Source organism: Lissotriton vulgaris, chromosome 5 (genome assembly GCF_964263255.1).
Source record: "Lissotriton vulgaris chromosome 5, aLisVul1.2, whole genome shotgun sequence".
NCBI lineage: Eukaryota > Metazoa > Chordata > Amphibia > Caudata > Salamandridae > Lissotriton > Lissotriton vulgaris.
In genome coordinates this window covers 150676978-150749066 of record NC_141693.1, presented here as the reverse complement: position 1 = coordinate 150749066, position 72089 = coordinate 150676978, and the positions used below count along the sequence as shown (strand labels likewise).

At 45.8% G+C, this 72089-nt stretch overlaps 1 long non-coding RNA gene across 1 annotated transcript; it reads left to right on the top strand.

Annotated features, from left to right (window-relative positions):
* The first annotated feature begins 45417 nt into the window (after positions 1-45417).
* Positions 45418-46129, top strand: LOC147710398 (uncharacterized). The gene is made up of 5 exons (XR_015295622.1): positions 45418-45478; positions 45566-45589; positions 45685-45707; positions 45813-45858; positions 45945-46129. It is a non-coding gene; the product is annotated as an uncharacterized LOC147710398 (long non-coding RNA).
* The last annotated feature ends 25960 nt before the right edge of the window (positions 46130-72089 follow it).

Below are 72089 nucleotides of genomic sequence, written 5' to 3'. Positions count from 1 at the left end.
GTGGAGTGGTCTGACCTGCTGTACGCCAGAACAGTGCAGGGTTTGCAACAATGATTTGTGGGCTCTGGGCGTGGTTCAGCCCATGTCTGGACAAGGAAGTGGCTGATGCATGTGCCCCTGTTGTGGTATTCACAGAACCTGTTACACAAATTGCTATGTAGCACCCTCTGACTGGCATCCCACAGGATGAACAACATGGACGCAAGGGTAATCACAGTCCCTACATTCATCCACACATATATGCATGAATGATGAGACATGACACAGCAGTGCATCACTGGATGTTTATTGCACATCCAGTGCAGTTCTGCATCTGGAGCAGAACAGGGCAATGCCGAGCACACTACACAATATGGGCCCGTGGAGGGCCAGCCAGAGTCCATCCAGGGATGACAAGTACTGAAGAAGAGGAAGGGTACAGTTCGCAGTCTAGTCGCCGTGTCATTGTTCATTAAACAGGACGAGGCAGTCCATGTCGCTGTCCAAGGTGAGTGCATCTGAGTGAATCGGGAGTCAGTGGAAGGTTATGAGGCCATGTGCGGGTCCAAGCAGAAACAGACCAGGTGGCAGTAATTAATCCTTCTGGGTCCTTCTGGGTCCTTCTGGGTCTTTCTGATCACAGGCACATCCACGTCCTCGTCCCCGGATGAGTGCTCTGCCCCATCCGGGAGTGCTGCTGTACCGGATGCAGCACTGTGTGCCACGGACACATCAGGGGTCGGAGGAGGATTGGCGGCCACACTGTGTCCCACTGACACATTAGGTGCCAGAGTGGATATGCCTGCCACACTGGGAGGCACTGATAAACCAGGGGGCAGACATGTGGATGGTGTGGGGGCATTAGCGTTCATCATTGCCACGTCTTGTGGCAGCAATGCCATGATGAGAATTTGCAGAGCATGGTAGATCACAGCTACATTCCGCTGATGTGCAGCGGTGGCTGCCATCCTTTCCGCCTCCATCTGCACCATGTCTTCCATGAGCCTCTGCATGTGTGCCAGCTCACGGCTGGTATTGCTGGAGCCAGTCTGAGCAGACAGGTGTTCTTCTCTCCGCATCATGACTCCAGCGATGTCAGTCAGTGCTCGTTGGAGACCATGGAGTGGGCCTACACACCCAAGGATGGCACCAAGTTTGGTTGCCGTGATGCCATAGCCGAATCGCACCTGCTCAGCCCTCTCCCTCTGGCACTCCAGCACACGGCGCTGGAAGGCCATGCGTTGTTCCTGGGTTCTTGGGAGGGTGTCGGGCTGTGGGTGCCTCCTGCTGGGTGGTTTGGGTAGAGGGTGGGGTTTCCTCGATGCAGCTGACCTGCCCTGGTCCTGGAGGTGAGTGGCCGATGAGGTCAATGATGGTTTGGGTGTCAATTCTGGTGTTGTCCTCCTCGTTATCAGTGAAGAGCAGAAGGGACTGCTCTGCAGGAGGTGTTGACTGTGCCCCAGCGAAGGGGGGACGGTGTATTACAATGTGTCCACATGTATGTAGCCGCATGGTACTTGTTGATATTCAGACAGCATGGCATTGTACACTATGATAGTTTGTAGATCTGGGCGATGACCCAGAGTCACTGTGGCCGTGCCCTGTACTCTGCTTGATTGTGCATGTGTGCCATAGTGCCCATCTCCACCCGTCCCCCCAGTACCTGGTGGTCACTCACCCTGTTGCGGTTGTATCCTGTCAAGCAGTGTCCGATCCCCCAACTCCAGCCACAGTCTCCACTCTGATGACTTTTGACACCAGCTCCTCCATGTCATCCAGTTCGAGCTGTGGCGCTGGGCCCCAACCTCCAGTCTGAGCTGCTGCCATCTGGTTGGTGAAGAGTTTCTCCTTGGTCTTCCGCTTGATGTCATTCCATCGCCTCTTGACCTCGTCCATTGTCCTCTTGTGCTCTCCATCTGCATTTACTTTGTCCACGATATCCTACTATATTCCATTTTTGGACCCAATGACATGTTGGAGGTGACGAACAGTTGTTGATGGTGTTCCATCACCTCCGTGACTATGATCCTGTTCGCCTGCGGACTGAACTTCATCTTCCTCTTCTTCTTGTCCTTTCCCTTCCCTGTCCCAGAGGCCCCGGGCTGGTCATCAGGGGGGCTTGTGGGGTTGCGGTTGACCTCTGCGCCTGCTCCGGCTGCCTCCATGGTGCGTGGGTGTTGGTCAGTTTGTGTTTGGGTGTTTTTTCTATTTTTATGGTGATTTTCCCACCTGCCAGGTGTCTGTTGCAGGCCTGGTGCCACTTATTGCTCCAGACAGACCAGGCAGAATTTTCTCTTTGTCCTTCATACCTCATCCTTGCTTACCAGGTGCTCGTCCACTACTCTATGAAACCAGTGTGTGCCACATAGGTAGCCAACTTGTCTTTTTTCTCCATGCCTTCCGCAGAGCCGAGCTTGTTGTTTGCCTTCAGTTTTTGATACTAGTGTGTTTGTCAGATCATTATTTACCATTTTATACCACTTCTAAAAGCTTTCTGCAGAGAAAATAGTATGTTAGTGCGCTTTAGGAATCCACAGATGTATTTGCTCATGTATCCTTTTTAGGGTCGAGCCTGCGAGAGCATGCACTAGCACATGCGTCTCGCTTTCAAGACTCTAGTGTTTATAGAAAAGGGCTTGGAGCCTGCCCACTGCTTACCATTTGTGTGCTTCAGCATCATTCTTCTTTTATTCATCTTAATTGGGCCGTGCAGCCGAAACATCACTTCCTATGCTTGCTGTGGAGCAGCAGCCAATCATAGATTGATTCAACTTAATCTGTACCCGTCTGCTGCTTCCGATGTTATTCAGGGACTATTTATTCCCCCTCCCTCTTCCCCTGCCTGCTACTGCCTCCTTAGCACCTTTTTTCTAGTTTCTTTTTCATTCTTTGCAGTCATGCACTAAGCAAAAATGTGTATGGCTTCATTGGACAGTGGCCCTTTCATGCCTTGGACTGCAGCTCAGAATGGTAATCAAGCCTATTTTATAAACCCGCTGTTAACTTTAGTGCTGCACCGTAAGCGGGTAAGTGGTTTCAGTACATTAAATTAGTGTGATTCCTGCAACGGTAGCTTCACAGGTGCATATTTTGTGGTAAATCAATCCAGTCTGCTCCTTTCCCTTTCGAACTGATGGGTGGCTTCATTTGGCCATAATTTTTGAACGTTTTCTAATCTCTACTGAGATTGGGAGTAGGCAGCAGGATTTCTGGTGCCAGCTCCCTTGTAGGCTCACCTGCCTCTTGTGGCAGGAACCACATCCCCGTGATCCAGACCTCAATGTGGGGTCATTGTCCGATCAGCAGCACAGAAGGCGCCCTGCGTTGTTTTGTCTGCATCTTCATATCTCAGTGGACGGTGTAAGGCTGGCATTGCTCTTCATCCTGAGAAATGCTCATCCATTAAAAAATAGAATTCAATATTTTTCCTGGAAGCTATAGGTAGGTGCATCTTAGGCTGCGCCCTGCCTGTGTTGTCGTCAAGTTTTTGTAAGTGGCCGTATTATGCTTTGGCCTGCTTGCTTGAATGGCGGTGTTATTCCGTCACTGCTCCTTCTACCGCTTGGCTCATTCTTGAGCATGTGGGTTCATCTCCAACTGCTCTTTGTAGCGCTTGGTTCATTCTTTGCATTGGCGGAGTATTCTGCTTGGTTTATTCTTCAATGCTCTTTGTAGCGCTTGGTTCATTCTTTGAACAAGCAGTTTACTCTGTCTGGTTTGTGTGGCGCTTGGTTGATTTTTTGCACAGGTGCATTATTCTGCTCTTTGTAGTGCGGTGTTCATTCTTTGCCCAAGAGGGCAGTGCTTTGAGAGTAAGTGCATGGTTAATTTTTACAGGGTTTGGTGACTACCTATCAGTTGGTCTTACACGCAGCCCAATCTGATGTTGTGCGAGACCACAGCATTCCTATCCTGCGCCGCAGAACACCTGTCCTCTGCCGCAGCTTCTGGGCGCTGTTCTCAGAAATCTGTGGCTCAGCTCAAGTGCTTCTATTACAAAGCCGCCTAATCTCTTTTTAGTTCGGAGATAATAGGATATGTTTTTAATTACCAACTCTCAGCCAAGTTGATGTGCTAACTGTCCTGTTTATTCTTCTAATTCAGGCACGAAGAAAGTATAGTACGATGTACTTCACTCTTAACATGGTTTTGTTTGAGCTATCATGTAATTAAAAAATAAATCACATGGCGCTTTCGCTCCAAGCACCAATTCACAATTTGGTAACCATTCCTGTGCCAGACTTTGCCTTGCAGAGCAGCTAAAATGACAAGTGACTGTTATGGTGTCCACTGTAGGTCCAGGAAACCTGAATTCATGCCAGACTTTCTTGTCACTCACATAGAAATTTACTTACATTGGATTGAAAGACAACCTATATAATCGGCCAGTGGTCTGGTTATCTCTAAAATATGCTGTGGATCCAGCCCCTCTGGACTTGTGTTGGACACCCATCTGTGCCCCACAGTTTTTAAAGACACAGCAGTTCAATGGGGATCACCCTTCACTGCCCGACGCCCTCATATGGTACTTAGTATCTCAAGGAATTGTTAGGACAGGTTTGTAAGTGGGTGTGAATAACAAACAAATAACGGCGAAGTGTTTCACAACACCTACTTTAAGAGGGCATCTTACTCCTACAAACGTTATCCACTCGAATGATTCACCGAATAGGATGGTCTCGGAGGCATGAGATGGAATTATTGCAGTAGGGGTCAAAGAAAGGTTGCTTATTAAGCATTTTAGAATCATCCAGACTGTTTATGCCCTGCTTTACAATTCAGAGCTGTTGTATTGTCCTTGACCTCTATTTCAAGGTCGTACAGAGGAGGTGTCCAGAGCACTCTATAGTGCTTGACAGATGACAGCGTTGTGGATACATTTTTAGTCAGTCGCATTTTGAGCACAGCCATTCCATAAATAAATATTTAAGTAAAGCACGCATCTAACAATACGGAATATAAAATAAAATGATCATAGTCAAAATAAATAACTCAGCACAATAATACAAGCTAATAACAGGGAAGAAGGTACATTAATTGCTAAAGTGCCTTAATACATTAGCAAACCAGCCTAACAAGGCGTTTGGCCCACATATTAATTCAACCAATAAACCAATGTGGTTCGCTGAACATCGTTTACAACGCGGTGTTTACACCGCACTACCTTAACAGCGCTGCCATTACAACGCAAGTCGTTACTACGACTTGCGCTGGATGGCGCTGTTGAAACGACTTGCGTTGTAATGGCAGCGTTGTCAAGTACCGTGATCTAAAAGATTGCGTTGTACTGACATACATCCATGTGGTTCTCTTTTTCAGCTAGATTCCTCAAAGGCCCGTTTTGCGAGTCAGTAATAGCGATTATTAAGGAATCGCTATTACAGACTCGCAAAACGGGATTCATGTACAAATCGCAATTTATTTTGCGATTCCTACAGCTTCCTTATTTGCGATTAGCTAATTTCTAATCGCAAATAAGGAATAACTCCCCATTCATTCCTATGGGCCGACACCCTGTAGCACCCCTGAAATGTAATCCACATTGGTGTTGAGCACACACATGTCCAAAGGACATGTATGTGTGTAACATGCAACTTAGAAAAATGCATTTAAATGCATTTTTCTAAGTTTTCGCTATTTACCACGAGGTTTGACCTCGCGGTAAATAGCGGCCCAAAATTGCGATTTCGCAATTTTTAAATGGTTCATGAATTGCATTTAAAGAATCTCATATAGAGATTCCCTAAATGCAATTCCTCGCAAATGTGCAAATTCCTTAATAGCGATTTTTGCATTTGGGATGATGAATCCCAAATGAAAAAATTGCGCTCGCAAAGGGCCAGATTCTCAGAATCTGGCCCTTCGCAAGCCGATTTTCGTTTCATGAATCTCGACGTTAGTCTTCAGTGTTCCTTGCTGCGTCCAACTCTGCAGAAACTGCATTATCGCAAATATTTTCACTGAGTTGTGAACACAGCTGGTTCGTACATTTTTGTGAGCTTTGAGGTGTGTGTGGGTGTGCGTGCAGGCTGCAAGCACCTATACATTATCTCTTTAATGTTCAGTAGGAATGAGCAGCTTTGGTTTTGCAATATCATCTGGTTTATGACTGAATCAAAGCAACATTCCAGACATGCACATTATGCCCTCATGATCTTTATGGCAGTTAGTCTGCAGAATTAGCCTGACCACCCCCTTCAAGTCATGATTGGCAGTGTTTTCAGTACAGAACTTTTCGCCTACCAATCATTAGGTCTCGTGTGGGGCAGAGAATGGAACTTTGAGCCCATCACTTGCTTACCATTGGTTGGCTTCAACGTCACTGTCTATTCCTTGCTTCTCTTCGGTCATTGTGTGCCTGATTCGCTTCCTCTTTATTTGTTTGTCCCAAGTACCTCTTAGTTGCCCAGTGTCCACTCAGTACTCACGCTTTTATAGAAAAATGTTTTCTTTTATTTACAGCACTCGATAAGAGGGCACGTGTTTGCAGGCTGTATCTCCTCTGATCCATATCCCCAAAGCCCCTCCTGCATTGTATTGCATGCTACACCCCCCTCCAATGTTGTGTTGCTTGCCCCCACTCCCTGAGCGCCCTCCTCCTTTGTGTTGCTTGCTCCAGCTCCCAACACCCCTCCCGCATCGTATTGTGTGCTCCATCCCCCTTCAATGTTGTGATGCCTGCCTCCTCCCACTCCTTCATTGTGCTGCTTATCTCACCTCTCCTTGGAAAAAAAACCTCTCTCTGACTCAACCAGCACTGGCAGCACCAAAGTGCTTTTTCTCTACCTTTCAACCATACCGCATAGCAGCCACGCTGCTGTACAACATGGCTAAAAGAGGCTCATAAATACATTAGGTCCCACATTTGCCAGAACTATTGGCTTTTGCAATGCTTGCTATATATTATCCCTGATACTGAACTCAGCCCCATTTTGAATGTGAGGGTGCACCCTGCACTAAGAAAATACAGATAAATGCTGGATTGCTCTTCTCACGTAATTACACATAATTACGAGACACTTTGTGGTAATTACTAGTAATTACACCAGAGAGAATTACGTCAGTTATCCCCACCTCTAAGAATGACTTGTAGTGTATTAAATAGAAAGGCCAAGTCTGACTGTCGTCCAATTTATTTTTTATTGACTGCTGGTGGATGAGACTGAGACTGGGACTGAGACTGAGAGAAGTCTGTGAACCAGCTGTCATCGAAGTCCAAAGACCACTTTGTTAAGTGTCACCGCTAGTATTGACTAAGAAGAAATGAAGGCTCCTCCCAGAAAGGTGGGTAGTGAACAGTACAAGTCTGCATCAACCATTGGCACCAAGCCCTTTCTCTTTATCCGCCAAGGTGTACAAAACAATGTACCGGATGCATCCTACTTTTGTACAAAGACATTGGTGTTATCCCTAGATCAACAACACAACCAGCACCCACAAACCGAAAACAGACGTCTCTCAGGGCTGCAGTGACTGCAGCCATGGCTGAAACCATGAGGCTGAAATGGAACCATCCCAGCAAACTGGATCTTCACTGGAAAGTCAACAGGAAAAAGAGTCAGATACACCTGATCTTTCTGAGATAAGAACATAGCAGGCAGTTGAAGTTGTGATTGCTATAAATCAGACACATTGACTGGGCACGTTTGAAAGCCTAATCTGACCACAATGGGTAATGTCACGTATAATCCAGATGGAAACAGAAGAGGGGGCACACTGAAATTCACTCAATGCTGCATTATACTACAATCTGCACCAATGACACCGCATGCATCACCACCTGGATAAAACCACACTACCATGCTTAGAGTCCACAGTCATAGAAATTCAATGTTCTTACACCAACCTCGAAAAATTAAATCAGTAATCAAATTAAGAATAAGTGTGCTCCAAGTAGTGATTGGCTCCTGGCCGAATTCTATAAAGAATACACAAAGGAACTTGCCCCAGACTTTCTATTAATATATGATGAAACACAACAACAGTGAGCACTACCTCCCTCTCTACCTCAGACTGCTATTATTACACTTCTTAAGTCTGAAAGCCCCACTCTTCTGTGATTTGTCTAGACCATTGTCACTAATAAATGTTGACATTAAAATTCTTGACAAAATAATTTCAAGCAGATTTATGTCTCTAATGCACAGATTGGTGCTTCTGGAACAATCCAGAGTTACACCTGTAATTGCATATTTTATTCCCAGTGCCTGAAAGAATTGGAGTTGGCAGTGGCATGGTGCAGTGGATCAGGTTACTCAACAGTATAAATAAATAACCAAATGTAAGAATGCACCACAATAGCGAGAGGCACAGAAAAGCACTGTCCACTGTTGTCCATGTCCTTTGCTGTGGCAGTGGAACCACAATCCAGTCTCCTTGGGGGACTTCCTCACTGAAATCGGCCCAAGGATTCCCTCCCCCCACAACATATTGTTGTCTGTATGCTGACAACCTAATTCTTTTCGTAAAGAATCCGGGCCCATATTTACAAAGCGCTTGCATTGCTCTTGAACCATGCAAGGCGGCAAAGGCAACACAAGGGCTATAGGGAAATTTACTAAGCCACGCAAAGCCACCTTGTGCGGCTCTGCGTGCTTAGTTAATCTGGAGTAATGCAAGGCAGCTTAAGTTGCTGCCTTGCGTTAATCAGCCCTGGGAAGGCGTTCCATTGGTGGAGCGTAAGTGTGAGTATTTGCATGCATCCACGTATGGTTTTTCTCGCATTTCCACATTTACTAACACTAGTAAACTTGGGAATTATCAAAATATTACACCTTCCCAGGTGAGGCATCACAAGGAGAAATATGTGTATTTCTCTTCCTTTTTTCCTCTTACAATTGCTTTTCTGAAGGAAGGTGTTCCTTCCTGCACAAACATAATTCAGCTTGTTATGCAGGCACCCTTACACCATGGCACAAGGATGCAGGTGTAGCGCTCGGCTGCACTCAGCATGCCAGGTCAGGTGCAGAGCAGGAGTGCGTCATATCGTAGTTGATATGGTGAATTCCTTCCCTGTCACACAAGGCAGCGCAGCAAGTTGTCTTGCTGCATTGTGTTGCCTGACGTGTTAGTAAATCTATCCCCAGGGACAAACCTTAAAACCCTTGTGAGAGAGAATAGGTTTTGGAAAATGGACACGGCTAACTAGCTATCAAAATTGATACTGTTACCTCCTTCCGGGAATGATGCCTCCTCCTGGGTTAGATTAGCCAATAATTTGAAGAAACACCCATTAGGTATCCAGGAATACAATATCATTGAAACATGACCTTAGAAAAAGGGAGAACTATGGTGGGTGCATGTACGATATCGAAAAGGTAAAATACTGATGGAACGAGCTCCCTTTGTCAAAGGCAGGCTGCATGGGCCAGATAAATATGGTTGTATCACCTAAACTATTCTATCTATTTCAAAACATGATCCTTTTAAGTAATTTTTGTTGACCAACTGAGGATGCTTAATGATAGTTAAACCTGAGCTGGCAAACAACCAAGGTACACTTTAACACATTACTATTATCATACAGGGCAGAAATGTATATTATCTGTTTGCATAAGCACAGTTTGCACATCACTGGTTTCACTACATCAGATATACCCCACATTGTGTCTTGGAATGTGGCCTGGCTGGTCCACACTCTTACAGTCATTATGAGGAAGGCGCATAGACTGAATAAAGAAAGACATATAGGGTTATTTATGAGAGCCCTTGGTCACTTTTGTATTTGAATACACAATTTGGTACACAAGTGATGCAGGAGCAGGACTCTCATAAAGATTTATGAAGCTACGCAAAGCCACCCTTCGTGACTTTGAGTGGCCTCATGTTCATGAGTAAGGCGATGCAGCGCAAATCGCTGCATCATCTTCTGCATATGGGAGGCCTTCCATGAGCGTTGCGGTAGATTTTTCCACGCAACACCCATCGAATTTGACGCTGTCCCAGATTTACAAAAACATGTAAACCTGGGGAAGTGCCAAATCTGTGCACTTCCTGAGGTGCGGCATAACGACGGGAAATACCTTAATTTCTCCTTGTTTTTCCTCCTTCCATGTGTGCTCCATTGTGCAGCACACACAGAAAGAAGAAAGCACCTCATAAGATTGTTTTGGGGCAAGAGGTTGTCCCATTCTGTGCACAAAAAAATTCCTGCATTCAGTGGAAGCACTCTTCCACCATGCTGCAAGGGTGCCTGCATTGGCTCTAGGCTCCTGAAACAGCACCAGCACAGAGAGAAATGACAGGAATGCACCATATTGCTTAAATACGGTGCATTTCTGCACTTTCACTATGGCGTAGGACAGCGCAGCAAGGTGCCTTTTGCGTCTCTGCCCAATACCAAAATCCCATAAATGAGCCTGATACTGTTCACTGTACAATCAAGGCATGACCGAAATTAACACCAGTCTGCGATACAAGTACATTGTACTTGCCGTTAGTCAAACTAAATTACATCTTTTATATTGCATTAACCATGGAACCAAAAGCAATGCCCTGCTACGTGTGCTATCACATCACAGACTGCTTCATACAATGTTAGAGTTATTTCCAGCTTCACTGGGTGATCCATTTAAATGTAAACTGCTCCATGTTAATAAATAATCCCATACTGTCCAAGCTGTAAAAACGGTATCACAGGTATACCTCACACTGTAGCAAAAATATATCATTTTAAGAAAGAAATGGCTGTGCCGACTGTCCATTCACCGGTCTGTGGTGACTGCATTCCTCACCTACCAAATTAGCGGCAAGACTTTCTGATTCCCGCAACTGCTCTCATTTTGTTATCCTCCCTGTGGCAGTCATTTTCTGAGCCCTCAAACAGGTCAGGCTGGTGGTGCCTGGTTGTTTTCCCTAATCACCGGGATTCCCCTACACACCCACTGTGCTGTCCTCCTTTCCGGAAATCTGGCAGCCTTGGTGTGATTCTCCCCCTTTTCTGGGAGCCACCTCCACCCTTGTATATGGACAGGCTGCACTTGCATCTGGGTGCCCTTTGATTAATTTCTCATCAGAGCCCCGACTACTCAATATCCCCGATTTGGAATATCCTTCCTAGCTAGTGCTACACCAACTTTATACTGACCAGGTACCACCACTCGTATGTAAATATCGTCCCTCTGGCCTGTGCTTCATTCTACTCAGGCCACCTCTCTGCTCTTCCGTCCTGATGAAGGCTATTCATTTGAACAGAGGCGAAATGTCATCGACTTTGCTCCATGAGCCACTCTTCCTTTTAACTCCTGGTCATGTGTACAATGGAAAGCAATGATCTCCTTTGGATTGTGGCTTAATTGGCCGGTGTTGTCTCATGTACACTTTGTTAATGTTTATCTACTGTGGGTACCACATGTGAGAATTGACCACCTTTTTTCACCCTCTTGCTCCGTCTTGTGTAATATTTGTTCATGGTTCTTCCTTTTATAACAATAAAGTTTACTACAGTATGAAGTAGGCCTTATTACTCTCGGCGGCCGTGCATGCGCATTTCTCACGAGAAATGCGCATGCGTGGCCGCCCGCGCATGCCCATTGGTTAGCAGACGGCGGCGTGAACCAGGAGAGGGAGCCACGGGACGCCCCAGACACGGTAAGTGCATTTTATTTCTTTTGATGTCCCCATTTATTAAAAATGGGGATGTTCGGGAGGGCCGGAAGGAGGCGGGTGGCGGGCAACTTCGGTACGCCCAAGGACGTAGTGTTGCCTGCTTCGCCTACTTTGCAAAGGGCGAAGTAGGCAACACTACGCCCACTTCGTGGGCGTAGCGAAGTCCTTTGCCCAGGGATACTATAATCTGTCCATTCGATATTATGTCCATTCTATATTTTTTAATTCGATATTAATGCTATCCTATTCGATATTTTTGTAGTCTATTTTCTGTCCAGTCGATATTCTGTCCATTCTATATTTTTTAATCGATATTAATGCAAATCGATAATAAAAACTCGATATTTTGACTGTATACCATTACGTCCACTGTGTTCCAAGTGCCATTACATATAATCACGGAGTACCCACTCCACCGACCTCTAAATCAGGGTCTATGTCTCCTTGGAGGAAGAAGTGGATTGCCAGGAAGAGCGGGATACCCACAATAAAATCTTTGGGCCCTGTTTAGAGGACTCTGTAATCACACCCCTTATGCTTTGTGGTCACAAGTGGTTGATAGGCACCCAGGATAAACAGAAAAATGGTAATGCTAAAGACTGTATGCCAATTAGCTTTGGTGGAACATGGTGACAGCAAACGTTTTCTATGACTTCATTTAGCCAACAGACTTCTGAGTATTGAAGTAACATGCAATAATAAAGGGTGTGTGTTGGTTTGATATTGTGATTGTGAATACCACTGATTAAGATTAGAGGTCTATCTTTTTTTCCAACTGTGAAACATCTTATAGGTTTTCCTATAGACATTCATAGATGTATTCTCTTTTGTGGAGTATGGCTTGCTGATGCACAGACTGTCACAGAACAACAACATAGATAATGGCAACATATTAGATTTAGGGAGTTATTTGCTCATTGTGACTTTCCTTTAGGGTATGTGATTTGGACCCTAGTTATGTTGCAAACCCCTTTAGACTGTATTCCGAATTGTAATTCCACCTACTATCTTGAAAATACTTGTAGGTCTGTGTGTAGTATCTAGATGTGTCTTTGCAGTCAAGTACCTTGACTTCTTAACACCTTGGCTGCTATGGCTTTTCCCCTCCGTTGCTGAGCTTTTATGAATACAATGGTTTCATGACGATCTCAGCACGTCATAAGCACACGACCAGTGTGCTGCATGACGAGCTCAGCTCGTCATGAGCAGCGAAGGGGTTAAAGAAAACAAACACTTAATGGACAATGATTTATTGAGTATTATTTTGTGCATATGTGGTCTCTGAGTTTCTAGCCAACAGTCACTCCCTGAGTCAGCCTTGGAGCACTCTTCTTCACTAGTCTGTGGGTCAAGTGCTAAGCATCATACCATATAGAGCCCTACAGGCACCAGCGGTGAGAGACCTCTATTGACACAATTGTGTCTAAGGAACTTCTTTTTTTTAAAGTTTCAAAAAATAAGTTTATTTTGTCTAAGGAACTTATGATTGCCTTGGGACCTCCCAACTAGATTTCTCACACCCACCTATCCACTCCCCTATTTCACCACTCATACAAGCCTATCCATCTTTTCTATTGTGAATCCTTCTTCGCAATACCAACATTTGTGGAGGAGAAAATAAATCCACGTTGGCATTATCAAAGCACAATTGTAGCCCTTGAGTTCATCACACACTCTTCACCCATGCACTTCTCCTTTCTCACATAGGGGGCATATGTATCAATCGAATTTTTAGTTGCAAATGCTGCGAATCGCAAAAAACAGTGTTTGCAATTAAAAATTCGCTTTTACAGATGTATGAGGCACAATCGCATCACAAAATAAGAAATCGCAAAAATTGCAATTTCTTACGTTGCGATAACATTAATTCTGTGAATTTCCTAGAGATTTCTCAATTTGTGATTTTCTCTGTTTGCGAAATTTGCAAACTGGATATCAGAAAATAAGAAATCGCAATGAAATGTAACAAAAAATAGCAAATTGCAAATATGAGAAAATCGCAAATTAAGAAATCGCAATTACCACAAAGTGCATGCAGGTGGTAACCAGGTGCAAGGTTATAAAAAGCAGCCCGCAATGCAACTGAAACTTCCACAATGGCAGCACTATATGTGATAGCCAGGAGGCTGCGTATCCGTGCCCTTGCACAGAGGAGACTGAGACAGGAGCGTATTTTCAGGCTGCGCATCACGCTGTTCCAGCAGACTGAAGAGGACCATGAGAAGTACAGGCTGCAGCCACAGACCATCTTGGACCTGATTGAGGAGCTGAGACCCTTTTTGGAACACCTAACACGCAGGACACAAACAATTCCCACCCATGTGCAGGTCCTGTGCTCACTGCACCTCCTGGCCTCAGGGAGTTTTCAAGGAGTCATGGCAGAAGTTGGCGGGGTGTCACAGAGTGCACTGTCTTGCTTTTTCCATGCCATTTTGGATGCAATGCTGCAGAGGCTAGCACATCATATATACTTCCCCAGCACCCAACAGGCATTACAGCAAACCAAATTTGACTTTTATCAAATTGCACGTTTCCCCATGTCATTGGCTGCATTGATGGGACCCATGTGGCCCTCACACCCCCAGCAGCAACAGAATATGTGTTCAGGAACCGAAAATGCTACCATTCCCTGAATATACAGATTGTGTGCAATGCTAAGTACATTATCGACGACATTGTAGCAAAATACCCTGGCAGCACACACAACTCTTTTATCTTCAGACATAGTGGGAAACACAGATGTCTGAGTGCTGGAGACTTTGGAGAGGGATACCTGCTAGGTAAATCAATAGCACACATACATCCATTCACTACTTCTTTTGAGGGGGGACATTGATGTACCTATTATTTGTATCCATGCAGGTGATAGTGCCTATGCAGTCCGAGACTTCATCCTAACACCGTATCTGGATCCAGCAAATGCAAGGGAGAGGAGGTATAACAGGGCACACAGATCAACATGCAGCATCATAGAACGTACCTTTGGAATACTAAAGAGCCAGTTCATATGCCTACATAAAAGTGGAGGGGCACTGCAATACAGCCCTGAGACATACTGTAAAATCGTGACAAGCTGCGCAATGCTCCACAACATGGCTATGAGGAAAGGCACCACAATTGATGTGAGCGACACAGACACATTGGATGATTATTGCCCACCTCCCTCCAGGCAGGGCAGCAGCAGGAGTCGGGGCAGCTGCTGGAAGTCAGAGACGGTCTGAGATAACACAAAACTACTTTTAGGTAAGAAATAAAGGTGATGAGCCAAAATGCTTTTTGTTACATGTGATGTGTTTATTTCACACTTCACACTCAATAATTTTAACACTACCTAACACATGTTTTGTACATAATGAAGGTACTGATCAATAATGTTCAATAATCTGTTTAGGTGGGTTGCTTCACCCCTTTTTACAAAATGTTTTGTTCACCTCCTCCGGTGACAGTTTGGTGCAGGGCGGTGTTCTGCCTGAGAGCCCTCCGTTGTCTGCCTAGCTGTAGCACCTTGTCTGCCACTGCGACGTCGTGCATCAGGTAATGTAGGAGTGATGCTGCTCCTACTGGAGGGCTCTTCGCTCTCCCCAGAGACCATGAGTGTGCTGCCACCAGAGTTTGCAGTTTGCATTTGTTCCACTGCGTTTGTTACCTGTTCCAGCCCTCTCGCAATGTCCTGGCAGCAATGTGTCATTTGCAGCTGCATAGTAATGCTGCGACTGGTAAAGTTGCTGGTGGTGGTGCAGAGGCGGTTCACCGCCTTTGTATAATTGTGCTGTTGTGCATTGGTACATTGGGCAGCCTTGTTCCTGGCAATTTCATTCCGTTGTGTGTCTCATAGTTTTGTATGGCACCTGCCATGGCCATGATGCCCTCCCCCATGTTCTGCTGATTTTTGTTGAGGGTGCCTTGCTGCCTGTTAATTGAACATAATGCTTTGTGTTGCAGGGGCTAAACTTAAAGCATGTTCTGCTCAAGTCCAGCAAAAAGAGTATGTTCCTGTTCAGTGCCAGTGCTGCTCCTGGGCCTTGACCTCCGTGCCTCAATTGCTGCCACACTGTTTTTTGGTCTTTCATGTCCTCGACTGTCAGACACTCCCTGCCTTTCTACTCTATCCTCACTTGCCTCCCCTCTAAGTCATCCTCCAATGGAGCCAGTGGGGGCACATATGTGCGCTTCCTGCTCATAATGGGTGTCTGATGTGAGTCACCACTTGTGTCCCCATCATCGGAGTGCTCCAAATTAATTGGTATGTCTTCTCCCTCTGCATTGTCCTCAAGTGCCCTGGATTGTGCTGTGAAGGTAAAGGGGGACATATGAGTTTGTGTTTTGTCTACATTTTGGACTCAATAAAGTTTACCACTTTTAAGTTGTCTGACTCCTGACACTGTCATTTTGCCTTAACTGCAACCCACATTTTAGGCATGATTTCCTATGTCTCATTCACAAACTATCCTACATCCAACTACAACTCCCATGATGCATTGCTGTGTGTGTTGTAAGGAGTGGACCGGAGTGACAAGTGTTGTCTTCGTGTTACACATTCTACACAGTGTGCATGCTATGGGGAGGTGTACACAAATTATTTGCCATGCATCTTACCTTGACTGCTGGATGCAGGGTCGGAGCTGTCAATGTCAGCCACACCACTTACACTCTCAGGCAGGAGAGTGGACTCCACCAGCTCTTCATGGGGTGTTGGCTGTCCTGCTGTGGAAGTTCCTCCCCTGGTCTTCTGTGACTCCTTCAATCTAGCTGCCACCCTCCCCTTGGACCTTTGGCGCATATTATACCACCTCTTGCGCAGTTCTTCAATTGTACGATTGGTAACACCCACAGCATTCACCTTCTCCTGTATTTGCAGTCATATCTTCCTTTTTCTTGCTTCTGCTACTTTCAGGGATTTCTTACTAAAAAGGAGCTCATGGCTGCAGACCATTTCCTCTATGAGGACCTCCTGCTCTTTCTCTGAAAATGTGTTACCTTTTCCTCTTCTCACCCTCCTTGCCCTCCTGAGGCCTCTGAGACTCCATTGGGGTTCTTGATGTGCTGTGCAGACTCCAAACTGCCTCTGACTGTGGCTCAGGCAAACATGTGCAGCTAATCACTCCCACTTTCTGGTTGTGGTGTCATCAAGCTGCACCTATATTGCAGATTCCCGGATTTGCGATTTCTTAATTTGTGAATTTCGCTATTAAGGAATCGCAAAACAAAATTCAGAGAATTTTTTGCGACATTTATTGAATCGCAAAACTTTAGCGATTTTTTTAATACATCCCGTTTTGCGAATCTGAAACTGCGAATCGCAAATTCTCGCAATTTGAGATTCGCAAAACGTGATATTGATACATATGCCCCAAAGTGTCATGCTCGCTATAGAGTTCTATTACCACATCTGATACAATGATATTTTTTGCCCCAAAGTCAGGATTAGTGCAGATCTGTGGCCTTTGCACAAAATACAAAAAGTCTTTTTGACATAAAGCCTCCTCTGCCCACACACCACTCCTGGAAATGACAGCAGTGCTATGATGTCATACAGTAAACGTTGCCTGCTGTTCAAGCACTAGGCAACAATCTTGATGTATAGATGAGGCGATCAGCAGCTCAAAGAAATGTCTACCTAACAAAGACATTCTTATTCCTCAAAATGATTTTGTTCTCACTTTTTATGCTGTGCTTTTTTTCAACTGCATGTATTCCTTTACCATAGGAGAGTTTGCATTTTATATAGGCCAGTGCAGACATGCCGAAGTTAAATGGCTTGTCAGGGCTCTAAGGCCCTTTGTCTGGTGGATTTGATACGCTAATGACTTCTCCTTCCTTCCTAATAAATCAAATAGAGAGCTGTCACACAGAGCTATAAACCCGAGCTTTATTGGATAACCAGATCCTAATTCGAGTGTCTGCTCAGATCAGTCTAAATTCAGGTCTCTTATATTCTTCCTTACTGCTTGGAATTTACAGAATTTCTCTCATTATGGCCTTGTTACTGCTGAATGGAGCTGCTAGGCCGCCCTTCTTATGTACTTTGCTCCCCCCTCATCTGCTCTGGCCCTCTCATTACAGCATGGCGCGCGCTCTGTTCCCCGCTCAGCAGTTTCAGCGGCCTCACGGCTGCTGCGTCACTATAACCGCTGCTGCGCTACGTCCCCGCTTAGAAGAGAGGGTACTGTATCCTTTTGAACTCTGACAGAAGACTCTTGATTGTGAAACATTGCTTGTCTTACTGTAATGGCTGACTCTCTGTCATGTCATGTTTCTTTACCTCAAGCGCTGGGGAAATTGCTGCCTTGGCAAATCGCTGGGCGCGCGGCATCTCGCTCTGCCCTGCGTCGCTTACAAGCACCAACATTATTGCAAGCGTGGGTGTCCTTATCTCAGCTTGACACGACAGGTTGGGCTGTCGCTGTGTTTTTGGGTTTATTTTAAGCTAGATAGTCCAATTCAACTGCATATCCTACGTCACTTGTCATTTAGGTAGACCACAGGAGGGAAGTGTTAAAGGACACCCGTTTGGTTCAAAGCTCTAGAAGTTAATAAAAAATATACTTTGTTTGCCCAATAGTTTGTTATTTCTGTGCAGCAGCTAATAATTGCTGAACACACCTATAAACTTTACATTTTTGAAAGAGGTCAAAACTGTGTGAGAAGAAGCTTGAAACATTGAGCAGAGTTGGAAAGAGGTCATCCAGAGTGACATTTCGGGGTATAAACCCCATACTACAAATTCAATTTGGAGCGCGTCTGGCACTACATACTAACAGAAGGTCATTGGTTGCAGGCAATGCAAAACATTACCCCCTCGTCCTCCTCGTCCCCCAGTCTTTAATTAAGGTGACAAGACCGCCTCAAGACACCTACCCTAGTATGGAACGTTCAGAAGAAGGACTAACCTTTTATGGCAGTCTATCTTCAATTTCTATTGCATTAGTTTGCCCATCCTCGACTTCACTTTTTCTGGCTCCTGCGGAGACTTACCTACCTGCAACATAAGACATGTTCTTTAAATATTAAGGTTTGATGTCAAATGCAGTATGTGTTCTGAACTAATCAAGTGCTGTAACTGGGGCGACTAAGCTGGGAGAGAACAAGATTTTGTTTTCGGTCTTCGATGCCATGAATTCCTTTTCACTTGAAGAGATAACTCTGATTTAGCAACTTTTTTTCTCCTTCTTCAGAAAAGAAAGTTCCCTCCTATGTTAGATTCAAGCTTAAGACATAGGGGGCCCATTAGGATGGTGGGCGGATTGCCCCCGCCAGGCTGGCGGTAGCCACCGCCAGCCTGGTGGGGGCAATCTGACCACCATCCGCACCTAAATTCCCCCGCCATATTAGGATGGCGGGCGGACCGCGGCGGACGGAAAGACCGTCCGCCACTTTTCTGCCCCGGTCGCCTTGTGGCCGGAAAAGGTTTAATGTGGTGGCAGTGTCTATTAGACACCGCCAGCCATATTAGCATGGCCCAAAACAGATGCCTTTCCGGCGAGGCGATGCCGCCACGGAAAGGCATGCGGTCTTCACTTCAGGGGGCCCCCTGCAGGCCCCGGGAGTGAAGGACAGTTGGGAGGTGCACACAGGGCATTAACAAAGCGGCAGGCACCGCGCTGTGCCTGCCGCTTTGTAAATGCAAATGCATATATGTATTTTTAGCATTGTGGAGGGCGGTGCTGAGAGCACCGCCTGCCACAATGCTAAAAATGCAGTGTGCGCCCGCCACAGTGACGGGAGCATCCTAATCCCCCCACGGGACCCCCGCCTTTATGGCAGGCGGTCCCAAACTCCGAAAGGATGGCGGGTGGACTAAGTCTGCCCGCCATCCTAATGACCCCCTTGGTTGTTCAAATAAGGAACAGCATGAGCTGTCCTGAAAAAAATGAAAAGAGCGAGCGACTGACTTGTTGTCAAGGTCTTCAGATCACAGCTTTGACCCTATAATCAGTCTCTGTCTACAAGGTCCTAATGTTTTTAATTTGCAGATCAAATATAAGAGTATACCTTCTGCTGATGGCAAAGGCTTTCTTTGTGGTATTTAAAGTGTTGTGTTTCTTAGAGAAACCTCATATCTCGGAATAGCTCCTCCCTCTAGACCATATTTAAGAAGTCTCTATGACTGTAGTTGTTTGTTATGTGGCAAGATGGAGGTCTAGAAATGCTTCGAGAGGAGGCACCATGTTTCTCAGAAGACTGAATGTGAGAATAGGGAAGTCATTATTACTTTTTCTCGTAGCGACGTACACTTTCGATTTCAGATGCTGTAGCAGATGCATTTGGGACTACTACATACCTACTTCCTGATAAACTCTTAGCAGCAGATCCTGACGATAATGAAGAATTTTTCCCTTTTCCTAAAGGAAAATATGTACAGGGACCTCAACTTCATGTCATTTCACACATCAGAGACAAGCTTGTGGTCTCCGATCCTGACTTTTCTACTCCATTTGAAACATCATAAGTTGATTCCTTTTATGCATAGAACAATTAAAGGTATCCAATTGAAAGAGTGGAAAGATGTCGACCAGTCAGATTTTCAGTTGCCCCTTAACAAACATTACAAACGTTCAGATTTTCTTTAGGAATTCCCTCAAAAATCCGAAAGTAAATTCAATTCTCAACAGAATGTATTCTTCTTTCATACTATCAGAAGAGGTTTACTTACCTGATCAGGGGGTAAGAAGATGGAAAAATACTTAAAACATTCATATGCAGATTCCAGTTTTGCAATAAAAGCTGGAACCTATTCAGCTTCTTAAGCACAGGCCATCCTTAAAGACTTTCAACACCTCTTTTTTCCAAATGTTATTATTGGATTTTTGTTATTCGTTAGTTTACATTTGGAAAGCAAGACTACATTAGCATACTGTGGGAAAGTGGATTATTGGTAGGGGCAAATGTAGGTCTACCACTGGCAATAAAGCCACTAACACACTATAGGGCTCAGAATAGGTCTTAGAAAATTATGCCAATGCTCAACCCTTGGTAACGTGGTTGCGAGCAGACAGGCTTAACTTCATAGACAGGTATGTAAAGCATTTAAAAACATCTATTCAGTAAATAATTAGGACACAACACATAATAAAAATCCAACACCAATTTATAAAAATAGGAAATAATTTTATCTTTAAAATGACACCAAAACGCAAAAAATCCATTATAGGGAACAGGAAGTATGAATTTTTTAAGATTTATCACTTTATGGCACTTAGAAACATATAGCACCCTGTTGGGACATCTGGTGGCGATAGACCGGCTTGAAGTCAAAGATTCAGGCCGACTGCGATGGAGCCCTGAGCGACTACCACTCGCGGTAGGTCCCAGTCTTAAAGTTTCTACCTTTGGACATAGAAACTTTTCTGGAGCTTTTTCTCGCGGCGTCCCACGATGCTCTTTACCAGGCCATATTAGGTGAGGGTTCGCCGGCCTCGTATTTCTTCTACTCCCAGTCAAACTCTGGAAGTCGGACCTATGGAGCTTTTAGTGGAATGAACCTGGATGGCTTGGCCGGCTCACGGTTGAAGGCAGGCAGCTTGGCTGGCCAGGTTGAGTCAGTCCCCCATGGAGATTGTTTTCAAAGTAGCGCCAAAGTTCTCCAAACTTCTGGAACTTCTTCCTGAAGTTTCTTAAGGGGTCCCAAAGTGTCTCAAACTTACTCCAAGGGTCTGGAAGCTCCAAGATGATCCTTGAAAGTTGAGGACTTCAGTTCCCACAATCCACTTGGACAAAACCCTTACAAATCCACTGGTCGTTCTCCAGGTTGAGGATCCTTAGTGATGATGCTCCTGGTGAGCTCTGTTAACCTGTAGCTTGCAGGGGAGTCCACTCTTTAGTTCCTTTACAGCAAGGTAATCCACAGGGCTTTAGTTTTAGCTTCAGCAGTGCACACATGCAAGTGCAGAAAAAGCTGATGGCCTCTAAACTGCCATGCCCCATTGTGGACTAGGGACTTCCGGGAAGTTTTAATCCCCCTGCCCTATTATTTAATAAGGTCTGATAGGGTAGGTCATGCCAATCACATGGGTACCCCATACCATAGAGTACCATAGTGTATGTAGGTGTTTTCACTGTATGCTAAATATGTCTCTTTCAGTAAAGTACTGGCCCTGGGCTCTGCAGGGTCAGTCAGAGTCAGTTACCACCAGTACCATTCAGCAAAAAGTTGGGGGGTTCCCAGGGCACAGGATGACTTTGCAACGTGGCCCCCCAAACAAAAGGTGATGGGTTACTAACCTACATCCTGTAAGTCCTCATCAGCTAAGTGGAAAAACCTGGCAAGTCCATCCGCATTTGCATGGGCAACCCCAGATCTGTGTTCCACTGTAAAGTCCATTCCCTGTTGGGAAATGAACCACATTAACAGCTTGGTATTCTCCTCTCTCATCTACATGAGCCATCTGAGAGGCCTGTGGTCAGTTTGAACACAAAAGTGAGTCCCAAACAAATATGGTCTCAACTTTTCAGGGACCAAACCACAGCAAAAGCCTCTCTCTCAATGGCACTCCACCTCTGTTCTCTGGGAAGAAGCCTCCAGCTAACAAAGGCAACTGTGCCAACACTGCCCATTCCTTTGCTCTGAAGCATCTGTCTGAACTACCAATTATTTTGTGTAGTCAGGGCCCAGCAGCACTGGTGCTGAACACATAGCAGCTTTCAGAGTGTCAAAAGCCTTCTGACACTGAGGTCCAATCTCCCTTCTTGGGCCTCTTTTTTGAAGTGAGTTTGGTTAGGGGCCCCAGAATGGCCCCATAATGTTGAAAGAAATGTATATAGTATCCTGTCAGTCCGAGGAATTCCCTGACCTGAGTCTGGGTAACAGGAGCTGTCCAATCCAAAATAGTTTTGATTTTAGCTTGGAGAGGCTGTACATGGCCCCCACCTACCAGGTGGCCCAGGTACACCACAGAACTCTGCCCTTTTTGGCACTTACTTTCCTTAATAGTCACGCCTGCCTGCTGCATGGCCTGAAGCACTTCCCTTAGGTGGCTTAAGTGATCCTCCCCCATGTAGATCTGTATACAGTTATACCATCCAGGTAAGCTGCACTGAACTGTTCCAACCCAGACAAGACCCTGTTCATCAACTTTTGGAAGGTGGCAGGTGCATTCTTTAAACCAAAGAGCATTACCTTGAACTGATAATGTCCCTCTGGTGTGGAGAACGCTGACCTCTCCTTTGCGCCATCAGTGAGGGCAATCTGCCAGTTATCTGAAGTCAAATCAAAAGTACTCAGATACTTAGCAACCCCTAACCTATCAATGAGCTCATCGGCTCTAGGTATAGGGTGAGCATCAGTCTTCGTGAATGCATTCAATCCACTTTAGTCCACACAGAACCTTAATACCTTGGGCCCCACTGAGGATTAGGTTTAGGTACCAGTACCACTGGCAGGCCCATGGAATCTCAGACGGTTCAATTACCCCCAATTCCAGCATCTTAGTAACCTCAGCTTTAATGCTGGCTCTGACTTGGTCAGGAAACCTGTACAGTTTATTTTTGACAGGTAAGCTGTCACCAGTGTCAATGTGGGGCAAACACCACTCAGTGATGTCTGGGGTCAAGGAGATTAGGCCAGCAAACTGCTCCAGCACTTGCTAACAGTCTCTGTGGTGCTGGTCTGTCAATTTCGGCGAGAGTACCACTCCCACCACTGACCCATCATGCACATTAGTAGAGAGGAGGTCGGGCACAGGCCCAGTTTCCTCCTCCTTACCCTCATCAGTGACTAGTAACATGGTTATGTCTGCCCTGTCATGGTGGGGTTTCAATCTATTCACATGCAGGACCCTATGAGGGTTCCTGGGCTGCCAAGGTCAACCAAATAGGTAACCTCACCCTTTTTTCCTAGGATTAGATAGGACCCACTCCACTTGTAATGGAGGGCCCTGGGAGCCACAGGCTTCAACACCCACACCAATTGTCCCGGAGTATATTCAAACATAGTAGCCTCTTGATCATACCAGTGCTTCATGAGCTCCTGGCTGGCTTCCAGTTTCCTGTTTGCCTTGTACATGTACTCTGCCAATCTAGATCTCAGGCCATCACAGTCAAGCGCATTGTCCTTTGCTTCTTTAAGGGGCTTCTCAAAAGACTCTCAGGAAGCTCAATGGTCCCCTCACTGGGTGTTCAAACAACAACTCAAAGGGACTGAAACCAACCCCTTTCTGTGGCACCTCCCTGTAGTCAAACAGAACGCATGGGAGGAAAACATCCCACCTCCTCCTGAGATTCTCTCACAGCCAATTTATCCCACATAGCAGTCAGATAGCTGGACAGGAAGTTTGTGCCCCTATCTGATACCACCTCTTTTGGAAAACCAACTCTGGTGAACACACCTAGCAGTGCTCTAGCCACAGCAGGAGCATTAATGGTTCTAAGAGGGATTGCTTCAGGGTACCTAGTGGCATGGTCCACTATCACTAAGATATACCTATTCCCTAAGGCAGTAGATGGGTCCAGGGGACAAGCAATGTCCATTCCCACCCTTTCAAAAGGAACCCCAACCACTGGCACTGGTATTGGGGGAGCCTTTGTCTTGCCCCCTGCCTTGCCACTGGTGTGACAGGTGACACAGGAGCTGCAACACTCCTTTACCTTTTCAGACATATGGTGCCAGTAGAAATGGTTCACCAACAGATCCCATGTCTTTTTCTGTCCCAAATGTCCTGCCAAGGGGATATCATGACCTAAAGTCAGGATGAACTCTCTGTACTTCTGGGGCACCACCAACCTTCTGGTGATCCCCTCCTTGAGGTTTCTGGCCTCAGTATAAAGCAGTACATCTTCCAGGTAGAGTTTGTGAAACCCACTGTCATCTCCCTCCTCTTGCTTAGAAGCAATCCACCTTAAGCTCTCAAGGATGGGACAGTCACACTGTCTCTTACTGAACTCCTCTCTGGAGGGTCCACCTGCTCCTGTCAGTTCTACAAAATCTGACAGCTCTGGCAGGGATGGAGGCCAGATCCTCCACATCAAGGATAGATTCTTCCTGCACCTCTGGAGTTCCCTGGGCTGGCTCACCAGGCCCAGTGCCTTTGTCCTTGGATACTTGGCCCTTGGTTCCAGGGTCCAAGTGTCCAGCCCCTCCCTTCTGGCTAGTCTGTGGCCTAGTCACAGCACATACCTACTCAGGGAGCTCCAATAGTTTCATATGGAGTCCTCTCTCCACCTCTGAGGCTTCAAGATCATTGCCTAATAAACACTGGACTGGGAGCACCTTCATAAGGCCTGTCACACCTCTCCATTCCAAATACACCACAACCATTGGATGGAGTTTGGTATTGCTTTCTGCATACGACACCTGGTGAAACTCACCAGGTAACAACCTTCCTGGAGGCACAAGCTGATCCAGGACAATAGTTATACTAGCCCTAGTGTCTCTGATAGCCTCAACCTCAGTCCGATTCACTTTAGGCCTCTGCCTGTAGTTTTTGCGATTTTTGGAGGTAAGGCAGCAAGGGTTGCCATATTTACCCCACCCAGGGACACTAAGGTTGCTTTCACCACCTGACTACCCCTCTCTGGGACACCACTCTCCAACCCTACACTTACATTGACAATCCCTGCGGATGGCCCCTTAGGGGGGAGCTTCTTGGCACAGACAGCATCTCCCTGTTTGTGCCCTGGCTGGTTACAGTCAAAGCACTTATCCATTTTTGTGGGATCAAAGAACCTACCATTCTTTCCCTGATACCCCCTCCCTTTGAATTTGGGTTGGCCCGGGCCCCTCCTCCTTGTGCAGGTGTTTGTGGGTCTTTGGAGGACTCCTTAGGTTTTTGACCTTCTTGTCCCTGGGCTTTCCCTTGAGAAGGGACCTGTCCCCCTGTCTTCTGCCCCCCGGTGCCAAATGGAAACCTGGGTTCTTACCCACTCATCAGCTGCTTCCCCCAGCTCTCTGGGGTCTGTCAGCTTAGAGTCCACTAGATACTAGCAGAACTTCTCTTCTGCACAATAAGTCAAAATATGTTCTTTCAAAAACAAATTAGACAATCCCTCCAATGTGGCAACTTTGTTGCAATCCAGTCTTTCAGTGCCTTCACTGAAACGTCCACAAAGTCTACCCACAACTTTAAACTCAATTTCTGGGTGCCTCTAAACCTCACCCTTTACTGCTCTGGAGTCAGACCAAATCTCCTGACTAAGCATGCCTTCATCACCTGGTATGATTCTGCATCCTCTCCTTTCAGGTTCAGGAGCCTATCCCACCCAGCTACTGGAATCAACTTCCACAGGAGTGCACCCCAATACCCAGAGTGGACCCTACTAATTCTAAGGGCCCTCTCCAAAGCTGCTAGCCACCTGCCAATGTTATCCCCCTCTGTGTACTTGGACACTATACCCTTGGGAAGTTTAGGATCAAATACACCACCCCTGACATTTCACAATCTTCATAGTTTTCACTGCCACCATTTCTTTTGAACACCTCCTCCCTCTCCAATCTCTTCTTAGCCAATTCCAATGTCTCCTTCTCCAATGCAATCAAGGCTAATTGAGCCTCAAACTGTCTCTCTGCAAGGGAAAGTGGTGGTTCCTGAGTAAGGGACACTTCTCCACTCCCACCATCTGGAATCATAGGGCTAACATTAGAGATAATGGAAGAGGCACCATCCTCACCCTTCTCTTGGGTGAGGTTGGAGGGAACACCCTACATCCCCCCTTAAATCTCCTCCGCTACCCCAGCCCAGGATTATAGGGACTTAAGCAACCCTGCCTTCCTAATCTTGTTGGAAGCAGGCAGCACCCTAAACCTTCACTGTACCCTAAAATCAGCTATCCTGAACTGGGACAGTTTAGCCAGGTCCAGTTGCACGGTTCACTAGTTTTGGGTCACAACAACTAGGCACAACAAACTTAGAACAATTGGGAAAAATCAAAACAATGGATTAAAAACAGTTTAGTCCAAATTCCATAAATCAAACTCAAAAGTTTTGTTCTAAGGCAATTTAGAGGATTTTTATAATCTTAATTCACTTTATTGAAAGGTGTACTTTTAACCACAAGTCCTCATCCACACCGCTGAGCACCAAGTGTTGGAAAGTGGATCATTGGTAGGAGCAAATGTATTTCTGTCACTGGCAATAAAGCCACTAACACAGTATAGGGCTCAGTATAGGTCTTAGAAAATTATTCCACTGCTCAACCCTTGGTAACGTGGCTGCAAGCAGACAGGCTTAACTTCAAAGACAGGTATGTAAAGCATTTAAAAACACCAATTCAGTAAATAATTATGACACAACACATAATAAAAATTCAACATCATTTTATAAAAATAGGATATATTGTTATCTTTAAAATGATACCAAAACAACAAATATCCAATGTAGGGAACCGGAGATATGAATTTTTACAGATTTATCACTTTACAGCACTTAGAAACTCATAGCACCCTATTGGGACATCTGGTCACAATGGACCGGCTCAAAGTCAAAGTTTCAGGCCGACCGCGATGGAGTCCTGAGGACTAGGGCAAGCAGGATAAGTGGGGAGCTGATGTCCCCATTGGTTACCGGTGATCTTCATTACTCCTCGCCAAAGTCCACCACATCCCAGTCCTCCATTCAGCCACCTGTCCAGCCACCTGTCTCACCTGGCACTCCATATTCTTATTTACTTGGTACTGAGTAAACCCACGGAAGCTGAACTGGGGAAGATGGGCAACTTGAGGCAAGATAAAGTAAACATTGATGGTTAGTCTTTCTTCTCAGCTGCTTTGTATACCAGAGTAACTGCCTTGAGGATGTATAGTTGCATAGTGCCTCAAGTAAGTAAGGACAGATATGCGGATGACTTAGGCAAGGATAAATGAAGATTACTAGTAATTGATGTGGACATGAATGAGTGTGATTTGGCTCAGCTTTTTTTAATAGGAACTAGTACAAAAATATGAGAAAATACCAATCACACCCGTTTTTCTAGTAGTGCCAGGATCTAAGTAATCCATATGGAACTAATTCAGGGCATCAAAGGGAGCTAGTGTTGCTACCTAAATTTCTTATGTCACAATTAGAGTCATTTACCTTTGATGACATTGGACCCAAACTGATCTCCAAGTATACTCCTTAATATTTGATCCTGTGATTAGTGAAACATAGCAGTCCAAGGGATACTCAGGAAGGTGGCATGGACGAGAGATTCAGAAGACAGCAAAGCAGACATTAACAATAAATGAATGGTCATCCAGTGCAAAGATACTTCCGTAAACAATTGTCAGATTTCTCTAGCTCCTATGGACTACAGATTTGTGATGCAGATGATTACACAATGGAAAACATTTCCTTTTTGGATTTATCATTGGGTTTTAACCTCTTCCATAATCATGACAAGGTCAGCTCGTCATGAGGCACGGTTGAGCTGTGCTTATGACGAGCTGACTTTGTCATGAAAGTATAGTATTTATAAAAGTTCATCACAGGAGGGGAAAACGCCTTAGCAGCCAAGGTGTTAACAATACACCAGCCCCTGCCTACTGTCTATGACACAGGGGGACATCTTCTCAAGGACCCATCGCTGATTTATCGGCACTTGTCCGCCATGAAAGTGGCGATAGATTTATTGCCCTATTCACAGCCTACATTGCCAGTTTTCCAGCGATAGCTGCCGCCAAAAACATCGCCAAGACAGACAGCGACAATTGGCGCTAATCATATGCAGGTTAGCCATTATGAAGCACACAGTGGATATACAGGACAACAGCTTCCAGCGCCAATATGATATGGGGCACCCGCCGAAGATGCTGGAACAGATAGAATGAATGAAAGCTGGTATCAACCCGGATATAGTTTGAACAGTACTGAGCATGCCAGGTCCCTCACATTTAAAAAAATGTGCAAGGACTGCCGTCTCAGATGCTTTGCCTATTTTGTGAGTTAGTCCCACACAATGAAGTGGGAGGTCAGTTGTAAGAATCAACTGTATCTCACTTGAGTTCCGAGGCACCTGCAACATAAATGTGTCTCTGGTGGAAGTGAGGGTCACCTCCTTTTGGAACATAAGAGCTATGTGCCTGCACAACATGTTGCACTCTGCTTCCCAGCTCGGAATGGAAGGCCAAAGTGTAGAACCTATACTCCCTTGTGTGGACCGGAGAATGATCTTGCTACAGCAAGGTGCACCCTGGGGAACTGTTACCAAATATGTGACTCCAGTCTGCAAGCCACAGCTGCTTTGATTGTGTAACATGAGTTAGCTGCCATTAGTAGGCAATGAAAGACAGGCGTAAAGGATGGTCTTGGTGTCCCCTTTGATAGGCATGCTGGATTCTGCTCTGGCACATTACATTTGCTATGCATTTGAACATGTTTGCACACATGAGGGTGACCGACTGTCGAGTCACACCCCTCCCCTGGAGGAATGACTGTGTCAAGAATCCGCTCCACAGGATCTGGTTGTTGCTATAAGGGGTCCACCTCCAACTGTTACCAACTCCCTTGTTTATTAGACAGGGAATTCGAACCAGTAGGCGAGGGAAAAAAACAGGGGAAGGGAAAGGGTCTGCTGGGAAGTAAGGCTCTGGAAGACACAAACATATAAACAATATTAAACAAGGCATGTGCAATAGCTACTCTCATAAATTCTCGCTAAATGATAGGTAATGTCTTTGTAAGCAACCACACACCTTCAACTTCAGAACCAGTAGCACCACAGTAGACCACCATGAAGGACATGAAGTGACAGAACACTTCAAAACATAAAGCATCAAGATCTCCGTCTTTGAACATACAGTAAACCGAAGTGAAAGGAATCCACCTCTTCCCCTGCAGAAAGCAATTAATAATGAAAGGTTCTCTGTAACTGCAGTTAATTGACACTGCCGACTTTCGTAATCCTTTGCCAGACAACAACCATGTGCCTTAAGCCAAACACACGGAGGAACGTAGAGTAAGACCCACAGAACCCCATTGTAGTAAAAGGCAATCCAAAAGTAAAGAAGAATCCTAGCTACGGTAACGTGTGGCAACCACACACTGCGTTCCGAGCTATTAACAAAAGAAGTCCGTCTCACAGAAGTATGTAGCCGACACCACTATACTCTGTGAGCTTCTTGACATCCACCAGGAGGTCAAAGTACGGTAGCGTGTGGCCCGTTGACCCACCACGCTCCGCAACCCTACAAAACACTCAGGAGGTTTGATGTACATCCACAGGAGCAAACCAGCCGGAAACACCGGATAAACGGTAGCGTGTGGTCGGCCGACACACAACGCTCCGTTTTTCAGCAGATAGGCGCCGCCGCGCCTTACTCACCCACCGCGGGGATACCGGGCAACCAAGTCTCCTGAGAAGTCCTTTCAAGCCGGGAACAGAGGAAGAGCCGATCCGCTCGATTCCTAAACAAAACACCAGGCTACCGGAACAGAATTACGCGCATGCGCGTTAGCGCCCAGGGCTCTGAAATACTCCTTACCGCATGGGATCATGGGAGTTGTGGTTTTAGGCAGGCGCTGAGTCCCGTTTCCTCATAGTACATCCCTCTCCTCAGCGCCTCCTAGGCCCAGGCTTAGCCGGATACCTGGCATGGAACCGTCTCACAGCCCCAGGAGCATGTACATTGCCACAAGGTTCCCATGAGTCATCCTCGGCCGAATAACCTTTCCAAGCCACCAGGTACCACAACACCCCTCGCCTCCACTTGGAATCCCGGATGCACTTCACCTCGTACTCCTCACCACCAGCCACAAGGACGGGAGGGACCGCTCTACGTACTGTGGACAAGGCAGGCTTCAGAAGGCTGACGTGAAAAACAGGATGGATTCTAAGACTGGCTGGTAATTTCAGTCTGAATGCCACAGCGTTCACTCTCTTGGTGATCACGTAAGGCCCAATGAAGCGAGGATGGAAGATGCTTCGCAACTTAAACCTTATGTTTTTTGTAGACAGCCAGACCCTGTCCCCCACCTGGAAATCAGGTCCATCGCAACGATGGGTATCAGCCCACCGTTTGTACGTCTCCTTTGCCGCATTCAAATGCTTGGTAAGTTGTCTGTGTATGACGTGTAACTTTCTCATCCTACTATATACTGAGGGTTGATCAGATACCCCATCCGGGATAGATACCGGAAGAATGTTGGCATCCTTCCCATAGGTTGCATAAAAAGGGGATACCCCTGTGGAACAATGCCAAGCATTATTATAAGCAAGTTCAGCCATCCAAAGTAGGGACACCCAAGAATCGTGAGCCAGGGAAGCAAAACATCGCAAGTATTTTTTGAGAGTCTGATTTAGTCTTTCGGTCTGCCCATCTGTTTGAGGGTGGAAACTCGTGGATAGAGAGGACTTAATATGCAACGCTGAACACCAATGTTTCCAGAAGCTTGCGATGAACTGGGGGCCCCTGTCTGATACGATAACCTCAGGTACCCCGTGTAACCTAATGACTTCAGTGAGAAGCAACTGGGCTGTTTGTCCTGCCGTGGGAAGGTTGACACAAGGAATGAAATGACCCAACTTAGTCAGACTGTCAACCACAACCAGAATCGCAGTTTTACCTTGATCAGGAGGCAACCCAGTTACGAAATCTAGACTGAGGGTTTGCCACGGTTTTCTGGGGGTAGGCATAACCATCAATTTACCTTTATTCTTTCCACAGACATTCTTAGAACGTGCACAGACCTCACACTGAGATACCCATGATACAATGTCTTTTCTCAAACACGGCCACCAGAAATGTCTCTGCACTAGATGCACTGTCTTAAGGATCCCCTGATGACCTGCCAACGGGGAAACATGACACCACTTGAAGGCTTCTTTTTGCAGGGCGACCAAAGGCAAATACAACTGTTTATTCACAAACGGCAAACCTTGCCTGAGACTTCTTGTGTTGTCCCCAGCTGCCCAGGAAACCCAAAGAGCTAGAGGTTTAGCGTTCCTGACCTTTTCTATGAAAGTTTCAGCACCAAGAACACAGATCACCTTGGAGGGATCCACAATGGATTTCTCAGTGGATGTCATGGAACAACTTCCTTCCTCCTGTCTGGACAGAGCATCCGCTTTTCTGTTTTCACTACCAGGACGGAAAGTTATAACAAAGTTGTACTCCGCGAAGAACAACATCCACCGCATCTGTCTCTGGGTAAGATGTCTAGCTGTTCTCATAAATTGAAGATTGCGGTGGTCAGAGTAAACAGTCACTGGATGTTCTGTTCCCCACAAATATTGGCGCCATTCTTGAAAGGCTCTTTTTACCGCCAACAATTCCTTTTCAGAAATTGTATAATTTCTTTCGGCAGGATTGAGCTTCTTAGAAAGATATGCCACTGGATGTAACTGGCCTGATTCAGGATCTCTTTGCGATAAGATGGCGCCAACAGCCTCATCGGATGCATCTGCCTCGACTATAAAGGGGAGTGTGGTTTTTGGATGTGCCAAAACTGGAGCTGAGGTGAATGCTTTCTTCAAACATACAAAAGATGCATCTGCTTCTGGAGACCATTGAAACCCCACCCCTTTTCTTAGCAAGCGAGTTAAAGGTACTGCCGTCTGTGAGAACCCCGCTATAAAGCATCTGTAATAGTTCGCAAAACCCATAAAGCTCTGCACCTCTTTCAAACTCTTAGGAGTGGGCCACTCCTGGACTGCTAGGACTTTCCGATCTGACATGCGTAAACCTTCAGGATGTAGCATTACCCCCAAGAACTCAACAGAGGCAACCCCAAACTCACATTTGCTTAGCTTGCAAAACAGTTTGTGTTCTCTCAATCTTTGCAACACCATTATGACATGATCAGTGTGTGTGCGTACTTCTTCAGAATAAATCAATATATCATCGATATATACTACCACACATACATCAATGAGTTCACGCAACACCTCATTCAAGAAAAACTGAAATGCCGCAGGGGCATTACATAGCCCAAAGGGCATCACCAGATACTCATAAAGACCATAGTGGGTTTTAAATGCGGTCTTCCACTCATCACCCGCTCGTACCCTTACCAAGTGGTAAGCCCCTCTCAAATCAAGTCTGGTGTAAATGTTAGCGTTACGCACTTGGTCCAATAGCACGGAGATCAGTGGGAGTGGATACCTGTTCCTAATGGTTATCTTGTTAAGCCTTTGGTAATCCACACAAGCCCTCAGATCTCCGTTAGCCTTTGAGATAAAAAACAAAGAAGAAGCAGCAGGTGAACGGGATGGTCTAATAAACCCTATTTTGACATAGTGGTCTAAATATTCTTTCAGATACTGGGTTTCAGGAACTGATAATGCGTAGACCCTACAGGAAGGTACCACAGCCCCATCCACCAGGTCAATACGACAGTTGTATTCCCTGTGTGGAGGTAACTGTTCAGCCATAACCTCACTGAAAACATCTTGATATTCCTGGTAACACTGAGGTATAACTACTTCTTTCTCAGCTGCTGTGGCTAAACAGTATGAATTAAGCAACGCTATAACCTGATTCTCTGTTTTTACAGTCATGTGTTTCTGACAGAGTGGGTCCAAAAACTGGAGTGTCTTCTCCCTCCAATGTACTAGGGGATTATGGTAACTCAGCCAGGGCATACCCAGGATCACCTCATACTGGGGTGCCTCTATGATGTTTAACCGTATCTCTTCTCTATGAGTACCTCCCTTTACCGGAATGGACAAAATGAGAATTTCTGTCTGTTCGGTTATAAGTCCAGACTTCAAGGGTTTACCATCCACCGCCCATACTTCCTCAGGATGCTCCCTAGGGGTTGTTTGCAACTTCAACAAAGCCACCAACCCGCTATCTACGAAATTCCCGGTGGCACCAGAATCCACCATTACCATTACATCATGGACCAGATCTCGCTGTTCAATTGTCATAGGGAGCAGAATATGGGATTCATGATCTTTAATGTTAGGGGCCGAAAGGGAAGGAATCTTCCATTTATCGTCCTCCAATACACCTGTAACAGTTTCTTCAGAACCAACTGAGGACACTGCCAACTTCTTGCCCTTGACCAATTTCCTGTATTCTTGGGTTTAACTGAACATTCCCTGACATAGTGGCCTTTCTTCCCGCAATACATACAAAGGCCAAGGACTCTGCGGCTCTCCCTTTCTGCTCTAGACAAAGGTGCTCTAACTGCTCCTATTTCCATGGGTTCGCCGCAAACTTCAGTCGAGCTGCTACTTGCGCGGGAGGTGTTTTCAGATCTATAGTAACTACGCTCTCCCTTGCGTCTGTCTCCGCCCCTCTCTGTGAGTCTCCCATCTAATCTGAGGGATAGGTTAATCATATCCGTGCATGTGAGAGGCTGGGGGTCTATTTGGGCAATAACATCTTTAAGACCTTCTCGTAGCCCCTGATAGTAGAGCGACATCCGTTTCTCCTCTGGCCAAGCTGTCTCAGCCACCAATCGGTTGAATGTGGTAAGATACGTTACCAAATCCTGTCTTCCTTGTTTTAACTCTATTAGTTCCCTATCAGCACTGAAGGTGGTGGCCCTTCTGTCGAATACTTTCTCAAATTCAGTGCGAAAAGCAGACCAGTCATTTAATATGGGATCATCCTTACGAACCAAAGGGACAGCCCAACTGGCCGCATCTCCGCTCAAATATGAAATAGCGAAGGCCACCCTAGAATGATTGGAAGGAAAAGATGACGGTCTGCACGAAAAGTGCATCATAATTTGCGTCAGAAACACCTGGGTCTTTGATGGATCCCCCGAATATCTCTCCGGAGTAGCCAACGGAATAGGAGGGGGTACTGTGACCTGAATCTGCGGAGTAGCAGAAGAAGCATCAAAAGGGTTTCTTGTTAACCTATCTACTCTCTCCCTGAGGGCTGTTGCCTCTGTCTTCGAAGCCAACAGCTCCTGTTGAACCACCACTAAAGCCTGAAGGACATCATCCAAAGTGGCCATGGCCCCCTAAACAACCGTATCGGGTGGAGCGCTATTCGTGGGCGCGTAATTCTGTCAAGAATCCGCTCTACAGGATCCGGTTGTTGCTATAAGGGGTCCACCTCCAACTGTTACCAACTCCCTTGTTTATTAGACAGGGAATTCAAACCAGTAGGCGAGGGAAAAAACCAGGGGAAGGGAAAGGGTCTGCTGGGAAGTAAGGCTCTGGAAGACACAAACATATAAACAATATTAAACAAGGCATGTGCAATAGCTACTCTCATAAATTCTCGCTAAATGATAGGTAATGTCTTTGTAAGCAACCACACACCTTCAACTTCAGAACCAGTAACACCACAGTAGACCACCATGAAGGACATGAAGTGACAGAACACTTCAAAACATAAAGCATCAAGATCTCCGTCTTTGAACATACAGTAAACCGAAGTGAAAGGAATCCACCTCTTCCCCTGCAGAAAGCAATTAATAATGAAAGGTTCTCTGTAACTGCAGTTAATTGACACTGCCGACTTTCGTAATCCTTTGCCAGACAACAACCATGTGCCTTAAGCCAAACACACGGAGGAACGTAGAGTAAGACCCACAGAACCCCACTGTAGTAAAAGGCAATCCAAAAGTAAAGAAGAATCCTAGCTACGGTAACGCGTGGCAACCACACACTGCGTTCCGAGCTATTAACAAAAGAAGTCCGTCTCACAGAAGTATGTAGCCGACACCACTATACTCTGTGAGCTTCTTGACATCCACCAGGAGGTCAAAGTACGGTAGCGTGTGGCCCGTTGACCCACCACGCTCCGCAACCCTACAAAACACTCAGGAGGTTTGATGTACATCCACAGGAGAAAACCAGCCGGAAACACCGGATAAACGGTAGCGTGTGGTCGGCCGACACACAACGCTCCGTTTTTCAGCAGATAGGCGCCGCCGCGCCTTACTCACCCACCGCGTGGATACCGGGCAACCAAGTCTCCTGAGAAGTCCTTTCAAGCCGGGAACAGAGGAAGAGCCGATCCGCTCGATTCCTAAACAAAACACCAGGCTACCGGAACAGAATTACGCGCATGCGCGTTAGCGCCCAGGGCTCTGAAATACTCTTTACCGCATGGGATCATGGGAGTTGTGGTTTTAGGCAGGCGCTGAGTCCCGTTTCCTCACAGACTGCTTCATGTTCCCTTTGACACATGAGCAGAGGGTAGCTCCCATGATTCATGCATGGAAGCTCTACCAAGTGGTTCAGAGTGGCAGACAGGAAGGTGTTGTTGTCAGGCATGCGGACATGCACAGACGAGCATGACGATGGTATGCCTTAGGACTGCAAATGATGCCAACGCGCAGCGCAGACAAGGGAACATGCTCAGGGGAGGGAGGAGGAGCTTTGTGGGTACGTGCTACACATTGATCCCACACATGTGACAGTGGCAAAAAAAGCAGACATGACTTCCAAAGTCACACAACTCACACACCACAGCACCTGTGAGTCAGCCAATGCAGAATGCAGAACCACCAATTCACCCATATCTGACTTACCTCTCACAGGTGATCAGGGATGTACACTCTGCCCGTGGATGATGACACCCCTCCGAGCCCTGGAAAACAGGCCAAGGGCAGTACGATTTGGCCCACGTACGCATCAGGGGCATTGTTGAACACACATTTGGCATGTTGCAGTCACCTTTCACGCGAATGGACTTCACAGGTGGTGTGACCCTGTGCAGCCCAGTGATGGTGTGCAAGGAGGTCACTGCATGTTGTGCATTGCACAGCATATGTGTGCGCAACAATGCCCCATGGATCCATGCACCGGGCGATGATGAGGTAGATCAGGCAGGTGGACCACGCCCCACTGCGGTGCTTATCGCTGATACTGTTATTGCTGTTGGGCCCATCGCAGCTTTTTTCACGTTCGGGGTTCCATTCTTATCGGCATCCCTGTGGGCTTATCACCGCCATCTGATGTGTTGTCGGGATACTATCGCCTGTTCCTGGCGTGTTGAGAATACGCCGTTGACACAGAGATGATTTCCTGCAATGGATGGTGTTATGTGCAGGTGCGTTCACCTAGGTTGGCGGTGATTTTTGCCGGTTTTTGAGAATATCCCCCAGGGTGTTTACAATAAACAGATCCTGCAATATTAGAAAAGTGCATCAGTAAATCTAAACGACCTGTTCTACAGGGCTAGTCAAAAGGTTTAATAGAAAACACTCTTTACTATTTCGTTCACACCAGAATTGATATGAAGGAAGTAATGTTTGTGCTAGTCAAACACATCTCGTGAACACATGCATCACAGTTATACCTTTGGTTTCTGCTCACAGGCAAAGAGCAGTGCTTTGCATAAAGTTGGTGCACCAATGGCTGCACATGGGCATTCCCATGCAACCAACCATGATGTTTGACACAAAACCTTACCTACTAAAAAAAAGTAGAGAGTTTTGCATAAGAAATATTGCCATTTTGGATTATACGCCAGGGATGCATAATGGCTCCCTTTCTATTTTTAATATATACAAACGGTTTGGAACATTTTTTATTACAACAAAAATGGATTTTCCAAGAAAAGAAGGCAAACAGGTACCCTTATTGTCCTATGAGTACTATACAGTATTGATGGCTTTAACAGCAAACAGCCTATAAAAAATGTCTGAATGCATTTAATGAGTTCATGTTAGGATTGGATCTTAAGGTTACTTTTAGCAAATCCTTTATCATGGTTTGTGGTCCAAATAAAACAAAAACACGTAAGTACACTGTCAATGGCATAGTCATTACCAAAGTGTCAAATTTTACTTATTTGGGCAATCTTTTTAATAATAAGTTGAGCTGAGATCACTTGATTACAACACGGTTACAACAAACTAGCAGAACCATAGAGGGGTTCTGTTAGACCTGCCACCTTGGTGTGGGTCTCCCTTCCATTGTTGCTGTTGCCTCTTGTGTTTTTGCCGGTGTTAGATGCTTTGGGCACTGTGCCACTGCTGTCCAGTGCCACAGTACAAGTGTTCCCTATTGTACATTGATGTATGGATTAGTGATTCTATGATTGGCCGCTTTGGTTTACTGGTCAGACCCTAGTACAGTGCACTGAGTGTGCCCAGGGCTTGTAAACCAAAAGCTACTAGTGGGCTTGCAGCACTGGTTGTGCCACCCACAGAAGCAGCCTGTAAAAATGTGTCTCAGGTCTGCCATTGCAGAGCCTGTGTGCAGTCTGGTACTGCCATGCTGACTGGGCTAGTGCACCCACTTGCCAGGCCCTAAACCTTACCTTTTCTTCATATCAGACACCCCAATGGTAGACTTAAGGGCAGGGTGCATTGTAAGTATAAAGTAGGACAAGCCCTGATGTGTGTGGCATGTCCTAATAGTGAATTATGGCCATTTTCGTTTTTCACTACTGCAAGGATACCTGTTCCCCATAGACCAGAATGGGCAGTTTGATTATTACATCTTTAAATCCTAACTGACTCAGGGAACTACGTAGAAATTCGAGTTTAGTATGCCCGAACTCAGAATGATAAAATGCATCTTTTAGTGAAGTTGTTTTTAACATTCTGTGCTCGTAAATACCACTTTTAGAAAGTAGGTATTTTCTTGTCTAACCATCCAAGCCTGCCTCTGCTAGGTTGTGTATTCCTTGTCTGGAGTTTGAGCGACAGGGGCTGGGGGGATTCCAGGAGACTGGGTGAGTCTGCACAGGGCTGGATAGAGAGATCTGCATGTAGATGGGTGGGAGGAGTTGCACCTGGGACCTTAATAGGGCTGTGCTTTCCTTCCACAATGCCGGCCCCACCCCCTGTGGTGGTACGTCTGATGTCCCTGCCCTGCACTGTGAAAGGAAAGAAGGAGTCATGTAAACAGAGTTCAGGACTGACCAGAACTGGTTTGGACTAGGCAAATGCCTCTCTGCCTTCAGAGAACAAAGAGAAACTGTGTATAAAAGAGGGGACCCAAACCCCAGACCTTTAGATTACTTTTGTACAAACAAGAAGAAACCTTTGCTGAGGAGTGGAACCAGAGAGACTGAGGAGAGACTATCTCTAAGCTGAAGTGCTGCTTGGGGGATTGGCCTGCAGTGGTTGCCTGACTGCCAAAGAAAGGAGAAATGGACTTTGTGTACTTTATTTCAACTTGTGAAGGATCTCCAAGTGCTTGGAACAGAGCTTGTCTCCTGCTGAAGTCTCAGGGACAACAGACTTCACCCACCAGCCCCCCAAGAGTTTGCTGGAAGTTCCTGCAGTTGTGCTGGACTTTTTGAGGACTTGCGTGTAGCAAGGAGCTGGAAGCGCGACTCAAGAACAGGAAGCGTGTCGCCAAACTGCTGCTGCCGCGTCACAACGCGAAGCGCCTCGCATCGCCATTGAAGAGGATCGCTGTCGCAGCAGATGCTGCCGCATCACCGGGAAGCGGGTCGCAGGAGAAGGGGATTGACGTCGCATCAGACGCCGCCGCATCACTGGAAAGCATGTCGCAGGGCCTGTCACGGCTCGCATTGTGTAAAGCATCCCGCATCGCCGGAGAAAAGGATCGACCTCGCCTCAGAAGCCACCGCATCACCGGGAAGCGTGTCGCATCAAGGAGAAAGCACCATCTTTATTTCTTTGCACCAGATCTTCAACTTATCACTGCCCTTGCGTGTAAGGGACTACCGCATCACCTTTTCTGCAACACTTTCATTGCCCTGCGTGTCGCATCTTAAGGTACATTGACTTAAAGTGTCGCATTTTAAGATCCAAAGAGAACTAAGCTAATTCTACCATTTTAAGAACATGATTTGTGGATTTTTGTTGTTTGTGGCCTTGTTATAAGTCTATGTAATCTTATTTTTGATATAAAACCTGTGTGATGTCTCTCTGTAGTGTTGTCCCTTTATTACTGTATGTGTTCACAAATGCTTTACACACTGCCTCTGAGATAAGCCTGTCTGCTCGTGCCAAGCTACCAAGGGGGTAAGCAGGGTTTATTTGAGGAGAGGCAAGGGTCCCTATTTGTCTCAAGTACCTACTGTGCCAACTAGAGACCCCCAAATCTAACAGGTTCTTTCGCTTTGCGAGCTAACTTGGTCATAGCTGAACTGAAAACACTATATAAATCTAAATGTCTGTCAGTAGCTTCCTATGGGGCAGGGGTATGGGGATACCACAAAAGTGCCCAGATTCAAATATTAAAGAACACATTTTTAAAACGCCTCCTATTAATCCCCAGTAGAACTTCTACTTTATTCTGTCATTTCGAGGTGGGTTTAGATTATTTGATTGACAGAATTCATGTTACCCCGTTGCTTTAATGGGGAAAATTTGGACCTCAGAAGAGCTGTTATTTTCACAAGTTATTTTAAGAGACTGTATGAACCTTGACAATGCAATGGCGGTTTCATGGTTACACTATGTCAAGGAAACATTTTATAAGATAGGCCTTGTAAATTTTTATGACAACCCGGAGTCTATTCAATCTAATATGAAGACGGTAATCAAGAACGCATATCATACTGTTTTAGGTTTGTCTAGTCAGGCTAGTAATACAGTGGAATATGTATCTTTAAAACAAAAACAATTTTACTTGTCTTTTACTACTCAGGCTCATTCACGCTTTTTAATGACAAGATTTCGTTTAAATACACTGCATTTTCTTGTAGCTTTTCCAAAAAAGGGGGGATGGTGTGAGAGACTTTCCCCCTGTCCATGTAATAACACAGCCCATCAGAGCGCAATGCATCTTATGCTTTTTTGTTTACTGTATAAAGATCCAAGAGCGCGTTTTATTAAGCCCATTCTAGGGGACATGCGTCCCTGTAATTATCAAGAAGGTTTCGATTACCTGAGTTCATTATCAACCGTTACCATTTGAAGCTCTGTGCTCAGTTTTATCAGAATTGTTCGGAAACGTTATGAATCATGAACACATTTTATTGATTTTATGTAACTCAATATCAATTTTTGTGTAGTGTTTGCTAAAACTTTTTGTATTTTAAAATGAATGTACAAACTTTCTTGTAAACTTTTATGGTTCTTTTGAATCAAATAAAGTTATTTGAACTTGACATTTTCATTATTGAGGAGAAATACTTTTATTTCTGCAATCTTCTCTGACTTTGCAAATGGCTGCACTGCACAGTGCACAGCCAAAGTTAGAAAAGTATAAAAAGTTAGTCTAAGCATAGTATTACGGACTAGAAAAGTGTCCTTCCAGTACAAAACTTTGCTGAGCATAATGCACACATATTTGCAAAATAGTGCAGTGGGTTTGTATGTTGCACTCGGCAGCCTGATTGAGAGGCAGCTATGGGGAGGGAGTAGGACTATGCCATATCTCTATAGGTATGTGTTAGAAATGGGGTTTCTGGTTGGCCAGGGTATGCAGTAAGCATCTCAGCTAGGCAGAACCCACCACTCTAGTCAGTATAAGGGAGCTACACACCCAAGATTAACCCTGCTCACCCCATTAGTAACTTGGCAGAGCAGTCAGGCTTATACCATAGGCAATGTGTAAAGCGTTTGTGCAACTAACACACCAGTGGCACACTACACACACCACAAAAAGAGACTCCATAACAGGTTATATAAAAATGTCCCATATTGTATATAAAACAAATTAGACCACAACCACATAAATCACTTTGCCAACTATGAAATTGTCAAAACATTAAAGCTTATAGATCACTTTCCCTACTTGTCAATTGTCTTAACAATAGTGCAATACGTTAAATACTCATAAGTTACACATATCAGAAGAGAACATCATAAAAACAACATTATCACACATAATATACAGGTCCTCAAAAGGATACTTGTTATCCTATCATTGCCAGTTGTAAAACGACACAACTCATAACAAAAGGACATATGAGGTAGCATTTAGGTTCATATAAATCACTAGATATTATTGTGCACAAATCACCAAATCCATATCACCCTAATCACATAGGGTAAATTCATCCCCTACAGTCACTGAGAACCCATAGGGACAGCTCCCTTGCACTTCTACTGATATCTGGAAGATTACTGGTCCCCCACACGTAGGTTATTGGGGCACCTGTCCACCTACTATCGTGAGTTCAGCAGAGTGAGGAAAAGAGGCAGAGCGGGACCTCCATCCAGGGTTCTTGCCCGCTTGGCTATTTTTGTGGCAGGACGAACTCAAAATGCCCCCAACAGTGAGGCAGCTGCACACAAACACGTGGTGCAACTGAGAAAACAAATGCAGTAATATACTAGAAATGCTCCAAAGTTATATGTCAGATTGGGGGGCAGACACACTGTACCGCCATCAGTGGGGAGACCTTGCTGGGTCCCCCACAGGCAGAAGTCATTAGATGGGGCTGCCTGAACGATTATGGAGACATCTTGTGGTCTCGAGCAGCCTCTCCTGCGGCACGTAAGGCTCCAACATGTCAACCCAGCACAGCAGCAATTCGCCAGCTCCCCTTTCCTCTGGATGTGTCCCGCCATAGTTGACTTTGACTGAAGAGGCAGGGCTCTAAAGTGCAGTCATTCTACTTCTGGCCGCTTCTTTAGCTTTGGCGGCTGCTCCGCTGATGAGCGACTGCACTCGGCTTTAAGGAATCTCTCGAGCTCATGCCAAAGTGGGTGAGGGGGCTTAACCCAGAGACGGCACAAACTCTTAGTGCCCCCCGGAGCTTCGTTTTGCCTGCAAAGCACACAAACTTTCAGCAATAAAGCCCCAGGCAATTTCTTTGGTAAAGTAAAGAGCAAAATAGAACTTCCACTCAAGGAAGTGCACAGAAGCTCCTCAAGCAGTAAAGGTAGGGTAGGGTCTTTGCTTAAAAAAAAGGTGAAGAACAGTCCAGTCCTTCTCCTGCTCCAGGCAGGATCAGCCACTTCAAGCCTAGCCCACATACTTCAGGGGCTGCACTCCTCCTCTCCTCCCAGGCAAGCTCTTATTAACTATAGCAAGTATATTTTTGAAGTATTCTATCTTCTTGAGGCTTCCAACAGGAAGCAAGCACACACAAGCCCTTGGAGAGTCTTCCCAAGCAGGATACCACAGCAGGGCAAAAAGAGTCAGTCCTTTTCTTCCACCACAGACAGAAGCAGCAATTGCAGGCCAACTCACCCCTCACACAGAAAAGGTAGCACAGCTCTTCAGCTGTTCTTTTCGGCAGGGTCCTTTTGTTTCGTGAAGAAATCTAAAGTCCTGGGGACTGAGGTCCAGTGCTTATACCCCAATTTCTAACTGTTCTCTTTGTGACAGAGTCTCTTAGCTCAGTCCAAATGAGTTCTGTCTTCCCTGGTCTAGCATGACCGTGAAGAGTCACCCAGGCAAGGCAGGGCACTCCTCAACCCCCCTTGTGAATGTCTAGAGTGAATGCACATCCCCAGCTCCTGTCACTCCAAAACCAGATTGTGAATATACAACCAGTCAGAGGAACACAGAATGGTAAAGCAAGAAATGGCCACTTTCTAAAAATTGCATTTTCAAACACATAATTTAACAAGCATTTGCAGAGACTTACAGCTATTGATTTTGCCGACAGAAAACCGGATGCAGTGCTGCAAAATAATGCAAAATGAACAATTGATGGACAGAATGCAAAACAATGTTGTACATTCACCCCAGTACAGAGATCTGGGCCAAAATCCATCGTTATTTTTCTCACCATGCCATTCCAGTTTAGACTCAGCCATATGCAAATCAATCTTGACCCTGCATCCAATGAGAACAGTCCAGCCCGAGCTGCCAGGCCAGGTCCTCCCTGGACTGGAAAGCAAGCATCCTAGGCCCGGTTTCGGGCTTTCAGCCTTCATCAGCCAGGATAGCTTGACTAGAGTGGCATGGAGAGCACAGGACCCACGTCTGGGCATACCCGTTCCACTCGGGGTGGCAAATGCAAAAAGAACACTTGATGGACAGAATGCAGAACAATGTCATACATTCACCCCAGTACAGAGATCTCGGCCTAAATCCATCATTTTCTTTTGCTGTGGTGAGCAAAAGAATGATGGATTAAACCCAGATCCATGTGACTGGGGGTGAATGTTTCAATTGTCCAGCATTCCGTCCATAAATTGTTTCTTTAGCCTATTTGACACACAGCCTTTCAATAGTGAAAAAACAAAATGCACAGTATTTCACCATCAGGACATGTAAAACAAACCAGTACATGTCCTACCTTTAACATACACTGCACCCTGCCCATGGGGATACCTTAGGACCACCTGAACGGTGCCTTACATGTAAGAAAAGAAAAGGTTATGGTCTGCCAAATGGGTGCACTTGCCAGGTCAACATAGCAGCTACAAACTGTGTGGTCATACAACACTGTGGTAGGTCTAACACACATTTATAGGGCTACTCATGTGGCACAAGCAGTGCTGCAAGCCCCTTTAGTAGCATTTGATTTACAGTCCCTGGCACACACCATGCACTTTACTAGGACCTTACCAGTAAATAAAATATGGAACTCATGGATAAACAATCATATTTACAATTTACACAGAGAGCATAGGCACTTTAGCACTGATCAGAAGTGGTACAGGGCCCGAATCCTATGGACATCAAAAACAGGATCAGAAAAATAGGAGGCAAAATGCAAAAAGTTTGGGGATAACCCTGAAAAAAGTGCCAATGTCTGCTGCCTCCCTGTAACGCAACACAACGTTGCATTATGAGACATTTAAGTAAATATACCCCCTAAGAGTGTTCTTAAAGTGACTCCCCAATGCCTGTCTACACAGCTTCTTCTGGCAAAATACTGAGCTGCTGCAGACACTACGCTTGACTGCACTCTCTATCGCCCACAAGACTTCAACCTTGTTATGCCTTCCTTCTTTGCATTCATACAATCTCCTCCTCCTTTGATTTATTCCCTTTCTTCCAAATGCTTTTTTGTTACTTCCTTCCATGCCTTTTCTCTATATCCATTTGTGCTTTGTTAATCCATAAATTTGTTATTTTAAGTGCTTTGCTAACTTTCTTCTAAGTACTATGTACTTGCTATCACGCGTGATTCATTCCTGTAGGGATATCATGGCGCTGTGTTGTAATTGACCAGCCAATTCTGATCAATATGAAATATTTCTCATAGTTTTACCTGGCACTTACTTCCATTCATGCTCTCACCTTTATTATTAATTGTCTCTTTGTTTTTTTTTCCATTTCTCTTAATCATTTCCCTCATCACCAAGTCCACTTTCGACTTTCACTTAATCTGCTCCTTTTCAAAGCCTATATTCTTTATTATCACTCCTCCTTCTTCTGGTCTTTTTCCTTCTCTTTTAAAAAGTTACTTTTTTTGCTCCCAATCTTTCCCAGTCTCAGGTGTGTTTCTCAACGCATCTCCTGCTCTGTGTCTTCTTCTCTTTTCTTTTCCTGGCTTTGGTGCCCTCTCATTCAAGAGAAACTGAGGTGTAAGTGGCAAAGTGAATGCCACTCACCCTGTCATGTTCTCTTCTGCCATGTCTTTAATTTCCACCATTTATGTTCCATTCCTCATCAAATGAAAGTCTACCATCAGCATCTATCCATCGTATTTGCCTTAGTTCCACAACACGGGTGTGTCTTTATTGGTGGAGACTTGCAATTGACGGATATTTGAAGCAAATAAGTCTGACCTAGGAAGACAGTGTACATTAGTGTGTGAGGCTGATGTTTTCTCCCTATGACTTAAGGAGATTTAAAATGTGCACCCCTCTCTGCATTCCTTGAGTTAGCGTTATATGGCCTGTGTCAACTACGGAAGGCATAAAGAGCTGAAGATACAGCTAGCAGTTCTAACTAGAGAACTAGTCCGTATGTGTAAGAGGCTAGTGTCCGATCGAAAAGAATTAACCAATATCAAATTCTGTTCAGCGATGATTCCTTCACCGAACAGCACCTTAGGGCCAGGTCTTTTTAAAAACGTTAAGACTTTACTAAAGGAACTTGATCCATTCTAAGATGGCAACCGCACTGAAATTCATATAGAGTGCAACAGTCTTTACTAGTCCGTCGTCGGTTATTACAATTCCGCAACCCCGCGGAACACGCGAAGTTTTAATGGAGTTCACCCTGTCCAGGGGTGAAACGGCAATCACAGGGCTGCGGTTTTTCGTTACGGAGCGGACAAATGGCATAACAGGTACGGGCTATTCAAAAGATAGGCGGCACTTAGGGTTATCGGAAAGAATATTAAACATTAACGCAATGATATTCTTTCGTCTTTTAGGATAACAGATACAGTGAAGATAAGGTAGGGCACTTAGAATGACAATTCTAAGCCACGAAGTTCTTGATTTTTCCACGTGAAACCAGTGGAAGTCTGATAAACTTTGCTTATTGTTTCAGAGAGCACAGAGATAATCAACCAGGTATGTCCTTTATAGTTTTCAATAGTTCTACAGGCGTTAAATAACTAAGGTTTTGCATTTAGACGCAAACGGACGCTTATCATTTCTTTTTTATAATTCATGTAGTGAATTATTGACAGAGGCAAATACAACTACAGCAGTAGATAAACAGGTACGACATTTACATTATTCAGTAAACACCCCCATGCACATCCAAAGAAGTGACACTTACACAATGTATATGTTTTTTACTTTCAGAATGTCCCCTGATGAAGGCACCACAGAGGTGCCGAAATGCATTGGGCTCTCTTGCAAATATATGAGAAGTGTATGAATCTACACATGTTATGCCAAAAATAAGTGAAAATGCAATACTGTATTTTGTATAATTGAAAAATGTTTTGCTTATGCTTATGAACAGTAAAAATAACAAAATTAAGTAAATAAGATGCAACAACTGAAATAAAAGTTAATGCAAACACCCAGTACAGAGATTGTTAAAAGTTTATTAAAAGGTTAAGGTGCGGAGCACCACGTGAACAGTGTATGATTAGGTGGGCCAAAAACCCATCATAACCGCACCACAATCTTCGGCATCAGCCAAACCAAAAGGTTTAGTTTAAAAGGCGCCACAGCAGGCAGCATGGCCTGGGTGAAGGCGCAGCTGGACAGAGATAAACTTGCAGGACGCTAAATCTCACAACACTGACAAGAGCAGGCAACAAAACGAGAAACATGGAAATGGGTCTAAGAGTGGCAGCATTCAACGTGGAACCTCCAAAAACTGGCACCTGGGTACCCCACCTTCAAGAGGATTGGCCAACAGGGAAAAAATTAGTCCAGTGCTGCATGACTGTATATTCTGTTCAGCTTTACTTGAGGCAGCTGGATCGTGATGCTCCTCACCTAAATACCCTCCTTCCGCAACTACACTTCCAGTACCACCTTCAACAGCAAGCGAGGCTCCCCCCTTAAGGGTAGTTCCAGGAAACAGAATGCAGACTTCAGGCTTAGGGGTAGATGTATCAACATTCCCCTTTGCGATTTCTAAATAGCGATTTTTAAGGAATCGCTATTTAGAAATCGCAAAATGGGATGTATGTAAAAAATCACTATTTTTTAGCGATTTCTTAATCTTCCTTATTAGCGAATTCGCAATTTGTGAATTCGCAAATAAGGAATAATTTCCCATTCATTCCTATGGGCCAGGAGACCCATAGGAATGATTGTGAAATACATCTCAATTTCCGATTCGCAATTTGCTAATCACAAAATGAGAATAATTTCAAGGGTGCAGGGGTGTCTCAAGGACACCCTGCTGCACCCCTGAAATGTACATGTGTGTGCATATGGCGCACATACATGCCCTATGGGCTTGTGTGTGCGTCACATGCCACCTTCAAAAATGCCAAATTGTGCATTTTTAAAAGAATTCGCAAATTAACATCAACTACAAGTTGGTGGTAATTTGCGATTTCTTAACCAAAATTCGCAATTGAAAAATGCTACATACATACAGCCTAATTCATCAAGGCCAAATCGGCTCGCAAAGGGCCAGATTCTGAGAATCTGGCCCTTTGCGAGTGCGATTTTTGCATTTGGGATTCATCATCCCAAATGCAAAAATCGCTGATTGCGATCTCGCAATTTTGCGAGGACTTACATTTAAGGAATCTCTATTTGAGATTCCTTAAATGCAATTCATCATGCAAAATAATTTTGCGAATTCGCAATTTCTGGCCGCAATTTACCGCGAGCTCAAGCCTCACGGTAAATTGCGAAAACTCAGAAAAATGCATTTAAATGCATTTTTCTGAGTTGCATGTTACACACACACATGTCCTTTGGACATGTGTGTGTGCAACACCTGTGAAAATTTCCATTTTAGGGGTGCTACAGGGTGTCCTTTGGACACCCCTAGCACCCTTTAAATCGCAATCTTATTTGCGATTAGCAATTTGCTAATCGCAAATAAGGAATACTCCCCATTCATTCCTATGGGCCTTTTGGCCCATAGGAATGAATGGCGAGTTATTCCTTATTTACGATTAGGAATTTGCTAATCGCAAATAAGGAATATGTAGGAATCGCATTTTATTTTGCGATTCCTACATGAATCCCGTTTTGCGAGTCCTTAATAGCGATTCGCTATGAATCACTATTAGGGCCTCGTAAAACGGGATGATGATGAATCAGGCTGTAACAGCCTGATTCATCAAGCTGAATTGCGCTCGCAAAGGGCCAGATTCTCAGAATCTGGCCCTTTGCGAGTGCGATTTTTGCATTTGGGATTCATCATCCCAAATGCAAAAATCGCTGATTGCGATCTCGCAATTTTCCGAGGACTTCCATTTAAGGAATCTCTATTTGAGATTCCTTAAATGCAATTCATCATGCAAAATAATTTTGCGAATTCGCAATTTCTGGCCGCAATTTACCGCGAGCTCAAACCTCACGGTAAATTGCGAAAACTCAGAAAAATGCGCTATGAATCGCTATTAGGGCCTCGTAAAACGGGATGATGATGAATCAGGCTGTAACAGCCTGATTCATCAAGCTGAATTGCGCTCGCAAAGGGCCAGATTCTCAGAATCTGGCCCTTTGCGAGTGCGATTTTTGCATTTGGGATTCATCATCCCAAATACAAAAATCGGTAATAGCGATTTCGCTATTTTGCGAGGAATTACATTTAAGGAATCTCTATTTGAGATTCCTTAAATGCAATTCATCATCCATTTAAAATTTGCGAATTCGCAATTTCGGCCCGCTATTTACCGCGAGGTCAAACCTCGTGGTAAATAGCGAAAACTCCGAAAAATGCTTTTAAAAGCATTTTTCTGAGTTGCATCTTGCACACACACATGTCCTTTGGACACCCCTGGCACCCTTTAAATCGCTATCTTATTTGCGATTAGCTAATTGCTAATCGCAAATAAGGAATACTCCCCATTCATTCCTACGGGCCTTTTGGCCCATAGGAATGAATGGGGAGTTATTCCTTATTCTGATTCTCAGAATCTGGCCCTTTGCGAGTGCGATTTTTGCATTTGGGATTCATCATCCCAAATACAAAAATCGGTAATAGCGATTTCGCTATTTTGCGAGGAATTACATTTAAGGAATCTCTATTTGAGATTCCTTAAATGCAATTCATCATCCATTTAAAATTTGCGAATTCGCAATTTCGGCCCGCTATTTACCGCGAGGTCAAACCTCGTGGTAAATAGCGAAAACTCCGAAAAATGCTTTTAAAAGCATTTTTCTGAGTTGCATCTTGCACACACACATGTCCTTTGGACACCCCTGGCACCCTTTAAATCGCTATCTTATTTGCGATTAGCTAATTGCTAATCGCAAATAAGGAATACTCCCCATTCATTCCTACGGGCCTTTTGGCCCATAGGAATGAATGGGGAGTTATTCCTTATTTGCGATTAGCAATTTGCTAATCGCAAATAAGGAATCAGTAGGAATCGCAAAAAATGTTGCTATTCCTACATGAATCCCGTTTTGCGATTCTGGAATAGCGATTCCTTATGATTCGCTATTTCAGACTCGCAAAACCTCCCAATGATGAATCAGGCTGATAGCATTTAAGGAATCGCAAAATTGCGATTCCTTAAATGCTATGGCAAAATAAGGAATCGCAAATGTTTGCAATTCCTTAATTTGCAAATTTTTGATGCATGCCAAAACATGCAAATAGACCGTTTGCGATTCGCAAAGGCCGAAATTCGCAGAATTTCGGCTTTTGCGATTCGCAAATGGCTTGATACATCTAGGCCTTAGTTTCTAAATTAGCAAGCACTTGGCAATCGGACACTCCAGCCCAGAACACTTCTCGCAAACACTGAAGTGAGGATCCTGACACTGGTCAGTAAAAGTTCCTGGCAGTCTGAACATGTGGCGTTCCACCTGAAGCCAGCACCTGATGGCGGGCAGGACGCGCACTTGCACAGGAGTGAGACAGAGGCAATGGCAGGCTGCCGCAGTACCTCAACTTCCTTATCAATGTACCTTTCGGCAGCATTCTTCTTCTTGGGTGAATTGTTGGAGACAGCCTCAGCGTATCCATGCTTCAATTTTTTCTTCTTTTCAGAATCCCCTGGAGAGGAAAGTTGGTATAGGATATCCTGCCATATCCAAAATTGCAGTTTTTCCATTCCGCTCTATAGGTAGTACCCAGTCCAACATGGTGGTCTAACTTTCTGTGAGGTAATTCGTGTCCTGGTCTATTTAAGGATCCATTTTCATTTACTCCTTGTGTTGCACTGCTCTAGGTCCCCTGTGGTGTGTTGCAGCACTCCAGTCCTTCCTTCATTCTATGGGAATCTACGGTCTCCTTCCTGCTGTTGCAGTTCTCCAGTCATCTTCAGCTGGTTTGGAACTTCCATCTCTGCATTAGTTTCTAACTTGTCTCTTCAGTTTCCAGAACTCATCATAGTGTTTTTTTGTCCTCAGGCTGTTTCCTCCTTTCTGGGGCCAATTCCAGAAGACACTTTCGGCCTTGGCATTTCCTGTACGGCATCAACATGGCTACTTGAAATTGGTTACTGATACCTCGGGTAGTGAAGAACTTTGAAAACCTGGGCCTGCAGTCCAACCTGAAGCCAAAGACTGTCTGTCAGGCGGGGAACATCCTTTTCAACGCAACTTTTACGACGCATGCCTTTACATTGCAAGTTTTACAACGCATGTCATTACAACGTATTGCGCTGGGGGGCGCTCTAGGATAGGGAATAGATTTACTTTACTATCCAACACCTTCCCTACTATCCACGGGGACTGGAGTTAGAATAGTAAATTAAACTATTCACTATCCAGCACCCCTCAACACTATGCGTTGTAACAGCATGCGTTGTAAAACCTGCGATGTAAAGGCATGTGTAGTAAAAGCATGCGTTGTAATGTCATACAACCCTGTCAGGCCTCCATGGAAGATCAAGGAAACTACCCAATATTTATTCTAAAGTGTTTACCAATCTGCTTCTGAGTCTTGTTCAAATTTTGGGGCACTTTTCTGTGCCTGTGTAACTTCGATTATCAAGCCATAGTGTTTGTGACACAGATGTAGCAACAAAAACTTCAAGGGCCAGGATGCAATGTCTCTGCCCACCAGCTGAGGAAGTCTGTGACAAGAATATAATGAGGTGCGAGGAACCATGGCCACAGACCGATGAGTCACCAGATCTCCAAAACGGGTTAAGGGGCTTGTTTAAGTTCTAGAGAGGTCAGGCATGGAAATTATCGAAAATTGGATCATAGAGACTGACATAGTTAGTGACTGTCGGTACACTTCCAGTTTGGCGGCAGGACGTCTAGGTCAAGCAAGGTAGAGCTAGTATATAAACATCTCACAGGCAGGAGCATGGCATTCTACCTTGTTCTTTCAGCTTTCCGCTGCCATTTTAGTACCTCACCCGTCCTTGCATTCCTTACACTTTTTTGCATGCACCCTCTCCAGTTTCTTGTTCCTTTCATATCCTCTTTTCTTACAGGACTCGTGTGTGTTCCTCGGTCCTAAGTCGGCCATTAGGTTTTTGATGGCATCTTCGCTGCTTGCATGTACCTATTCATGGGCGTCCAGCTTAGAGCCTTCAAGTCTGCTTGCAGTTCTTCGTCACTGCTAGAAATATATGCTCCATCTCCTCCTGCTCTAGTTCGTTTACCAGGTAGTACATCGGATTGTTGTCGTCATCCAGTGCAGAGTGAAATGTAAGCAAAAAGAGCACAGATGTATGTGCTTTAACCCGTTGGCTGCTGCCGTCGGCCAACGGTCATCGCAAGCACTACCTTGGTAGTGCTGCGCACATCCGTTGGCCGACGCTGCCCCACCCGTTTTTCGAACGTTCAGCACTGTAGCTGAACGTTTGACGCAGCCAAAGGGTTAAAGGCCTTCCATGTTTAAACGAAGAAATGTTTCAGAAAAATCATATTGTTTTTATTTTGTCTAGATTGCCAAGTAGCGTGTTAGAAATGTAGGGGCATATTACCAAGCAATAGCGATAATTATCGCTATTGCTTGGTTAGAGACAAAAATTTACCGCAGCGCTGCGGCGATTTTTACCGCAAATAAACCTTGGTATTACCAAGGTTTAACGCAAATGCGGTAAAAATCGCCGCAAAGCATGAATATCGCTGAAAAGTCAGCGATATTCATGCATTAGCGAGCTAATGCTCTTAGCCATGTTATCCACCTCCCATTGGATAACATGGCTAAGAACTGCTCAGGGCAGGTGTTAGCTTTTGGAGATATTCCCGCTTAGCGCGAATATCTCCAAAAGTTGGTAATAGGAGATAGCGATGTTAGCGACTGTTTTCAGTCTCTAACATCTTGGCACGCCCACTTTGCATCTCATTAGTGATAAATATCACCGACATGCAAAGTGGGGTCCAGGATGGTCGCTATCTCCTACTAGCTGTAGCTAACTGGTGTTAGCGGCAGCTAGGTAATAGGGAGATAATTTTATCTCCGCTTTCTTGGCTTTTAAAGCCAAAAAAGCAGAGATAAACCCCCTTGATAATATGCCCCTTAGTCTTTAGTTGGCAGAGGGATCCACAATCCTAGTCAGGGTAAGTGTATTACCCACTAAGTTTCCCTGTGCTCACTCTCTGGTAGCTTGGCACAGAGCAGTCAGGCTAAACTAAAGAAGCAAAGTGTAAATTATTTGTACACACACTCACATTAAAACAGTGAAAACACCACAAAAGTACTCCACACCAATTTAGAAACATAACAAATATCTATCTGAGTGAAACATCACCAAAATGACAAACATTCAACATACACAAGCAAGATTGAAAATGTTCAAGATTAGCGCTCAAAACATGATTGTACCACCGGTCGGGGATATCTTGAAGTGCATGCCGAGGACAAATACACATGTTCAGGTTGACTGCGATGGAGCGCGAACCCCAGTACAGTACCTTGGAGATGTAGAGAATCAAAAACTATGCTAGGGGCCATGGAGGTGAGGTGTTGCTGAGGCAGTTGCAGGGTTGGTTCTTTACTGATGTACAGGTCACGTCAGCACTTGGGGATGGTGCATTGCGCAGCAGAAGGGATATTTGAATGCAGCAAGTAAGACGTTGGTTCCTGGAGGCGATGCAGAGTTGTTGAGCTGCTGACGCTCACGGAGATGAGAGGTACAGTAGAGGTGTTGCGGTGTTTGAGGCGAGTCATTGGTTCTGATGGCATTGTGGTGTCAATGAAACGTCGAGGGTCAAGGCGTTAGGACTAAGCATGGGCGAATTTTGTGAATCTGGCGTTCGCGAATTTACTGAATTTGCGAACTCGCAATCCGCAAAATCCGTGAATTCCCGCGAATTTGCGGATTGTTTTTTTTTGTGTTTGCAAGTGTTTCTGCCAGTTCGCGATGATTTGGTACTAGTTCGCAATTGCGAACTTACTTGTCGGCTCGCAAACGGTCGCGACTATGTTGTTTCTACGTCTGGTTCATCATCACAGCCTCCCAGCACCCTCTGTTTCACCACTGCCACCCTCTCTTTGACCCATGCCACCCTCTGTTACATCAATGCCACCCTCTGGTTCATCATCACTGTAGAAGATGGGGGGGGAAAGCAAGCACACCTGCCCTGCTTCAACTGACATGAATTAATTTGGGGTTAGTTTATTAACAACACCTGCCCTGCCCCAACTGACAATAATGAATTAGGGGCTAATTAATGTGTCACTGAATTTGAAGTTCCAGCCTGGCACCTGCTTGTCTGCTCCCTTAGCTGTAAATCAGGACCTTTGTGGCATACAGTTAAGGTCAGAGCAGGGTCACACAATAGTTGCAAGCAGGCAACCGAATTCTGGAGGGCCCCCTCAGGGAGCACAACAGGGAATCGTTACAAATCATGAGATTGACCTTTTGCACCTGCTCATTTGTTTTGCTTTTGCAAAAATCGTTTTTCGGTAATTTCGCGCTATTTGCGAAGCTCGGCGTCGTGCGAAACCGACCGCGGAAGCCGCCAATTCGTGCGAATGAGATTTATATTTTTTTGCGGCGTGTTATTTTGCGAGTTTTTTGCAGTATTCGCGAGCCGCTTGCAGCGCAACACGCGAATTTACCCCAAGGTCGAGTACGGGCGCGGCCATTTTGTTTACATGACGTATTTCCGTTTCCGCCCGCTATGTATAATCTCGCGAGGTAAGCGCATTGCGAGTACGAGTTCGCACGAGATCGCGAGGAAAATCGCGTGCGAACTTACTTTCGTGCTCGTGAACGGGCGGCCATCTTGTTTTTCATTCATTTCCTGTGTCTGGGCATGGTGTTTATCCTCTTGCTATCTTTGCAATCCTTTGCTTGTTTTCAGTTTTTTTTGAACGATTTTGCTTCTTATCTATCCCTCTCTTTTCCTTGCTGTATATTTTTGTCTTTTCTGCTATTTTTGTTTACTTTTAAACTACTTTTTTAAACTCTTTTCTTTTCTTCTTCCCTATCCTATTCCTTCTTAATTTTCTACTTCCTACCTTACCTGCCCAGACCATGGTGAAGCCAGCCGCCGTGAAGCTGCCCAGGCACTTGAGGGACGCAGCAGCGGCGGGGAGGAGGAGTCCTGGACCCCGTGCCAGGACAGCATGCGGGCGATTAAGGGGGGAGCAGGCGACGCGACGGGAGATCTTCAGCCCGGAGGAAGTGGGTGCGCTGGTCTACTTCGTCCAGCGCCGCCTGCCCAGGACCATCGCGGGAGGCGGCAGGATCGCGGCCGGCGGCTACAACATCCGGGAGCGCCGGAAGCGGTGGCAGAAGGTGTGCTGGGCCATGTCCCAACTCTCAGGGGTCCAGCGCACCTACAGCTAGGTCACCCACCGCTGGACGGACGTCCTGGACCGGGAGCGCAACCTGCTGGACCAGCTCGGCTTGGAGATCCCCAGGCTTGGTGAGTAGTAGTAGCTATTTCATCACTCACTACTATGTTTTCTCCTGCTCTGTGTTGTTGTATTGCAAATATTTGTTTTTTACATGGAGCAAGCCAATAATGCTGCTGACGATTACATTGTAGTTAAATTATATTTCAAAATCTTCTGTGCATTTCAGGTGCACTGCTCTCCTTCTCAGTGGCGTTGCTACTATGCTTATTTGTTTTCTATTTTGTGGTCTCATTGGCCTGAGTAACTATTATGTATGAGTGTACTTTACAGAACTGCGTAATGCTAGACACTAGGGGGCAGATTACATTTACAAGCCCCTTGCGCCACGTTTACGTTGCCTTGCGTGACGCAACAGCGGCGTAAACGTGGCGCATCCCTGCAAGTCATTTACAGCGTGACGCATCTAGGGAGATGCGTCACGTTATAAAGCCATGGGCCTGCGCCACAATGGGTGCGTTCCTAGTACGCAGGGTGGGCAGTCCTGCGGCTGTGCGCCTCGCAAAAGTGCCTGCGTGAAATCTACAAGATTTAACGCAGGCACTTCTGCAACGCTGCTACGTCAATTCAATTCCTTATGCCTGCTTGAAGCAGGCGTAAGGACTGACACAGCATGTTAAGTATTGGGTGGCCCTGAGCATTACTGGAGTTGCACTGCGTTGGCGACGTGACTCCAGCGATGCGCCGCTCTTACGTGACGAGATGCGTCCTACCTTTGCGCCAGGGCGCGCCGCATTGTAAATGAGACGCATCTGCCGTGTCGCAAGGGTAGTTTTGCGTTACGCATTTGATCTGGCGCATCTCTGGAGATGCACCAGAACGCGTAAGTAAGTATGCCCCTAAGGGGCAGAATTGCAATTACCGTCGCATCCCTGCAAAGCAGCAGGGATGCGCCAGTTATTGTGCGGCCCACTACCACCACCAAACATGGTGCGCCGTATTTGCAATGCGGCGCACCATGGGCCCAAAACGTCACCGAAGCTTTACTGCTGGAGTTGCATCGCAACGATGGCGCAGCTCCAGCAATGCTCTGGGGTACCCTATCTCCCCAATGCTGGGTCAATCCGTACGTCTGCTTCAAGCAGGTGCAGGGTTTGTGTGACGCATCATTGTCCTAAAGGTGACTGATTGAAATTTTGTAGATTTCCCTCAGCCACTTTTAGGATGTGTTCCAGCGCAGGAATGCCCGCCCTTGTGCCGGAACGCCCCCTGATGGCGCAGGGCTTTATAACGGGATGCATCTCCCAAATGCATCACGTTGTTATAATATTATACGCCGCACCATGGCACCTCTTTTGTTTAGCTGCTGCGTCACAAAAGTCACGCAAGAACGGAGCAAAAGAGCCGCAAGGGGCTTAAATCTGCTCCTTCCTTTGTACCCCTGACAATAAGAAAAATAGTGGCGGTGGATTGATAGTTTGACTATTTAAATGACTGGTTATGTAGCAAAAGGGGGTGGTGATGAACAGAGTGTCTGAATTGAGCAGACCACTCTTACCCAGTCCAAAGATCAGGGCTTGATCCATCACCGTTATTTATCTCACTGCCCCATCCCAGCTCAGAACCTGGCTATATGCAAATCAGTCTGTCCCTGGCCCAGTGCATCATGGGAACAGGGCAGACTAAACTACCAAGCCAATTCTTTACCAGAAAGGAGACAAGCTACCGGGGACCAGTTTCTGGCATTTCAGCCGTCTTCGGCCCGGCTTGCTTGAATCCTGATGGAGCAGTGAGAAAGGGACTCATGTCTGAGTATACCCTGCCACACCTATAGTGGCCAAAATCGATTTACAAAAGGGGGTGGTGATGAACAGAGTGTCTGAATTGAGCAGACCACTCTTACCCAGTCCAAAGATCAGGGCTTGATCCATCACCGTTATTTATCTCACTGCCCCATCCCAGCTCAGAACCTGGCTATATGCAAATCAGTCTGTCCCTGGCCCAGTGCATCATGGGAACAGGGCAGACTAAACTACCAAGCCAATTCTTTACCAGAAAGGAGACAAGCTACCGGGGACCGGTTTCTGGCATTTCAGCCGTCTAAGGCCCGGCTTGCTTGAATCCTGATGGAGCAGTGAGAAAGGGACTCATGTCTGAGTATACCCTGCCACACCTATAGTTGCCAAAATCGATTTACAAAAGGGGGTGGTGATGAATAGAGTGTCTGAATTGAGCAGACCACTCTTACCCAGTCCAAAGATCAGGGCTTGATCCATCACCGTTATTTATCTCACTGCCCCATCCCAGCTCAGAACCTGGCTATATGCAAATCAGTCTGTCCCTGGCCCAGTGCATCATGGGAACAGGGCAGACTAAACTACCAAGCCAATTCTTTACCAGAAAGGAGACAAGCTACCGGGGACCGGTTTCTGGCATTTCAGCCGTCTTCGGCCCGGCTTGCTTGAATCCTGATGGAGCAGTGAGAAAGGGCCTCATGTCTGAGTATACCCTGCCACACCTATAGTGGCCAAAATCGATTTACAAAAGGGGCTGGTGATGAACAGAGTGTCTGAATTGAGCAGACCACTCTTACCCAGTCCAAAGATCAGGGCTTGATCCATCACCGTTATTTATCTCACTGCCCCATCCCAGCTCAGAACCTGGCTATATGCAAATCAGTCTGTCCCTGGCCCAGTGCATCATGGGAACAGGGCAGACTAAACTACCAAGCCAATTCTTTACCAGAAAGGAGACAAGCTACCGGGGACCGGTTTCTGGCATTTCAGCCGTCTTCGGCCCGGCTTGCTTGAATCCTGATGGAGCAGTGAGAAAGGGACTCATGTCTGAGTATACCCTGCCACACCTATAGTGGCCAAAATCGATTTACAAAAGGGGGTGGTGATGAACAGAGTGTCTGAATTGAGCAGACCACTCTTACCCAGTCCAAAGATCAGGGCTTGATCCATCACCGTTATTTATCTCACTGCCCCATCCCAGCTCAGAACCTGGCTATATGCAAATCAGTCTGTCCCTGGCCCAGTGCATCATGGGAACAGGGCAGACTAAACTACCAAGCCAATTCTTTACCAGAAAGGAGACAAGCTACCGGGGACCGGTTTCTGGCATTTCAGCCGTCTTCGGCCCGGCTTGCTTGAATCCTGATGGAGCAGTGAGAAAGGGACTCATGTCTGAGTATACCCTGCCACACCTATAGTGGCCAAAATCGATTTACAAAAGGGGGTGGTGATGAACAGAGTGTCTGAATTGAGCAGACCACTCTTACCCAGTCCAAAGATCAGGGCTTGATCCATCACCGTTATTTATCTCACTGCCCCATCCCAGCTCAGAACCTGGCTATATGCAAATCAGTCTGTCCCTGGCCCAGTGCATCATGGGAACAGGGCAGACTAAACTACCAAGCCAATTCTTTACCAGAAAGGAGACAAGCTACCGGGGACCGGTTTCTGGCATTTCAGCCGTCTTCGGCCCGGCTTGCTTGAATCCTGATGGAGCAGTGAGAAAGGGACTCATGTCTGAGTATACCCTCCCACACCTATAGTGGCCAAAATCGATTTACAAAAGGGGGTGGTGATGAATAGAGTGTCTGAATTGAGCAGACCACTCTTACCCAGTCCAAAGATCAGGGCTTGATCCATCACCGTTATTTATCTCACTGCCCCATCCCAGCTCAGAACCTGGCTATATGCAAATCAGTCTGTCCCTGGCCCAGTGCATCATGGGAACAGGGCAGACTAAACTACCAAGCCAATTCTTTACCAGAAAGGAGACAAGCTACCGGGGACCGGTTTCTGGCATTTCAGCCGTCTTCGGCCCGGCTTGCTTGAATCCTGATGGAGCAGTGAGAAAGGACTCATGTCTGAGTATACCCTGCCACACCTATAGTGGCCAAAATCGATTTACAAAAGGGGGTGGTGATGAACAGAGTGTCTGAATTGAGCAGACCACTCTTACCCAGTCCAAAGATCAGGGCTTGATCCATCACCGTTATTTATCTCACTGCCCCATCCCAGCTCAGAACCTGGCTATATGCAAATCAGTCTGTCCCTGGCCCAGTGCATCATGGGAACAGGGCAGACTAAACTACCAAGCCAATTCTTTACCAGAAAGGAGACAAGCTACCGAGGACCGGTTTCTGGCATTTCAGCCGTCTTCGGCCCGGCTTGCTTGAATCCTGATGGAGCAGTGAGAAAGGGACTCATGTCTGAGTATACCCTGCCACACCTATAGTGGCCAAAATCGATTTACAAAAGGGGGTGGTGATGAACAGAGTGTCTGAATTGAGCAGAGCCTCACCACCCCTTGTTGTAAATATTTTTGTCCACCCTAAGCGTGGAAGGGTATTCTCAGATGTGAGACCCTTGCTCATTGCACCATCAGGATTCAAGCAAACCGGGCCGAAGACGGCTGTAATGCCAGAAACCGGTCCCCGGGAGCTTGTTTCCTTCCCAGTGTAAGAATTGGCTTTTGTAGTTTGGTTTGTCCTGTTCCCATCATGCACTGGGACAGGAACAGACTAATTTGCATACAGCCAGGTTCTGAAACTGGGATGGTGCAGTGAGCTAAAAAACGGTGTTGGATCTAGCCCTGATCTCTTGACTGGGTGAGAGCTTTCTGCTTAATTCAGAGACTCTGTCCCTCACCACCCCTTGTTGTAAATATTTTTGTCCACCCTAAGCGTGGAAGGGTATTCTCAGATGTGAGACCCTTGCTCATTGCACCATCAGGATTCAAGCAAACCGGGCCGAAGACGGCTGTAATGCCAGAAACCGGTCCCCGGGAGCTTGTTTCCTTCCCAGTGTAAGAATTGGCTTTTGTAGTTTGGTTTGTCCTGTTCCCATCATGCACTGGGACAGGAACAGACTAATTTGCATACAGCCAGGTTCTGAAACTGGGATGGTGCAGTGAGCTAAAAAACGGTGTTGGATCTAGCCCTGATCTCTTGACTGGGTGAGAGCTTTCTGCTTAATTCAGAGACTCTGTCCCTCACCACCCCTTGTTGTAAATATGGTTATGTAGCAGGCAACTGTTAGTGTTGTCACTGACCTGACTGAAATCACAATGGAGTTTGTCTATCACTTTGCGTCTTGCCTGCGGACTGCTGCCTGCCAGTCCTAGGTGAACCTTTCAGTACTTTGTTTAGTGAGTTACGTGACTTTCGAAGTCGCAGGTCCGCAAATCAATGAAAACTAACCCTAATCAATATAATTTCGCGGAAATATTTTGTTATTGTTGTTTTGAAATCGTTGATTTGGTTGACATTGACAAGCAACAATCATCCATGTTTTCTGTTCTTTCTTTCATGTTGTACGTCAGCTCCCCCCAGGGGCAAGGGGACACAGGAGCAGCAGGCGGCGGATGCTGTTGAACAGGGCCAGGATCGGGCAGGGGAGGGCTCCTTTGCTGGCCCCAGTAAGTTTTCATTTTAGACTAGTACCTATTTTTCCTAGCGTTCCTCATTTGACTTTTTTCAAAATCGTCTTTGATCTTCTTGTAGACTGTATCTAAATTCTTATCCTGCCTCTACTATGACTCCCTGTGGTATTACTAGATTATTCTTATTAGTCTGTCTGTGTAGCTAACTAAGATTGCACGGTTGGCGAAACTCCCATTCTAGTCAGCAATAGCTCTATCAACTTAGTGCAGTGCAGTCCTCTGGGATTGTCCATAATGTCTTTTGAAGTGTTCTATCTGCTTTGAAAATTCCCAACTATAAAATGTGAATGACCACCAAGAAAGAATAAGATACTACCTTTTGGTTTGGATAGGAGGACAATCCATACCACTACTGTTGCGGGGACAATTCTTCTGCAGAAACAGAACTATGGACAATAAATAGTGCATTGCTTATCAATTATAATAGGCACTGTTAGAGTTTCCACATACCTCTTTGATAACAGACTTTGAACCCCCAATGTCCTTACTGACTGACTACATAGTGTGGCACAGTCATTTACCTCCCGAATTCATCGATGATTGATCCCCAATCATGATTATCCAACGTAGCTCAAGAGTACGGACTCGGAGTCAGAGTCAAGAAGTGTCAGAGGCACTGACTCATGCTTGCAAAAATTGCAAAACCTTTCGCTCAGTCACTCTAGTCTGGACCAAAAAACACAGAGTCTATTTAAGTTTAAAAGCTTTATTAAAAGTAAACACATTTATTAAAATGAAGTCATAATAAAAAAACTAAACGTTTAACTGAGAATGGAAAAGTGGTTAGTGCTGACGATTAATTGGAGACATTTCTTGTGGTCGGGCCGAGCTCTCACCTGGTTTCAACTTGATCTTGTTGTTAGAAGTCCATCTTCTGTCTGTGTGGAGAAAAATGGTGCGTGTTAAAAAGCCAGCCTTAATCAGTTGTGCCAAAAAGTGCAGCAAGACAACACCCTTCCCTGGAAAAAGGGAAAACATTTTTTACTTTCGAGTAGACAGTCACAAATTATATTGTTTTCCCATGTCTTCATTCCTAGACCAAATACTAGTGAGTGGTTTATTCTAACATTCTTAAATGTACTTTGTAGGTGGAACATCTGGCGGCGGGGCCAGCGTGGAGGTGGTGGTGCTCAACACGGAGGCGGAGGGGAATTCTTCAGGGGAGGAGGCGGCGGCTCCAGTGCCGGCTGTGAGAGTTGAGACGGTGGTGGTGGCGGGCAGAGGTAAGCTCTTATATATTCCTTACTTATTGAGATTGAAGACGTGGCTGGGAAGGAAAGAATATGAGATGCATGGCTGGGTGAATGATGAAGCAATGATTGGTGGAAGGACAACAGCCTGGGTGTGTGACACAGAAACTGTATGTGTCCATAATATACCTGGATCATGCTACTATCTGACTCTTAGATAGCATATGTGTATCTAGAGCAGGGGTACTCATAGTACGGCCCGCGGGCCGGTGGCGGCCCGGCAAGCCTTCCTTGGCGGTGCGCAGACCTTGCAGACAATCACTGCTCCCCCGGCCCCCACAGAGCAGAGGCTTTGTTGTATTTCACCTGTTAGCGCCCCTGCATCTCCACTCTGACAATCACTGCTCCCCCGGCCCCCACAGAGCAGAGTGGAGATGCAGGGCCACAAAGAGGTGAAATAGAACAAAGCCTCTGCTTTGTGGGGCCGGGCAAGCAGTGATTGTCAGGGTGGAGATGCAGGGGCACTACAACAAACAAAGCCTCAATAATATGTTAATGGTCTTTTAAAGACCTGTTAAGTACTTTGGTGTGGCTGTCTGTGTGTGCGCGTTGAGGAAGCTGTCTCAGCCCGGGCTGAAGGCTGACACAGACAGACACACACACAGTGAGATGACAGAGGGGGAGGGAGAGGGAGGGCAGGAGGGAGAGAGATGGAGAGGGAGGGCAGGAGGGAGAGCAGGAGGGAGAGAGATGTATGTAAATGCTGGGTCTGGTGGCTCAGTGGATGAAGGCATCTGCTGCAGGGACCTGTGTGCAACTTCATGGTCACAAGTTTTCGTTTTGCTTTAGCCCCGCCCCCTCTGACTCCGCCCCCACCAGTGCGGCCCTCGGCCACAAACTACACTGTAAATTTAGCCCCTGAGAGAAAGTTTGTGAGTACCCATGATCTAGAGAGAGTAGACGGTCAGTGGATGCACTAAGTGTAACTTTGAAGAGCATGTAACACTGCACCCGCACGTCCGTTCCAGTGTAGGAAAGGCAAGGAAAAGAAGTTGTAATTTTGTCCAAATACTACCATCAATAGTAGCAGTAGTTTGTATTGCAAGCACAGCATAGATCCGGTTATTACGGTGGCCACTCCCTACCTCTCTTAATAAGTTTAGTAGTACTCAGTCATTCATGTGTGGATGTATCACTGGTCACTCAATAAAAAGCAAAGCACCTAAAGTCATCCCATATGTAAGCAAAAACATCCCATGTGAAGTGATAGATAATCAGATTATTTATCTTCTTCATTTTTCCATTTCTAGTACTCATTTGCACTGTAGGGTGAAAGTTAAATTAATTAAGCAGTAGCCCTTGTAACAGAGTATTCTCAGTGCCACCCGTAATAGAAAAGTAAGAGCTTCACCACCTGTATGTACTGGACCGGTACAGTAACGCAAGTCTAGGTCACTCATCATGGCGTGCGTCTCTTTTTCTAGGGTGCAAGTTCACTGTGCTGGCATTATGCCGGCTTGCAGAAGATAACGTACCAATTTTCCTAAACAAGAGACAAGAAGAAGAATAAGACTGGTGTACTTTCATAGTCGACTCCAATGGAAGTCCATAGTGCTCGTAGAATTTGTTCCTTAAACTCCCACTAATGTTAGAGCAAGGATGAAGAAGTGGGAGGTTAGATAGATACTGGCCTCAATAGTTATGTAATGCGCTTGCAAGTTGCTAGTTGTACTGTAACACAAATTTCTGCTGAATGATTGTTAATCTTAAAGAGCATTGGTTACAGACTATGTCTTTCTTTCTTCATATAGATGCTCCTTCCAAACCAACAAGGAGGAAGGAGCTGGCTAGAGCGGCCCGGCAACGGAGGATCGATGCCACTGTTGCAGAATATCGGCGGCTGGTGGCCCTGGAGGACGACGAAAGTGTGCAGTCGACCACAACAACAACGTCGTCTGCATCGGCCTCCGTGCCCCCACGGGCTGCCACCCAGCACAGTGCTCCAGCCAGACTGAGCCGGGCTGCCAAAGCCAAACGCCGACGCCGAGCAGCAAGGACAACAGCTGCCTCTCACAGCCATTGCAACTGCCAGGCACGCCTGCGCCGCAGTACCCTGAGGGTGTCCCGCCTTCAGCAGGAGCTCCACCACTTTACAAACGTGTTGGAGGGGCTCCGCATAGAGCACGCCTTGCTCCGCCAGGAGTATGATGCCCTGGCCCAAAAAGTAAACAGCATCCACCCATAGTGTCCCTTGCCCCTTTTTTAGAGACTTTTGGGGGGTGGGAATCGGGAGTTGGGTTTGGGACTTTTAAAGGACAACCGTTGGGGTTAGGGAGGGTCTTGCGGGAGATTATTTTGTTAGGGATATAAATATACTTTTTCAAACTTTATCTGAGCATACCTGTTTTTTACTGCTTGCCTGGTGGGTGGGGGTTTAACAGTAACTTTGTTTTCCTGAAAGTTTAGTTCCATTTTCTTCCTTTAAGTGTAAATGCCCAAATGTTTTCAACACTAAGTGCCTCTCACAGAGTAAGTGAAGTGAATTCAAGAGTCCTAGGACTTTAGTAGTACTACCGTCAGTCTCTCGTCTCTCCTAATACTCCATTATACTCCCTCCCACCAAACGCTTATCTTACCTGTAATTTGTGTTTGAAAGTAGGGCTAGACCCAGGGCTGGCTCCACGGGAAACAGCGAATAAGGTTGGCAATCCTGGGCAGATAAAATTTCCTCATAGCGGTGGTACTAGTGGTGTGACACAGTGGCAGTTGCATGACTATGAAAAAAAAGAAAATGAAATCTGGTTTGTCCTCCTGAGCAATACAACGGTCCAATAGAGAATATAGCAGGTGACAGTACACTAGAACAGTGCCAGATTGTAGCCTAACAAATGGTAAAGTATAACTACTAATTGGGTTGAAGTTCTTTGACATTAGCCATGGGTCTTTGTCAAGCAGAGTAAGAATATATCTTCGGATTTCTTCACCAGCCTGTTGCTATCACCTTATCCTCCCCAGCAAGTGTGTGGATTTATTGCTGTAATTTAGTCACACATCAATCAAAACCACACAGCCCGGGGGAAGAGGGTTAGGGCTTGAAAAATGGATGGGTACGGGGGTTTTTGGGAAAGGTTTTGGGAGACAAGTAAAAATAGCACAGCATGGACAAACAATTGTGAACATAAACAAATCTTTAGGTACAAACCTATCCATCAATCTTTGAAAGTGCATGCACTGCTGCATGCATGTCAGTGAAAAGTAAGTAGTACTTTCGACAACTGTGGAAGAAAGAATGCGACAGTACAGGGCGTGTGTGGAAATATTGATAACTATATTCAACATAAGGTCTCTGTTGCCAGATACCTGAGAGCCTTGCTGGTCACTATAAATCCATTCACAACACTCAATGGGGTTGGTCTGGAAGGTATAGTAGATAGAAAAGGAGAAATTGCTCTTTTTCTAGGTGTCCCCTCACTCACCAGGGTTGCCCCTTGGTGACATGCTTCATCATTGGGGCCATCCCAGTCCTCTACGGGCTGGGGCGTGCTGCGACTTGCGAATTACGTAGGAGCACTTACAAATGGCTATGTGTGGTGCAGATGTGATAGTGGAGTGGACTAAGTGATGTGTTAAGGGATCAATTTAGAAGCAGAGAGAGATCCAAGAAATGCAGTCACAGTCATAGAAAGAAACAATGGATACTGTATCTGTATGTTGTTGTAGTTGTCCTGTTGAAATTGGTAAGTAAGTTGCATGCAGAAAAAAATTCCTCTTATTAGCGGCACTCCTCCATTGCAGCTGACGCTTCGTCCATCACTGTTGGTCACCAGAAGACACCCTGTTAAAAAAGCACAGCATGGACAAACAATTGAACATAAACAAATCTTTGGGTACAAACCTATCCATCAATCTTTGAAAGTGCATGCACTACTGCATGCATGTCAGTGAAAAGTAAGTAGTACTTTCGACAACTGTGGAAGAAAGAATGCGACAGTACAGGGCGTGTGTGGAAATATTGATAACTATATTCAACATAAGGTCTCTGTTGCCAGATACCTGAGAGCCTTGCTGGTCACTATAAATCCATTCACAACACTCAATGGGATTGGTCTGGAAGGTATAGTAGATAGAAAAGGAGAAATTGCTCTTTTTCTATGTGTCCCCTCACTCACCAGGGTTGCCCCTTGGTGACATGCTTCATCATTGGGGCCATCCCAGTCCTCTACGGGCTGGGGCGTGCTGCGACTTGCGAATTACGTATGAGCACTTACAAATGACTATGTGTGGTGCAGATGTGATAGTGGAGTGGACTAAGTAATGTGTTAAGGGATCAATTTAGAAGCAGAGAGTGATCCAAGAAATGCAGTCACAGTCATAGAAAGAAACAATGGAAAGTAAGTTGCATGCAGAAAAAAATTCCTCTTATTAGCGGCACTCCTCCATTCCATCTGACGCTTTGTCCATCAATGTTGGTGACCAGAAGACACCCTGTCCACTGCCTGCCTGGCGGATGCTGAATTGCGGCTCGCTAATGTGAAGCCTGACTCCATCCTTTTTTCCCCATTGCACAGACTGAAACCCGGCCTGTAATTATTCAACGAAAAACAAGAAGTGATATAATATTACAACACCACTGATAAATAAATATAAGGTATGTAGGCTGTGGAGTGCAAAAAGTCACACTTTGATTTTCCTAGTAGACAGTACAATATTTTTGAAAGTGCGTACTCTGTCTGAGTCACCTTTTGAAGGATAAATAAGTATGGGCAAATTAATGTAGCGGATCTTTCCCCTCAAGCTAGGTGTACTGCAAACTGTGTTTTAGAACAAAATTAGATCTTCTCAGCAGTGCTCCCACCCAGACCCTTACTAAAGCCAGTCGCAAAAATGTAGAAGACCCCCAATCAAATCGCAAAAAACGAGGCCTAGCAGAAAACTGGTGACAAAACGTACTTTGAAAGTAAAAGTAGGCCCAAATACCCCCTTACCCACCGTGGATTGTATTCAAACCACTTGCAAGCAACCAAGCAAAAGTATCCATAGCCAGCATCGCTCCAAGACTCGAAAACCCCCCCACCCAAACACATGCAATAGAAATACTGCTAACCCTAACGAACCCTAAGTTAAGAATAGTGGCAAAGGTTTTCTTTAACTATGCCAAATCCCCCCTTTCCCACCATGGATTTTCTTCAAATGACTTGCAACCAAAATTACACATTCTCACGAGTGCTCTCAGACCCCAGAACTCAGTTGCTAAAATATAGAACAACCCGAAACACATGCAATCCTGCTGCTAGGGCTAACCCTAACGAACCCTAAGTTACAAAAAGTGCCAAAAGGCTTTTCCGCATGGATTTTTCCCAACCACTTCTACCCGGTATTAGACCTTCCCAGGAATGCCCCAAGACCCGCCAAACCACCCGCCAAAAAGCATAACACCCCCAAACAGGCCAAAAGTAAAATCTCCTACTTACAATATTTCTCGGCCTTCGGTCCACGCGCTGTGTAGCTAGGCCATAAGTCCGGTTTACCACCACGGATTTCCTGAAAAGCAAATGCAATCAATATTAGAGTGTCCCAGCAGTGCTCCCAGTCCCCGAAACTCACCCACAAACAGCCGGAACCCCCCAAAGAGCACCTCAAAGGCAAGCAAGTCAGCAAAAACACCCAAAAATTTCCGCCTCGGATTTGGTCCAAACCACTTTTATCCGGTATTAGAACTTCCCAGCAATGGCCCCAGAGCCGTCAACCCAGGAGAAAACGAGTAGAAGACCCCCAAACAGCCAAAGAGCAAAAGTACAAAAATGGGGACTTAGTCATTTTTTTGCAAATTTCCCAAATCACTCCGCGCGCGCTCTGCAGCTAGGCCCTAACTCCCCTCTGCCACCATGGATTTGCTTCAAACCTCTTGCAAAGTAAAGTATCTATAGCCAGCAGTGCTCCCAGACCCCGAAACCCACCCACAAACACCAGGAAGCCCCCCAAACAGGCCCCCGAAAACGCTACATTGAGCAAAATGTCAGAAATAGCAACAACAAAAAATCGCCGTGGATTTTGTCCCAACCACTTCTATCCGGTATTAGACCTTCCCAGGAATGCCCCAAGACCCGCCAACCCACCCGCCAAAAAGCATAACACCCCCAAACAGGCCAAAAGCAAAATCTCCTACTTACAATATTTCTCGGCCTTCGGTCCAAACTCGCTGTGTAGCTAGGCCATAAGTCCGGTTTACCACCACGGATTTCCTGAAAAGCAAATGCAATCAAGATTAGAGTGTCCCAGCAGTGCTCCCAGACCCTGAAACTCGCCCACAAACACCAGGAAGCCCTCCTAACAGGCCCCCGAAAACGCTACATTGAGCAAAATGTCAGAAATAGCAACAAAAAAATCGCCGTGGATTTTTTCCTAACCACTTCTATCCGGTATTACACCTTCCCAGGAATGCCCTAAGACCCGCAAAACCCACCCGCCAAAAAGCATAACACCCCCAAACAGGCCAAAAGCAAAATCTCCTACTTACAATATTTCTCGGCCTTCGGTCCAAACGCGCTGTGTAGCTAGGCCATAAGTCCGGTTTACCACCACGGATTTCCTGAAAAGCAAATGCAATCAAGATTAGAGTGTCCCAGCAGTGCTCCCAGACCCCAAAACTCACCCACAAACAGCCAGAACCCCCCCCAAAGAGCACCTCAAAGGCAAGCAAGTCAGCAAAAACACCAAAAAACTTCCGCCTCGGATTTGGTCCAAACCACTTTTATCCGGTATTAGAGCTTCCCAGCAATGGCCCCAGAGCCATCAACTCACCCGCAAAGAGGTAGAACAACACCCCCACAAGTGCTGAGTCTTTCTTCATTGGGCGTAAACCAGCCCTCTGCTTTGATGGAAATAGAAGTCTGGAGGAGGAGGATAGAGGAGCATGTTCTTCTGAACTTGTGAACCTGAGGAATGCAGACTGCTGCACCTTCAAATCAATAAGCAAACAAGTGAAGACAGATCTGCTGATGGGCTTGTTTTTGTGATTAGGTGATTAAAGTTTGAATTATATTAACTGTGCACAACAAAGAAAGATAGACACACAGGAATAAAAGTGAAGAAGGACGAAAAAGAAAGTTATTGATTCATTGTCTCATTTTCAGGGCTCGGTATCACGGTCCATGAATAAGAATAAGGCTTCGTCATCATACTCTGCGAATTCAGGCAGGGTGAGCTCAGTGTCACCTGACAGAGAAGAAATTCCCTCATCTATGTTGCTGTCCACCTCGTCTTCATCCGGCCCGCTTTCTCGTACTCTGTAATCTGGTGGTATGAGGTGCTGATTCATCTTGATCATTGTTAACCTCTCCACATTTTTGGGCGAGAGGCGGCTCCGTTTGGAAGTTACAATGCCACCAGCAGCACTGAAAACACGTTCAGAAGACACACTTGCGAGTGGGCAAGACAAGTAGTTTAAAGCCAGGTTGGAGAGCTGTGGCCACAATTCTTTTTTCCCATGCCAATACGCCAATGGGTCAGCATTAACATAGACCTCTGTTGAGTCATTCAGATAGTCCTTCACCATCGACTCAATGTTCTCCTCCAAGGCTCCTCCACTTTGCTTAGCTGTTGCTGTGACCTTTTGAGAACCAAACCCAAGCCGAGCTAGCCAATCCTCTTCAGCCTCCAATGTTACTGTTGTGTCTGGTGGTGCAGATGATCCGGTTGCCGGTCTCTTTAACGGCTGAGAGGTCACTTGTGCCGCAGCCACAGGTGCAGAAGTGGATTGTTGTGACTGGGGATGGCCTGCTGATGCTGATGTACTGCCTTTTCCTTCAATTTGCTGCCGTTCTCTTTCAAACCTCTTGGCTGAAGAGGCTAGCCACTGTTTGTACTTTGTAACATCTTCATCAGCAAAAGGAAAGAATGCTTGGCCTGCCAGCGCCTTTTTGTAGCGTGGATCCAGAATAGTAGCACAAATGTAATGCTGGTTTGAGTGGATCATTTTAAGACGTTCATCACCTTGTAGGTGCTCTAATATTTTCTCCGCCAGAACAAAAGGGTCTTGGTTTTCTTCATCTTTTCAAACACAGAACACACCTCCTTCAGTTGGTGCTCCAGCATGTACAACAATGGGATAGCTTTTCCCAAATTACAGTCCTCCTTGCTGACTGCACGCGTGAAGAACTCAAAAGGATGAAGCATGCATGTCAGGCTTTTAACTATGTTCCATTGCGCCGCACCCATCCTCAGGTCCTCCTTCTGAGCTGTACCCTGTGTTAAGAAATAGTGATCGAGTACCGTATACTGCTCATACAGACGCTCAAGCATGTAGAAGGTTGAGTTCCAACGTGTTGCCACCTCCTGGATGAGTGCTTTCACTGGCATTTGACGTTCATATAGCAGGCTCCTCAGATGCTTCCGGGCCTTAAAAGAATGGCTGAAATGTTTGCACATTTTTCGACTGGTGTCCACTACCCTGTACGCTGCACTGTCTTTATCACTCAAGAATTTTTTGACAACCTGGTTTATACAGTGCGCCAAACACGGCACTCTGAAATAGTCACCCAGCTGCATGGCCTTAACTATATTGGCGCCATTGTCCGTGGAAACATAACCAACCTGGCGTTTTTTTGGGGACAGCCAGTCAAGGACCTTTGTGTTAAACACATCCAAAATGTTTTGTGCTGTGTGACGTTTCTCCAAACCAAACATGGCTAGTGTTGCATGTTTCCGAGCAGCTTTAAAAACATTGTCCGGGTCAACACCTGCGTTTAGCTTTGCTTTAACCCCTGAAAAAGAGACCCAGTGTGCAGTGATGCACATGTAATCAGCACCTGCGCCACTGGTCCACATGTCTGTTGTCAGATGTATAGTGTGAACAGCACTCTTCTGCAAAGCTGCCCCAATCACCTCCAGAACATCTTCATGTAGTGCTGGAACCGCAACTCGGGCAAAATAGAACCAGCTAGGAACCTTCCATTTAGGGCAGAGCGCTGCCACTAATTCTAGAAAACCAACCCCTTCTACAAAAGAAAAAGGGAGAAGGTCCAGAGCTAGCATTTTAGCCAGCTTAGTGTTATACAGACGCATCAGTGGGTGGTTGCGTTCATATTGCGCTTCTGTAAACAACATCTTTTTAATTTTGCCCTGGACCAAGGATTTACGGGATGATGATGATGATATCTTCGACCCAGTTATGCTCGCTGATGAACTTTTTCACATTGGTGTCTCACTCTCTCCCACACTCTTAGTGTGGCTCACATGGGGTGTGCTGCTGACAGGGGTACTGGGTGTAAGTGAAGTGTTTGACAGGTCTTCTTCCTCCTCGTCATCATCAGATGAAACATCAACGTTTTCATTACGTGCAATTCGGGCTTCCTTGATCGCCTCTAGGTGCGCAAACTATTGGACAGTGTGCGTTCTCCTAAGATGACCTCTCTGGCCTCCGGTACCATAGTTGGTACCAAACTTACCACGACTAACTCGAAGCTTACAAATGGCTACGTTTTCCTTTTTTGGGCAAACACCAAAGAAGTCCCAAACTGCAGACTTGAAATTTCTTTGGGGGCCGGAGGAGGCGGCGATTCTGGTGGTGGTGGTCCTGCTGCTAATGCCAGATGAAGTGGAGGATGTGGATTGCCGAACTTCAGTACGTTTTGCACTTTCACCACCACTAATTGAGGTCGAGGTGGATGGAGGTCCCTTCTTGCGAGGAAGAAATATGGAAGTGGTAGGTGTTGGTGTACTAGTTAACTCCAAATCCAATGATTGTTGTGTTGCCTCCTCGTCGACATCATCATCACGCTCAGCAGCTTCTCGGGATAGGGTCAAAATGTCTCTTTGCTGCATGCCCGCTGGGGCTGCAGTGACCTTTATGATGACTGGCTCGTCGTCGTGAGAGGCTTCATCAGCAGCAGTATCCGTCACTTCTTGTTGAGCCTCATCACACTCCATAGCTATGAGTTTTTCGATGACCTTCCTTTTACGCTTAGGTATCTTTGTCAGATCATGGTGTGCCTCACTCTCAGACTACCGTGATGATGGTTCCCAATCTTCATCCAGATCATCAGAAGGAGATGACCTTGAAGAAGATGTAGACACCCCCCTTGATCTTTTCCTTGCTAGGGATGTGGAAGACAATGAATGATCATCAGGAGGAGTGGCTTCCTCAAATGATACCTCGGTTTGATTGTCAATTTCCTGATGTGCCCCTACTTCGAGAGGAACAACTATTGTGGGCACTTGTGACCCTCCATGCACCTCTGCTTGCGCATCTCCTTGTGCTGCCTCTCCTTCCACATGTACTTGGGCTTGTACTTGCACATGGTGTTGTTGTTGCGGCTGTGGTTGTTCAACACTTGTCAGATGAGTTACAACAACCTGTGTTGATTCAGGGACATTGCTGCTACTTTCTTGCGATGAGCCAACATCACTGGTCGATGGTGATTGAAGAAGTACACTGACTGCCTCTGAAGCACTCAAGGGCTTTGACTTAAGTTGGCGTGGTGGTGGAGGCACTGAACCCAATGGAGTGGGGGTGCTGCTCCCAGCTTGGTCCCCAGCAGATCTCGCTGCTGCTGCAGGCGTACTTTTTTTTTTGCTCCCAAAAAATGCGGCGGCCGGCACACCAGCCTCCTTGGTAACTTGCTTCTTCTGCTCCTTACTAGCAACTTTCTTGCTAGAGGAGCTACGGAGACCTTTTTTTGGGGCCATCTTCTTCAGAGCAGGTCAGACAGCAGGCCTCAGTTGCACGAATTGCAGAGTTGTCTGAGGCCAGACGTGACGTTGAGTGACGTTATGATGCACACACACACCGCTGCAGGACTTCTTCCTGGCACTGGTGGTTCTCTTGAGTCTTGTGCACCTAAAAGCAATGGAAGACAGAGGAACATCATTTCAGTTATACACCCCAAAAAAATCGGAAAAAAAAACAGAAAAATCAGCACAATCCCCTGCCCTCCATGATGC